General features: G+C 40.6%; 2 protein-coding genes across 2 annotated transcripts; both read right to left on the bottom strand.

Annotated features, from left to right (window-relative positions):
• Window positions 1-17,754: 17,754 nt before the first annotated feature.
• Window positions 17,755-46,972, bottom strand: KCNK17 (potassium two pore domain channel subfamily K member 17). Its single transcript, XM_071576787.1, has 5 exons — window positions 46,732-46,972; window positions 34,453-34,567; window positions 25,391-25,557; window positions 24,122-24,290; window positions 17,755-20,956 (listed from the first exon to the last, which is right to left on the bottom strand). The coding sequence occupies exons 1-5, from the start codon at window positions 46,945-46,947 to the stop codon at window positions 20,661-20,663; spliced, it is 963 nt and encodes a 320-aa protein (XP_071432888.1). The 5' UTR covers window positions 46,948-46,972; the 3' UTR covers window positions 17,755-20,660.
• A 4,572-nt stretch (window positions 46,973-51,544) lies between these two features.
• On the bottom strand, window positions 51,545-60,724 carry LOC139682449 (potassium channel, subfamily K, member 16-like). The gene is made up of 5 exons (XM_071576802.1): window positions 60,512-60,724; window positions 56,233-56,347; window positions 55,528-55,694; window positions 53,043-53,208; window positions 51,545-51,768 (listed from the first exon to the last, which is right to left on the bottom strand). Exons 1-5 carry the CDS (start codon window positions 60,722-60,724, stop codon window positions 51,545-51,547), a joined length of 885 nt encoding a protein of 294 aa, XP_071432903.1.
• Between the last annotated feature and the right edge of the window lie 224 nt (window positions 60,725-60,948).

A 60,948-nucleotide genomic window follows, 5' to 3' on the forward strand; every position in this document is an offset into this window, starting at 1 on the left:
AGCACAGCAATGCATTAAGCTTTCTCCCTTTGGGACCACGGAAATGGATCAGTCTTATCTTTTTGAAGTGCTTTATCCAGATTTGTTTGGCACACCAGCAAGTGGACACTTACTGATTTCTTCTGGGCTTACAGTTCCATCGTAACAGGGTCATATTTTTCACAAGGGATTACTTAACCTCAAAGGGACAGAAGGGGATGAGAAAACAACATCATATTTTTAAAAATTAGACATTGCTTTTCTGCTAATAGAGTGTGCAATGAAAGCATGCTTGATTTGCTACTAGAAAACAGATGAAGAAAAAATGTGGATCAAGCAGAAAAGAATGGGATTTGCTTGTAGAAAATAGAGAACATTTTTTCACCTCCTGAAATACCTAGCATGCTATTGAAGTAATTATGATTATGAGCTCAGAGAGATAGAAGAAAGGAGTCATATTGTCTCTTCCTGGATAATTAACCTCCCATTACCATCCAAGAAGGTGGAATGAGATAAGATGTATATGTGGCAGCTGGGATGAACAGAGCAGAGCGAAGAGGATCAGAGGTGTGTGAAGGCAAGAAACTAACCATATCCAAATATGAGAAATAAGACTCCAGTAAAAAGAAATGCTTCATCTCACTGCCTCCTCTTTTCCCTGTGGCAAGAGACACAACATCAGAAACTAGGATGTTCTTACCACCTACCTAACCTTCTTTAGCAGCGCTCCTGCTCCAGAACTCTTTATTTCCAAGCAAAATCTTGTCATTGTCCTCAAGGCATGGGCAGTTATGACAGCTGTCATTTCACTGATGGGGTTACAGCAGCCAAAGATGTAAATGTATTCAGCAATCTTCTTTTTAGGACTTTTCAAAGCATTAAGTCAGCTGATATTTCATTCAATAGAAGTTAGATATGAAATTACTTCTGAAATATTCACTAACCACTTACCTGTCTTTTCAAGCACATATGTAACTTTAAACATGAGATGAAAGTGACTACATTCTAAGAGATACAGAATCTTAAAGCTATGCCTTAGCGTAGGTCTGCAAGGAGAAAGGTGATAGGAGTTAGGCTTTAAGCATCCTCAGGCATCAGGTCTTTGAAAGTCCTTTCTAGGTCCCGACTCAACTTGCCTGTTAGGTCAAGATAGTTGCCCAGCAAGAAACTTGAACTTTTCTGTTTATAGACAAAGAGAAAAAACGTGTGGCTGGTACAAAGATCATTTAGCAACATCCCCAATTTGGGGCCCTTGCTTTCTCTAGAAATGGCTATGCCACCTTTGACACTGAGTGTGCCACCTTCTTGAAACCCTTAAGGGTTTATTAAGTTAAGGAGCAAATGTCAGTACAAGGCGCAGTTTATAAACAGGAGATGCTACACACAGGAGGACTGATTCATTTTGTTTGGCTAACTCTGTGGACCAAGGAGGGAGGCTTTTCACAAGGACTCACTTGGCTTTGCCTCCTGTCTTTGTTTTCCTGGGTCTGCTTCATAACAACAAATTCATGGTCTATAAAATATTTCTGGTGCATTCAATATATTAATCTTGTTGAAAGTACTGATGTCCATTTCTTCAATGGAAGAATAATAATAATAATGGCTTGTCTTCCTTAGAGACTGGAGCAGTGTGAATAAAAGAGCTCTGCTAGACAGCAAAGTATGCCAAATGGACATATTTTACTAGATGAGAAAAACAGCTTGTCACTTCTAATTGCTCAAATTATGTGTGATTCAGTTCTTCCTGCAGTTATTTTTAAAATGTTGTTAAGAGGGTATAATGTGCACCTAAGAATAAAAAGGGTGTGAAATCGTTAGCTCCCCTGGTAGGTAGGTGGTGATAATGAACATTTCATAAAGTTCTTATTAACAGATAAATCTCTGTAGTGCTCAGAAAGTCTCTCATAGCATTAACAGCTTGGTTCTTAAGGAATACACATGGGTTTTGATCTGTTTCTTTTCTTTTCTTCTTAATTACAGAAATGAGTTAAAATCAGATTGATGGGTCAGAACTCCAGGATATCAAAAAATATGCTGGTGTTCCAAAATGTCATCCAAAACTGCTGATTGGGACGCCACGGCATGGTCTGCAGCTGGTTCACAAGTCAGGTTGTATGCTTGGCACAGTGCCAGTCTCTGTCCATTAGAAGAGCTGGAGCAGACACTTCTCTGCTTGCATGGCAAACCTCTTAACAGGAATTGTGTTCATGGCATGGCCCACAAGTCTGGCATTTGGGAATTATTGGTTAGAGCTTTTCTGGCCTGTTAACTACTCTTGTCCTAATGTGAATACATGAAAGGCCTGCTAAAGTAGCTAGATTTCTCTGGAATATCAGAGGAACTTTGCTCACACAGATAATGAAGACAATGGGCAAGAACCTTTAGGTTACTGAACCATACAGCTGACAGCCAGACCTCAGACCTCTGTCCAGTGTGGCAGGGCTGGGAGGGCAGTGGTCCCTGAATAAGGTGGCCATGCCAGTAGAAGTCTTGTGCTGATGCACTTTTAGCCACAGAGCTGTGCTTTACCAGGACAGCTTGGCTTGTCCTTGTGACTTCTTCACCTGCTGATGTTTTGCCAGGCCATGGCTGTGCTTACAATACCTATGAACCTACAGGCAGCAACCTCCACACACACCTGAACTGTAGTAACTGAAACTTATGTAGCAGTGCTTAAATCAACTTCAAAGATGTTAACTTGAGTGGAGGTAGACATTAGCTTGGATGCAGGCAGTGTAGTTGTGTCATGAAAGAGCTCAGCATGAGCCAGCTGCACTAGCACCTATCCAGCCTCACAAGCATCACAGCCATTGCTGTCTGCAGGGCTATGGCAACTGAAGATGGGGGCTTTCTGTGTCTGGAGTACAACAATCAATGGGAATGTCGAATCCCATTCAGGCTGTCTCAGTGCTCTTTGAATATGACTAATTCCTAGTGTGGGCAGGGAGCAAAAACCGTCACTGCCACAGGAACACGACAACATCACGCATGCAGGTGCTCACATGGCTGTCCTGCCTGCACGTCTGGCATGAAGGCATTTATAGGCTGGGTGTATCAGTCTCATAAACATGCTCTAGTCTGAGTAAAGGGCTTTTTTTTTGAAGGCTCCTGCACGGCCTTACCCTGCTGACCTTTGTTCCTGTTCAACTTGGTGGATAACCAGACACCATTCAGCCTATGCCATAGGTTGCTTTTCTAGCAGGCATCTTGCAAATCTTGTTATTGGCATTTTAAGTGCAAGCTTCCTGCAGGCTCTGGAGCTTCTGACTGTGAGTATTGCAAGCAGTGACTTCTCCAGCACCCTAATTTCTTTTCTGACTGTGGGTTCTAGCACTGCACTGTTCACTTCACAGAGTGACCTGCATATTTGTACTTATCATTTGTGTGGGATCTCATCCTCTGGTGGATCTTATCACCTTTAGATGTTTATAATATAAATTTCTCTCCATAACGTAGTCATAATAAATTCACTTTACAGTTAATGGAAATAGGTACTTTTAGAGTCAGATTTAACTGCTGCCTTTTCATCAGCAACTTGAGCATTAAATGAATCATGCCTTAGCCCCATCTTTTTTTCCTCTCCATTAATTATCAGGGGCACCTAGTATCTTGTTCAGATGTGTCTACATTGGGTGAATCTCACCCCATAAGACTCCCTCTGCTGAGTGCTTGCAACATCATATGATTGTAATTTACCTTTCAGTCATATAACGGTAACTAAAAATCTCATCAGTTGTGTCTAATTTGAGGTTAGTGAGGGTTTTTCTCCCCATGAACTTGTCTGGGCATTAGAATTGATCTGGCCTACAAAGCAGAATGAAAAGGATTCTCCAGGCATGGGAGTAGGATAAGGTTTGTTTAAAAAAAAATTGTTTTGATACATGTCTAAAGAAATTTGGATGATGTGTTTGGAAAAAGTATAGTTTAACACTGGAAGAACTGTCATAGAGACAAGACGTCTGTGTCTTACTCCTACCTTTAATATCGACTTTGCGGCCTTCAGGTCACTTAGAACTAGCCAGTCTCCTGCGAAATAGTGTGTACTTGAAACAGAGACAATAAAGAAATAAAATTAATTCTCACCATCTTGAAAATTAACAAAAGTTTCAGACTGAGCACAGACATGTAATGAAAAACAATTCAGAGAACTGATCTGAGGCTTAATTATCACAGCCATAAAAGCCTCTGAGACCTAGGAAAAGATAAGAAATAGGAATCTCAGGTCTAATCTCACTGATGCCAATAGATTTACAGTTAACACAATCTGATTTTCTGGACTTTGTTTCAGACCATCAGTTATTCCAAGCACCCACCAAATGAAAGGCATCTGATGGACGGTTCAATCAGTATGTTTCTTTCTTGCAACTTGCCATGCTCTGAGAATGCACCATTCAGTCCCAAATTATCTCTGAGATAAAGGATTTTGGCTCTTCACCCTTTTCTGGAGAAGCAGTCCTTTTGGATGATTTCATTTTTAATGGTGTTAGTAATATCACAGAAACTGGTTCAGAGCAGGAAAGAGAGAAGGGCTTATGTGTACACAAGCTGAACAAAAGCTACAATATCAATTTTCTGCACAACCACTTGGAAGGAATGAGGAAACACCCCTTACTTTCCTTAACTGTGCCATCATCATTCAGATTCCTGGTTCACACTCCCAGATAAAGGTTAAATTATAATCCAGTGGGCAAATGACTTTGAGAAGAGTGATTCATTTACTCTGATGAATAACAGACCTTTGTTTCATCAATAGAACACATCATTGGTCAGATCTATATCTTAAATTTTTGAGGCCCTTATTTTAATGGTGTCAGGAAATAGTAATGTTTGTCAAATAAAGGTGTTCAGGTGGATCTTCCTACATCTTAACTCATCAGCAAAATTATCATCAACAATCACATTTTTGGAGCAGGTAAAACTGGGTACCCTCATACACTGGTTGAGAAACTGGGGCAGCAAAAATACTACTTTTCAGACATGAAATACTTGATGTCTGCCAACAATAAGTATATTGACTATTGACAAAAACTATGTGGTACTGAGAGTGATGAATCATATTCTCTTAAAAATATTACTGAACTGTTAAGAAATTTATGGAAGAACAACAACTACTGTCCTGTCTTGCCAAGAAAAGAGACTCAAACCAGCAGTGGTCATGGATTAGACAGGGTGTGAAAGACTTAACTTTTGTAATACTCAGCTATAAAGTTTGAGGGATCAAAGGTCTTTATATCAAACCAGTAAATTTCTTCCCTAACAGCTGAAGTAATTCATATTAGTTCAAGAGACATAGGCTTAAAGTGAGGGAAAAACTCACTCTGGGGTGAGTTCCAGTCTCGTGAGAGGGTTTTGGAAGGACTCTGCAGGCCTCCTGACCTGGTACAGTACCTCTGCCATTCCTGCGAGTAAGGAGGCAGGGGAAAGGGGGACAGCTTGGACATTCCTGCAGTCAGTCACACCAGGACTCTTCACTTTGCTGCATTAGTGAGATACACTGGCCCATAACTGGATGACAAAGATTGTATGGCTTGCAGAGAAGTGTATGTAGGTGTCTCACAGTATTGTTGGTGCCTGCTGTGCTTACTTGGCTCCTGCTTGGATGAGCCAGCAGCTACCAGGCTCAGGACCAGTGGCTCTGGAATACAAGTAATTTTAGTCAACAGATCAAGCCAAGAATACATAACAAAAGACATTCTCAGGAATGCACTGATTAGCAGCTGGGAATAGCTTGAGCTTTATCACTTAATCCAAGCCACATAAGCAAGATTTTTGTGCAGACACACTACTGGGCTTAGGCAAATGCACAGGCAGGAGCACAGCTTAAAACTGCAATGCAGGCATACCCTGAAACCCTGATTCCCTTGACCTGAATACTTCCATCCAGTACAGACTTCAGTGAAGCCCATCAATCTGAATAGACAAGATGAACAAAGAGAGGTTCCCGGGTCAAGCACCAGGTCAAAATGAAAACAAGAGAACAGAATCCAGATCTCTAAACTACCAGCTAACCACACAGTTCACTGATTTGCACTCATCTTTCTACAACTCACAACTGAGGTTAGCAAGAGACATGTTCTGCCTCAAGTAAAGCAGACAAAGAAAAAGCTGAGATTTAATGTATGAATGCAGCTTTTTAAGTGTAGATTCACATATAAGTATGAATGCTTTTATAGCAGAAAGTAGAATTCAAACTGATACCTGGCTTGTCTCTGTGAGTGTGCATGAATGACTCTGTAATAATAAAGAAATCCATTTATAATTCAATGTTCACGGACAACAGTACAATACAAAATATCATGTAGGCCAGTTCTTAAGGGCAGCTCTGTAATAATGAAAGGGCAGCAGAGCCAGCATTCACAAATCACCTTAAGTGATTCACAACTAGTGCATGTGACTTCCCAAAAACAGCAAGACAGCTTGTGCATCTCCTGACTCTCATAAGCACCCCCACTTCCCAGAGTATCAAGAAATTTCCACCAGAGATGGGGAAAATCCCAGGATCAGGTAACCTTTATGCTGCAAGGCTGCAAAAGGCTTATATGTAAAGAGAGGGAAAAGACAGTGATATTGATGGTAATGGAAAATGTCTTCTCAGATGCCTGCTCCAATGAACAGAGAGTTTTGTCCTTGTTTCAGAGTCACTTATACATGTAACAATAAGCAGTGGGTTAACAGCAGACCCAAGCCTGGCAGCAATAAATGGAGCAGTGGGGAAAGAGAGGCTGTTGTGTGTTGTGGCTGTTGTTTGGAAACCGAAGGAAACCAAAACATTTTACAGCCTGGATAACGTACATCATTTAAAGCTGGGAAATACTGTTGCACATCCTCACTTGTAAACTCTGCAAGAAGACAGGGTGCATTAGACTTCATCACTGCCTCACCAACTTCAGTGCACTTTGCCACTGGCATTACTTTGCCTCATCTATGACTAGCTGCTCTGCAGTCCTCATTACCAGATTCTCATAACACAAAGCATCCTCAAACAGCCTTTAGGACACCAGCTGCTGTATAGGTCTGTAGTGCCTGGGCAGACCTGAATAAGAGGTCTTCCCCCCAAAGCAGCACTTATGTCAAGTGAGGGAGCTCTCAGCACTTCCCATAGCTGAAATCTTAGGAAAGGGATAGGGACTTGTCTCAGGCCCCAGGGATATCTCTGTCTTTTGGTGGGCTGATCAAGAGAAGAGGGCTGGATCTAAAATCACTGCTACCCACAGTGGTTTAAATGGCATCCTTGCATCCAGCAGCTCCCTCCTTTTGTTCTCTCTTCCTTTTAGGTAATCATTACTTCTGAGATATGCTCATGTCTCACCCACTGACCTGCTCATTCATCTATCTGTCTGCTTCCCAATCTATCCACTTTAAAAATCTCTTAGAAGCTGACACAAGAACATCCACTCAGACACTGATGCTAATTTAAATGAGTTAATCTGGACAATCCCCCTTGGGTCTGACTCTCATTTGTGTTTAAAATCACATTTCACAGATACAGAAAATGGAAAATGAGATCTCTGCAATTATGTTGGCACTTTCCGCTAATGCCAGAGGGCTGCTCTTTTTTTTGTGTGGCAGCAATCAAACAAGCCCAACATGTTCATTTCTGCATTCTGCAACATGGTGAAGACAATGATCTTTAAAGAAAAAACTGAAAACATTGAAACCAACCAACTAAACAACAAAATCCTCCTAACAATCAAATCCCCAAAACAACCTAGTCTCTGCACATGCTATTTTTTGCTTTTGGTGTCTAATGGTGTTATCTTTGAGCTGATTCCTTCTCACCTGCTTTCTTCATCTCTAGTGATGCTAGAATTGCTGTCTTTCTTATTCATTGGGAGTCATTGTAGGTCTTATTTTACTCATTCTTTATTATTCTACACAGAAGAAGTCCATGTTCAAATGGTATGAGGTAGTAAAACCTTCCAACGGTCTCCATGTGGAACACAGAAAACTAAGAAAGAATCAAAACAGATATACTCCTCCTATAACTTGTATCCCTGACCTCAGAGAGGCTGGAGAAACCAATATTACAAGACAGGTTTGTCCAGCTTCTGAACAGCAGAGTATTGAATTATATGGTCAGATAAGTACATAATTTAAAACCATTTGATTAAAAAAGAGAAACTGCTCAGGGTACAGATGGACTCATCAATGGGCTGGAAACAGCTCTTGGGCTGCCTTTACAAGGACTCCTATATTTGGGTAAACTGTGCAAATGAGAATGTGCACATCCCAGATGAAACATTTCTTGAACAACAACAGCATAGACTGACCAAACTCTTTCACATGTGATTGGGGGGAGGGGACGGGGGGGGCTATGCTTATTTTACTTAGGGCTTATGCTTATTCTACTTATGCTCATTTTGTTTATGCTTATTTACTTAGGACTTATGATGATGGTAATTTTCTTATTTTACTTATGCTTTTATTAATTGATTTACCTATCATAGAATTTGCTTAGTAGTATAAAATTCACTGTATAACATACAGCAAAACTCACAAGGTGTCCTTGAAGGTGCCACACCAAGAGGGCCCAGAGCCTCTTGGACCAATTAAAACAGCCAGGATACCCCATGAAATGAAGATAAATCAGAAAATGTGTCAAAAGAACAAGATAAGTCCAATTAGACGAGCTACAGTTGCCAACAAGTCCTGTTTGAAGCACTTTTGAACAAAAGGTAAAAAGTTCACAAGAAGAAGACAACTAACTTTATGCCCAAAGACCACTGGAGACCCCTGCCCCAAATTCTCAGGAGGAAAAGCGCAGGCGCAAGAAGGAGTAGCATGGGGTGAAGAAAATGGAGATCAGTTCCTGAGACTCATTATAATAACCCTGCCTTCTCTAAGAAAATAATGTTTATGCATGAAGGAAAAAATAAATATGTATAACTTGCATATAAACCCGTTGTTAACTCAACCAGGGGCACATGTTTTTGGAGGAGCCATCCCCCATGTGCCCCAGGCCTGGAATAAACGTACCTCTCTATAACCTGACTGGATATAGGGTTTTTATTCCACAAAACACACGGGTAAGTGGTCTTGTCCGGATTCAGTGCCTGCTTTGCATCACAGGGAGCCTCTCCTGCTTCAGTGGATGTAGCAGCTGTTGCATCTGCAGAAAAGGAAAAGTGGGAGTGGAAATCAAAGGGGTCCCTCCTGCACCAGGAAATGTGTAAGACACCACTATGAGACTTGGGGCTTAAGTGGAAGACACCCAGAGCTCCTTCTTGGCCTCCAACATGAGAAAGATTGGACAAACCTGAGTGCCCTGCTACATAAATCTCTCCCACTTATTAGTTACCTTTCAATTCCAGCAGAAAATACCTTTCAATTCCAGCAGAAAATATGACTGTGGGCCTACATTCTTGGCTGAGCTAAGTTTGTACAAACCCACATTGTTTGAAGGTAAGATTCACTTCCTTTAATCACAATATGCTCATTTATCCCATCAAGTATCTGACATGTATTCAGTATTCTTCCATTTTCTTAATCTCTAGACCTTTATGATTGTGAGGAAGCATGAAGAATGGATCAGCAGTTTAACTGAGAACTTCTCAATGGGAAGATGGCTGAAGGGAGACCCAGCTTCCATAAACAGTTTATAGACAGTGCTGGCTTTAAACACTCCCTTTGATTCCTCTTTGGAGGCTCCTAAAAACATACTAAGACTCCTAAGAACAGCATTCTCCATTGCATGGCAACAAAGTAGGTGTGAAGGCAGTTTCAAGTGATGGCTACTGCTGTGCCTACATCACATAGCAAAGCATGGGTGCAGAGGTGCTTAATCCAGCAGTACAGCAGCACAAGTGTGAGCACTGCAGGGTAGCACAGCACCTGGGAGGGAGGCCTTTTCTAGGAAGCCTGCTGCTTTTAAGCCAAAGCTATCTCCAAAGACAGCTGCTGTGCATCATTCAGATGTACCAGCTTAGGTAGCATACGTCAGCGTTAGTTCATGTGCCTGTGTTGCACAGCATTGATATGTCCATGCCTTTTCCAGCTTCTGAAGTGTCTGGGCTGTTACAGAGGAGTTTTAAAAAAACTTCTACCACCATCAAAATCAAGCACAGAACAACACAATAACCCGGAGTAAACTGTGGAAAGAGGATATTTTTAAACATATGAAGGACATAGGAATAAGTAGTTTGAGCCTGGGGCTTATGTTTTGGGATAGAAAAACAGAAAAATGTTTTACAAAATGTGAGAGTAAAGAAAAACGTTTGAGCTTTTATCTCTTTGTAAAGAAAATAATTGGCTTGGATTAAGCCCTTCCCTGGGAGTGTTTGCAAACCAAACATTACACAGCTGCCAAGTGCCTGAAAACCAAAATGTGAAACTGACCTAAAATAAAAGCAAAAGTGATTGCTTTATTTTCATCCACACAGAAGACTACTCAGAGGCCTTGGTGCAGGGTGAGTAAAGATCCTTAGGATTCATCTGACGTTTTAATGTGCACAATGCCAAGGCCTCCTATAAAAACAACTGAATGACATACACACTGTTCATGTGAAATCCATCTTATTCTAAAAGTGGAACAGACAAATCATGAATCCTTTGATTAACTGGGTGAGCTTAATTATTTGCCTGATCTCTAACAGATCAGTCTGCTTTATTACAGTGTCCTTTGCAGGCAAACTAAGCATCTTAAAGAAGAGTAGAAGCAGAAATAAGAACAAAATTTTAGAAACAAATAAGTAAAGACTGGAACTGTTCTGTGATATCTCTGCAGTGACAGTGATTCCCTGGGTTTCTTGTACTCAAAAGATTTTACCTAAGCTACCTTTTGCTTGCCATATAGGTCTGTACACTTACAGCCACATGCAGTAGCTAAAGCTTAGTATGACAAGACTGATGGAGCTTCAGGTGTGTTTTGACATTTTTTCCCCTGCAGAAAAGCAATAGTTGGGAACTAGATCACCTCTAAATAACTGGCAGCCAGGCAGACCATGTCTACTTTTCTTCAACAGCAACGTGGATGCTGTCACCAGCTAGTCTAAGGGGCTTGTGTGAGTGCTCACAGCACACTAACACTATGCCATGGCATCAGTAGAGTGCATTAGAGATCTTCTTTCTGAAAGTGTTGTACAAAGATTAAGTAGTGGCTTCTTTCAGTACTTCTGGGACCCATAGAATAAGAAACATTAACTCCATTTTGTGATTGAATTATGGAAAAGTGAAAGGATGAAGAGAGGTCTTCTCCTTCCAAGATTTGCCAGCCTGTGTTAGTCCAGAATACAACAGTTATTCCAATAAGATATGCCTTTATTTCCTTTTGGAAAGTAATATGAGCTTTATACTTGTTAGGAGGGTTTCCTGGTATAGCAATACCAATTGAAATTACACTGGCAAGTACTTCCTTGTGCAGATAAGGTTTGAATTACTCCAGAAACACATGTTCTTACAACATGATCTTATGTTCTCCCCATTCTGCTTCACTGTTCCTCATAGACATAACATATTGCATCCAAAATCCTGCTCCTACCATATTGTGTACTTCTGTGTGTGTCTGTCTGCAGGCAGAGTTTCAACATCTCTCATTAATCAGGCTGTAAGTGCCCTGACCCACAGCAACTTGTTGAACTCTACAGCAAGTTAAGAGACATCTAAACCAAGACCTAAAGTAACCCTCCCATGCCCATCTGAATAAAGGCATCTAGACTGCAAACTTGAAAGTTAGTACCTGTGTTTGTTAGAGTGAATCAACAGATTGCTCTGCAGGTCTCCGAGTGACCTCAGATACAAGGTCGGTCATACCAGATGCTGCTTAATCAGCTGGCTTTGCTCAGAAATATGATAAGGGAGGGCAAGGCTGGGAGACACAGCTCCCATTGGCAGTCTCTGACAGCTCCCTTTTATTGCAAAGCAAATGGTGTGGAAGATTATAGGTGAGAAACTTGCTCACCCACCCACAGTTTGACTTTATTTCTGCACGTCATTTATTTGTGTAATGGCATTGCACAGTTGCTCCAGCTGTATGTACAGCTACATCCTTTAAAACACCCCATTCAGGTCTGATGTAATTTAACTGAGCTCAGCAGAGCTTAACTGTGCTCTGAAGTTCTGCATTGTAGCTGGAATCCTCAGGGCTCTCCAGAGGCTTTGTAGGTGCCTCAGATCCCCTATTTAGGGGCTGGTGACCTTCTCAGAATTGCTACTAGCTCCTCAGCAGGTGATAACTTGGGATTTGGGGCCCCTCCTGAACTGGAGCTGCCAGGTACCTTGAGTTGAGTCTTTCTTTTTCAGTCTCTGAAGGTATATTTGTCCCACTTGGTGTAACTATTTAACATTTACAGAAATGGATCCTAAATGTAACATTGTCACAACCTCCATAAGTGAGCTATAGATTAAACCACTTGCTCTCTGTTGCTAGCAAAGGAGATTGAGATAGACCCAACTTCTGTTTAGCCTGGGGTCTTTGCTATGATAAAGGTTTAAATCCCTTGATATTAATTGCACAGAAATATGAACATGTGTTGCTTTGACCTAAATGACTTTCCTAACCACTCAGCTTCTGGCTGTTTTGAGGTGTCTCAGTTGGTTTTCCACAAACTGAAAAGTTGCATGAAGGTGTCTGTCTCTACCAAAGAAATTGTGGCTGAGTGCTGTGTGGAAATGTCATTCAGGTATTTCTGTATCTATCCTTTTTGATTTTAATTTCTGCTTGTTTTTTCAAGCTCAAGTGGACAATTCCTTGCTAAAGAAATATAGCATTTCCATACATTATAAGGGAAACATGCTTACCATTCTTGGAGCTAAGGCCTCCACTGTGGGACAAGTCCCTCTAGCACCAAGATGTTATAGTGCCTGGCAATCAACAAGTATCCAGACCCAGGAGAGCTAACTCAACAACATCGGTGACAGACATTCTTCATACCATTGGCTACTTCAGTCTGAGCACTGGACTATTCTTTCTCTTCCCACTGTAGCAATTCCCTAAGGGCTAAATCCACTTAAAGATTTACAGATGTAGTGATTCATGAGGTGAGAGAGTACCCAATAGTTCCCTACCTTACAGCCAAGTTAATAATTTATGAGCAGTGAAACAGCTTCAAGAGTGGCTGAGATGGCCCGCCCATGAACCTTAAGTAAATGGCATTCATGTCATACTGCTGGTCTGCCCTACCTGAGTCAGACTGAAGACTTGAAAATGAATGTCTCCTTCCCAGATATTAGTCCAAAGCACTTTATTTAACTTTTTTTTCAAGACAAAGCACTGGCTTTACAGCTAACATCTATACATAGTCCAGACAAAGGCACTTCACTATGATTAAGAATGGAGTCCACCTGTTGTGCTGTTTGCTTTTTTTTTTTCTACTGGCTTGGTTAGCTCCTTGAATTATTTTCAGGATTCAGTGAATCCTTCTGTTAGCTACTCCATGCACAGCAGGGAATATTGTACTGTTGCCCTGAGAATTAGAGTTTATACAGGGATGATGCAGATAGAGTGGTAAATGTCCTTATTTGTGAAATCATGAAGAAATTCTGTGACAGGTCCTAAACTTCAAAAGTTTTAGTTCAGTGTCATAACAAGAACATGACACAGTACACTCTCTTGTGGCTATTAACTGTCATCATTATATTTTATGTCACATCAAAAATACACTCATGTTCAATCCTTGTGCCTTCAACTCATTTCTCAGCTGAAACATTTTGTTCCGAACTCAAAAGACAACACTATCGGAACAAACAGCAATAACATCCAGAGCTGCTGGATCTCAAGAGAGATGCATGGGAAGGACTATTCCCTGCTCAGTTTCCGGGGTCACTTATTGTTGCCTGCTACTTTCTGGAATATTACAACTAGCCTTCTCTCAAAAGGGAGACAAACTTGTGTAAAGCCATCATCATCTTCCTTCAGCCTTTCCCTGAAGATCTTAAATGTTGCCAGTTCCTTCAAATACTCCACAAGCCAAATGAGCATGGCTGGAGCTGACAACACCTTTCCAGTACATTACAACCAACCCAAAAGCAAGGCAGCCATCTGAGACTGTCTGGACACACTTGCTCCTCTCATTGTAAAGACCAGCAGATCAGAACTGGTGCAGATATCAGGGAGATCTCAACCCCCATTGGAGCTGGGATCCTATAGTTAACATCATTAAGAAAAAAGGAGAGCTTCTTTCCCTCCTCTCCATTATATACAGTGGTGGCCTCAGCATGGTAGAGAAGACTCAGCTTTACATAATTCTTCCTAGAACGAGAGAAGGGTTTCAGCACACAGGGGAAATACAAGAGGAGCAGAGCTGATTTTGGCCCAGGAGTGGTGAGAGGACTAATGCAGGATCATGACTGATTAGGCAGAAGTAAGACCAGAAGAAAGGATGAGACAAAATGGTTTGTGAAGAAAAAAATTATAAAATATGTTTTTCATTTGCTGAGAAAGGGGTTGGAGTCACGTGGGGAACATGCTGTAGGAATTAACATGACCTTAATATAATTAGGAACACTAGCAGCACCATTCCTTTTTTTCCTTTGCACAAACACAGACACACGATGTTGTGCACTGCAATAACAGTTCAAAACTCAAAGGGCAGACATTGAAAAGTATGACTCAGTGTTTTTGAATCTCTGGACACAAAACTGCTATAAGACTTCAAAAGTCCTCTCATCCAAATAGTGTCAAAGCTTGAGTCTCCTTAACAAGTAAGATCTGAAATGGGACTTTATTTTGGGTATTTAAGTTTTAACCAAAGCTTAATCAATAGATTTAAACTTGCATTTGGAAGACACCTTGTTTATTGGTTTGAGGTGCAGGGGATCATTAGCACCAGAATAATGTTCTAACTGGGCAGTCAAAAAGAGTAGTGGAAAAAGGGTTTAACAACATCATTAACGAGAAAACTGAAATGTTTTAAAAACAGTCTTTCAACTTCAACCTGTAACAGAATTATGTATTAAGTAACAGCAGTTCCAGTATAATCATGACTTTTTGATCAGTAGTTATCCAAATTATGGTACTCAATTCTTAACTATATTGGAAGTTCCCTCAGTTACCCATTCCTCATTTACCACAGTCAGCTGGGCAAATGCTGCCTCACTGGATTTCTCTTTGTCTCAACTAATCCTTTCTTTTTGATCCTATCCTTACTATGTACCTTCTTGTTCAGTTTCCATACCTGCATCTTCTTCAGTTTTTACTCTGGTGGCAGGTTTATTTAACCCTACATTCATTCATTGGTCCTTTCTAGTCACTCAGATACAGGGATGCCAGAGGCATTTCCATAATCACTAACTAAATACAGATGTACTAAGACATAACTTTTAAAGACATTACCAAAAAGAAATGTATGAACCTAATCAAGTTTGATAACCAGGTTCCTTAGGAATGACTAATAGTATCCACAAACTTCTTTCCTCCATGTTTTCTTTCCTATTATTTTCCCTCCCTTTCTGTTTTCATCTGTTATAGCTTGCTTTGGTAAGCATGCTCTTGTTTTAATTTAGAGATTTTGGAAATTTGTATTACTCAAGAATTAGGTCTTATTTTCCAGTGGATTTAAGTCAGTATCAGGGACGATACATATATTACCATAAAAATTTAAACAGTTTCAAAGCCTCTCTAACTTACACTGTATTGCTTCTGCTCCAAGAGGTGGCATCAGTACTTAGACTCAAACATTATAGATTCACGAATTTTTTACTGGGAATGTCTTCTTGTTCAACTTCACTTAAAAATAAGGGTACTTTAGCTCAGAACTTGAAAAGGAATAAAAAGTTTTGGACATCATATCTGCACCTATATTAACATAAACATCTTAAGAGTACAATAATCCATGTTGCTACTGTCTCCTCCTCCAGTGACAGCTTTTCAGTGGCTCTTAATACAATATGCTTTGACTTTGGAGGTGCCCGGGATCCTCTCTACCTGCTTAGTGATAGCTTACATGTGTATCAGTTTATCTCTGATAAAACCACCCTAAACATCTGTTTAAATCTGTCCTAAGAAATGAGGATTTGTAAGGGCATAGATATTATTCCATTGTAATCACCTAACTTTCTGAGAAACCTTTGAATCTTTGCCCAGAACCACACAGCGTGACACTTGCCCGGATGCTCAGACTCAACTCCACTTCAACTGTAAGTTTCCATACACTTATCTGTGACATTGGAAAAAATAAAAAAAAGAAGAAACCTTCTAAACCCAAGAAGGTGCTCAAAGGCAATCACAAAACCAATCTGTTCAGATGTTCCCTAATCCACAGCTAGGACTGCTGGAGGGGGAGATACTATCAAGCACATGTTCACTAAGCCATAGCATAACAGCACTGAAAAAGACTATTTATTTATTGCATCCACCTCTTCCATCAGCTGGAATAGTTATTGACATAGATGGCAGGCTCACATTATAGGGCCTAATTACATTAAAATTTTGCCCTGATTCAATTAGTAAGTAGCAACCTGTACCAATATAAGCCTCTCAATTAGAAAATGTAAACCAAAATGAGGTTTTCCTTACCTGAGGTGTGTCAGAAAAGAAGAACTGAATCCTTCTTCTGGAACTTGTAGGCAGATAAATAACATATCAACCTGAAAATCTGTGCATTATTGTAGATTTTTGGAATGGCATCTGGAGGATACACTCTCCCCCCCCAGATAATTGTATTTGCTCTGTAACAACCTTCAGCATTTCTGATTGTGAGATAAAAATAATTAGTGCTCACAAATTGTGGGAAGGTCTATCTGGCCTGCTGACAGCGCAATCTGAATGTTGGTGGAGATAGTCTGGAGAGAGTGGAAGGCTGTGTACTGTGGACTGTGAGAAGGATGGTTTGACCTTGAAATGCAGACTCATGAAATGTTGAGGTTGGGAGTGATCTCTGGACATCATCTGGTCAAACTCCCCTGCTCAGGCATGGTCACCTAGAGAGGGCCTTTGAATATCTCCTAGGATGGAGACTCTACCACCTCTCCGGGCAATATGTGCCAGTGTTTGGCTCATAGTGAAAAAGTGTCTCCTGGTGTTTCAGTTTGTGCCCACTGCCCCTTGTCCTGTCACAGGGCACTGCTGAAAAAGAGCCTGGCTCCATCCTCTTCACACCATACCTGTAGGTATTTATATACAATGACAAGATCCCCCTGAACCTTCTCTAGACTAAACAGTCTCAGCTCCAAACTGAGTTGTAAGATAAGAGCTCAGCAGTCAACCACGGCAATAAAAATGACAACCTGGATTTTTTTATGAGCCACAGACCATCATGGAAAAAGGGCTTTTTTGTTCTAGTCTAGGGACTTCAAAATACTGTAGTCAACTAGACAAAAAGTGTGCAGTTCTGAGCAATCTGTACTATGTTGCTGTAACATCCTGTTACGTACTTCTGGATACATCTCTCCCCAAGGGGTAAACGTCTCTTTTGGACTAGCTGGAAGAGCCAGCATAAGAAACACTGAGGCTGAGCCAGGACTTGTCCTTGGAGTAGGGGAGATAGAAGGGGCCTATTTTCTTGCTTCAAGGGATTGATTTCCTGGGAAACTGTATAAAGGTCAGAAGCACATTATGCTCTATGTGATTGTGAAAAAGACTCTGGAGATTGATGTTAATAAATATTTACAACTACCATTACTAACCAAACCTGTTTCCAACCCCTGCTCCTCCCAAGGAAGAAAACCGGATAATAAGAAAAAACTGACTTGTGAAGAATAGTAACAGTGAAAGTTTAACTTGAACTCAGTAATGAAAACTGCATATTTATCAGAACAGGAAGAGACATTAAATAAGAAATAAATCAAGGAGCATCAGTAATTTTCCAATGCAGATTACAGAAGACTGCAAGTCAGCTGTGATAAGAATGATAAGAGCATCATGCTTTTGTTTTCTTTATTTTACACTCGAGAAGATAACCTTTCATATCTTGGTATAATAGACACATTGATGATGTTTTTTTGGGATGTTTCAAAACTCCACTTTCTTCTCATCCCTCTGAGAATAAACTCATCCATGCCATTTAACCACAACACAGCTTTATAAAGAACAGAAGGACCAGAGGCACAGCACCTCGTTGGGACTCAGATACAATCCTATCTATTGTCCATATCAAAAGCTAGCTGAGGAACTGTCGAAAAAAGGATCTTCGTAAGTGACACCACGCTAATTCAGCGTCAGAGAACCCAGGCAGAAATGGTATTTGACTCACTTATTTTCTCTTTTTTAAGGTGATTGAAGACCTAAGCAAGCAACTTGCAGTTCTGGAGGTACACGTGGCTTGCAGGCAGCTCAGATGTGCCTCCCGTACTGTATCAGACAGTGCACAGCAGGATTGTGCTGGTGGTGAGCTGCTGGGTGACACAAGAGCAGGGCTGCAGAAGGAAGTGAATCATAAAATATTGCTGGGGCACATAATGAGGCATCTTGAGACCCAGACACATGCTTAGGTCTGTGGCTGAATTCCACCATAGAGTGGAAACAACTGAGATCTATGAAGAATTTATTGGTTTTTTTTCTTTTCCCAGAACTACTCCTTTTACTCTCAGAAGTGTGTATTAGCTGCTGAAAGGCATGCAACTGTTTGCACATCAGTGAAACCAGCATGCTCAAACTTCTAAGGCGCTTTTGAAAACCCTATCCACAAACTAAAAATACACAGGAATATGAATTGAATAAGATTGCTATAATAGACAAAATTTAAAAGAAGAAACTCTTCTCAAGATAGGCTTTCTCATCAAAAAGTAGAGTTGAGAGAAATCCCCCCAGTCTCTGACATTTCAAGTTGAAGTTGAAGTAGATTTAGCACTGTCACTCCCATTCTTCAGCAGTAGAAATTCCGACTATCTTCTGGACATCCAGGTTTTACAATATGGTTACATTTACTAAGTTTTACATGTGAAAGAGGTGCACAGGATATGGATAAAAGGGTATAATGTTTTATGCTGTGGAATTATGATTTACTTATGTTTAAAGAAATACATTTTGGTCTTTGTGTAGGCCAGCCCATTATGAATGTAAGTAAATCCTACACTATGTATCCATCAGTGAAAATAAGCAAGAAGAAACACAGAAGAAACAAAACAGTTCATGATACAGGCTGTCAAAGAAATTCCTCAATGTTCAAAAATTGGAAATGTATTTATTTTGCATTTGTATAATCTGAAATGTCCACTGCCTCCCTTCTTATCTTTGCTGCCCATTCAAACAGTATTTGAGAGAATCTTTACTACTATGTAATTAGGAAAAGGTTGACAGCTGATTTCTTTCCTACATTTTCTCCTGTAAACAATTCCACCACATATCAACAGTCAGACTGGCCTATATGGGGAAATACTTTTTTCACAATATATGTTTCAGAATTGTGTTCCTGAAGACTGCAAACTTTTCACTTGCTACATTTCTGTGAATATAGCCATGGATATTTCTAATTCCTGAGTCCCATACTCCAAAAGACTGTGTTTTCAGTCTTTTCCATCTTTTCTCTATCATTCATGTAGAATATTAGTTCAGTGTAAAAGTTGAAGGCTCACCCATATTCTTCATTCTGTTTTGTTGCTATAGTCAAGTTTTCAAAGTTTATGCTCTAGGATGCAAGTAGCACAACAGGAATAAGAAAATGAGAAGACTAGATGTGGGAATGAAATGACAGCATGAATTAGACTCTGTTATGCTTTTATCCATGGCATAATATATCAAAAGATTTTTGAGAATGTAATGGAATTAAAAAACAAAAACAGTTCTATTTCATGACAGACACAAAGGCCAAATAAGCAGGTCTGGTATTCCACAGATCAGACAGTTGTGACTATATTAAAGATGTTAGACAGAACTGGTACACTATTCATTTACGATATGAGAAGTTCATCAAAATAGCATATCTTGGTCACTGTTGAAGATACTTCAGTCTGTTTCTAGATGAAAGCAACCTTTGTTGACATTGGCCACAGGATAATTTGGAAAAGCTGACAATGAAAACTGACTCTAATCCTTCTTTTTTGACTTCCAACATGTGGAATAATAAAAAATTATCTAAATGAACTGTCACATTTAGCTGATGACATTTGGTCTACATAATACTTTACAAAAGATGAACCTATGCAAGTTCTGAGGTAAGGAATAGCCAACCTAGTATCTTTTTAATGTTAGTGGACCTCTGATGTAGAATCTGCTTTTAAAAAAATTGAATGATCTGTTTCTTTGAGACACCTCAACAAGCTGTGTCTCATTGCCATCCACATACTAATGATCAGAGAGAAAAAGTTGTTACCATCTTTCACAAGCACAAATATATAGATGATGGTGCTCATTTGCTGTGATTGACAGCTTTAATTAGTTCTTTAAGTCTTTTCGCAACATGCTGTTTGTTTCCTTCATTAAATGGCACTTGCTCTTCTAGCTGTGGCATTTGCAAAATGCCACAGACTGGCAGACACAGCAACTAGAGGCTACAAGAACTTTGCGTGCAAAGAAAAGGACAACAGCTGATGTTGCAAATGGATGTCAAAGGTTACCTCATATATTGAGGTGGGAGGGTAGGTAGTATCTCCATAAATCTACTTTTGGCAAAGAGTCCGATTCGTAATTCTTGATGGTGCTGGAAATGAAACATTCTGTTGTCATTGCTCAATGCAGAGTAGAAGCACTTCAAGCTCAGTAGGCAAGCTTGCATCCCATGTGAAGGTCAGGGCAGCCCCACTCCCTCATTTCTAAATGGTGCATCTTTGGTGCACTACAACCTACAGGACACCAAGGGTATATTTCTTCCCTAGAGGGCTTCTGTGGGAGCTGTGTAGGTGTGAGATTCACATGGTCCTTTTGTTTTTGTGTCTTTGTCATTGCAGATCTCCACATTGTGAAGCCCTGTCATACTACTTTTGTTACCATCCATTAAGTCTTCTGCCATCTCTGTGCTCTTCTTACTGCATTGACAGAAGTCACTGGAACTCTCTAGAAGGTTGATGCAAAATTTGATAACCAGTGCTAGCCAGGCCATTCCAAAGAGGATCCACAGGGAGATTACATTCTTGTACCACCTCGGATAGGTGCGATCTGGGTTCATCCCTAGAACAAAAGCACCCAAAGCATTTCTAGATTGGATCAAGAATGCCTCAAAGGAGACAACAAATGTAAAAGCAAAGACAGTTGAAATATCTTTTAATATTAGTGATTTCTATACAAAACACAAGTATGCCATCTAATTAGCATGTGAACAGAAGTTATAAGCAGGTATGTTTCATGACATGTCACCAACAGCCTTGTATTTTCTAAGAATTGCAAAGATTACCCATAAGAAAGAAAATGAAATCCCAAATGACTTCTATGTCAAAGTGCAATTATTCATATTTAAGCACACAGTTTCATTTCTTTATTTATCGCTCAGCATAACGATACTATATTAGCATGTAACAGGGGGGCTCTGCAGGCAGAGACGTAAGTGGGTTTTGTGTATCAGTGTATGCTAAACCAGATATAAGCATGTGAGAGTCTCAGAGTGGGAGGAAAGAGGCCTGAGCAGTCCTAAAACCTCCAAAACCAACCAAACCTTGGAATACAGTTTGAAATTATGCTACCTCTATCTGGTTGCTCACCTAGGTACTTTGCAATCCCATTGGAACAAAGCTGTGTTTCTGGTTGTTTTCACAGTGTTTAATGCAAAGAGACTTGTATAGGATAAGTTAACATCTGTAGGAATAATAATACAGAAAAAGCCCTATGAAGTCACTGAACTGTATCTGCAAAGCAGTCCAGGGTACACTTACAGACACAGGTAAGGTACAGGTTACAAATCACTGGCAGTGAAGCCACTGCATGGGCTTTTTCCTCCACTGCTTCTCATATGGCATTATTTAGTTTCCTTACCTTACAAAGGTTTGTGACTTTATAACTGGACACCTACAGTGCAGCAGATACTATGGAACACCTGATAATTTTAGGACAGAATGTGAGGAGTTAACACATACAAGGTAGTACCTCTATGAATCCCCATACCACATTCTAGTGAGAAGCACTCATAGGGCTGGGTTAAAACAGGACATCCATCAAAACAGGTGCTTAGGTTTTTGTCATCTGTGACAGGTTGTGTGCAAGAATACTGTCCTAGGAGCTCCCAAATCTTGGTCTTTGGACTGTCTATGAGATTGTGATAAGTAGAAACTGGTCAGTGGGGTCACATTAAACAGCAATAAAAGGGCTTAATGTGTGTGTAAATTAGCAAATTTCAGGGCCCTTAAGAGAAGCTACATCAATATTACTAAATAAAACAGGCTAGGGATCACTCTATGACTTAAAATCCAAGTGCCATAGCCTGGCTTATATTTCCCTCAAAACAGAGCAGCTGTGTTCAGAGTGAACACTGGACATCACTCCTGTCATATGATACATCTCCAGAATTTCCTTGGCCCAGAACAGTACCAGAAGCACATCTAGTCTGACCCCCTTACTAAAGCAGGTTCACCTAGAGCACGTTGCATAGGATTGTGTCCAGGCAGGTTTTGAATATCTTCGGAGGAGACTCCACAACCTCTCTGGGCAGTCTGTGCCAGTGCTCTGTCACCCTCAAAATAAAGGTTTTCCTCACACTCAGATGAACCTTCCTGTGTTTCAGTTTGTGCCCATTATTCCTTGACCTGTCTCTGCACATTACTGAAACAAGTTTTATCCCATCCTCTTGACACATACCCTCAAGATATTTGTATGATAAGATCTCTCAGTTCTCTTCTCCAGGCTAAACAGCCCCAGCTCCCTCAGCCTTTTCTTTTAAGAGAAATGCTGCAGTCCCTTCCTCATCTTTGCAGCCTTCCACTGGACCCACTGCAGGAGCTCTAAATCTCTCTTGTACTGAGGAGCTCAGAACTGGACAGAGCACTCCAATGTGATCTCAGTGGAGCTGAGCAGAGGGGCAGGATCACTTCCCTCAACCTACTGGCAATGCTATTCCTGATGCACCCCAGGATAACATTGGTATTCTTGACCACAAGGGCACACTGCTGGCTCATGGACAGCTTATTGACCACCAGGACTCCCAGGCCCTTTTCTATAGAGCTGCTTTCCAGTACGACAGCTATTCCTCCCAGTTTCTTATCACATTAGTGGGGAAACAGTGTGATGGTCACTTGAACCTCATTTTTAAGTTGAGACATAAACCACATGCATCGGAGTGTAGGGCCAGAATTGCTTGGCCACTACATACCACAGGACAATGACGCATTCTGTTATTCCCACACAGAACTAGCATATCTATGGCAGTATTCCAGTTACAAAGGTACAGGTGAAGGTACACCTGGAAGAAGGATGTATACCAAATTCATTACAAGAAACTGAAAGAAGTAAAGCTACTGCTGCACAGAGTTCAGCATCATCTGTAAAATTAGTGCAGAAAAATGCTGAACTGACCTAACTTTTGTTAAACTTCATTTGGCTCCCCTTACTCACGCTAACTTGATTGCAGCTTATTTATGTGTGCCTACACAAGCTCTTATCATAACTTTGATGCATTATAGATAAGTCCTTAAGTAACAGCCACAAAGTTGTCTAAGCATCAATCAAGCACTACGAAGAAAAGAAAATAGAGAATTCTATAATAAGAGGTTTTAGTCTTTCTGTTTCAAGGGATTCAAGGGTAGACGTGTTTCTATAATCAATTTGTTTTTAATGAGAAAGTCTTTATCAAAAAGGTGTGTCCTGTGTTTCAGCAAATGCAACAGGCGTGGATCCAATCCCATTTCCTCTGGCAAAGGGTTTTGGCATCCAGAACTAGGCTGTGCCTGGTGCCTGGCAGTCTACACCTAAGTGACTTAAGCTGCCTTTTAGAAGAGTTGTCTAGGGTTTTGACAGAAGAAATGGTCACTGTTAATGGTGATGCAGAGTAGCATCTGCTTAAAACTAATCACTGCTGATGCTCTGAAGTGCAGTAAGTGTGCCATCAGCCACTGCTTTGATTAAAAACACAGCACTCCAGCTTGGTGGTGTAGCCATTCAGGGGACAGGCCACTTCAATGCTGGAAGACAACTCATTGACTGGGAAACAATTCCTTTGTTCTTCCACAGGTGGCATTGCTATCACAGAAATCACATCTTCCCCAAACTGTCAAATGTCTACCACAACATATTTTATCATCAGGTCTGTGGATTGCCAGTGGTGTCAAACTGCCAAGTGGGGAGCTTCATATGCCATGCATTTGGCTTTGCTCTGTAGTAGGTGAAAGCAATGAAATGTGAACTACTCACCAATCACATAATCTCCAAACCCTATAGTGCTGAGGGTAATGAAGGAATAGTAGAAGCCCTCTTCATAAGACCAGCCTTCTTGGTCAGAGAATAACAAGGGAGGTAGCAGGAGGAACAACAGCAAGCCAGTTACCAGTGCACAGGTCTTCATCAGGAGGGAAGCTTTATTCTAGTAAAACAGGGAGGAAAAAAAAACAGCTTATGAAGGACTCCACAAAAACTTACAAACATTTATTACATTCCATTATAATAAATGGTGTGGATCTCTCAGTGTGCTGGTTTACGTGGGATAGTTATTGTCTTCATAGCAGCTAGAAGGCCATGCTTTAGATTTGTGCTGAAAACAGTATTGCTAATACAGACATGTTTTCATTAGTGTTGAGTGGTGCTTGCAGTGTCAAGGCCTCTTCTGCTTCGCATCTCACCCCACTAGTGAACAGGATAGGGGGTGCACAGGAAAATGGGAGAGGATAAAGCCAGGACAGCTGATCCCAACTGACCAAAGGGATATTCCATTCTATATGGTGTCATGCTCAGCACAGAGAGATGGGGGAAGAAAGAAGAGGGCGATGTTCAGAGTCATGGTATTTGTCTTCCCAAGTAAGCGTTACACATGACGGAGCCCTGCTTTCCTGGGGATGGTTGAACGCCTGTCAGTTGATGGAAAGGGGTGAACCAATTCCTTGTTTTGTTTTGCTTTGCTTGCATGAACAGCTTTTGCTTTACATATTAAACTGTCTTTATTTCAAACCAAGAGTTTTTTCAGTTTTACTCTTCTGATTTTCTTCCCCATCCCACTGGGAAGGAGTGAGCAAGCAGCTGCATGGAGCTCAGCTGCTGGCTGGGGTTAAACTTTGACATCCAATCAACACAAACTGGACATCATCTTCATGAGTCCTAAATTCATGCCAGTTTAAAGCCTATTCTACAAATGTTCCCATATAACTTACACATGCAATTCTAACTATGACTGATGATAAACACACCAGACAATCTAGGACTGTACATGGCTCTCAGGCTTTAGCATTTCTGTTGCTGTAGAGGAAGTCATTCATCACAGAATTTCCCTCAATTAATAAACAACCTTATCTGACACCTCATAGGGCTGTCATAAACTAAATTTATTTGCTTCCAGTTATTCCTGAATATTATTGCCTTTTTGGCCAAATAGGCAGGCAGGCTGTCCTTGTTAGTCAGAGGATCTCACATACCAGAACAATCTCCTCTTGTCTCTTCTTTCCTTGAGCTATACCCGTCCACATTGCTTACCTGCCAGTGAAACACCTCCTCTAGGCGATGGGCACAATGCTGAACTCCAAGCAGCATCAGCTGCCCAATTTCATTCAGGAGTATCAGGTTCAAGGGGATTCCAAAAAGTGCAAACACAATGCAGAAGATTCGACCAACCGCAGTGCTGGGGCTCAGGTTCCCATAGCCTAAGCAGGGAAGGGATGAGGCATTAAATCTAAAATATTCTCTGATTGCCCTCATCCCCCAGAGGGGTGAACCTCTATCGTCTACAGAAGTTAGGCATGAAGGTCATTGCTCCAAAAGGACCTTTTTTTATAAATAACTGTAAGTTACATCTATTGTTTGCCATATTCTATTGTGGGCTGGAAAATAACATTTCTTTCCCTGCCAATTTTGTTTAGTTCCTTTTCCATTTACCAGTGAATTTCCTCTCCCTTACCCACTCTCCTGGCTGGGATCTGACGTAAATGCAAACCTTTCATTTAGCTCAATTTCTGTAAGCATTGTTGGCATGGGGTTTGCTGGTAAATTATCTGACATGGCTGTCAGGTGGTCTCTGAATCACAACAATAGTGTTTTAATTATAACAACCACCCGTTTCTACCTTTGTCCCACAGTACTAGTGAACTTAACACTGTCTCCTTGCTTACACTCCTCATTTGTGCCACAAGTACCAAATACACCTTAAGTTGTCGAAATGATTGTCTAGAGTTGATAAACTTGGAGAAATCATATTTAACCTGCATAAAACAGTTCAATTTCAGACTTTAAAAAACCCCCAAGCAATTAACTTGTAAAATTCCATCTTTTTCTTCTAATCACATGAACTGGTCTAACAAAAGGTCCTGCCTTGCAAGCACAGCCTTGCTTGTATCCTCAGACCATTATGCCTTCAAATCACTGCTGCAATATTTGTCTTTGTTCCCCACACCTTTTTTTTAAATGTCCTGTAAATTTTCAGACTTAAACTTCTTTAGTTTCAAGTGTTTCATGCCACAGGAAAGTCACAGGATGCTTTCTAAGACAGGGGAGGAAATAGCACACCACAAGCACTTCAACAGTGATTTAGCCAGCCAGAGACCTGTGGCCTTGACTACGTTTCAAAATCACCTCCGCTCATTAGACCATAGGCAAGATTATCTTTTCACCTCAAATAGTGCTATCCCCTCCCGGCGACACCCAATGTCAGCACAAGGCAAGCACAGATGCCTTACTACCTGCTTTAAGTGGTGTAGCCCCAGGGCAAGTGCGCAGTGCCCAGGAGGGAGAGGTTCCAGGGCTGGGCTCTGTACCCCAGATAAGTGAGAGTGCAAACATCTGCGGTTAACCAGACAGAGTCCTGTGCCTTCACTACCCTCTGTCACATGCCAGCTGCAATAAGCCACTGACCAACAATGTAGAAATGTGTGCAACTTTGAGCTGGAGATATCTACATGTCCTGCTCCAAATTCTGTGCTAATAAAAATCTCTCACCATGGGCTGCTCTGCAGTTAATTGTGCATGTGCACCAGCAAACTACACCCAGAAAAAGTCTGGGGACAAACTATTTCTAAGTATGAACCCCCACAAAATTCAAAGCCTTACAATATGGAGGACATTCCCTCCAATAATTTTAGACTTGAATGATCTGTGAGCCTCTGAGTTTAATGTATATGATAACACATAACATACCTCCAATGCAGCCCCAGCAGCCTGTCCCTGAGAGGCGGTAGAGGATCCCACAGAAAGAATGGGATGCTGTTATGTAACTAGAGATTGTTTTGAAATACAGTCAAACAAAGGGGCTAAATTAGGATTTCATTCCAGTTCTTTGCTTGTGAGCAGCTTTGTAATGTTTACACATTTTTGCCTACATGTAAGCGCTAATTTCTGCCAGCTTCACCATTTCTACACTAACAGGTGCAGTAAATGAGACATGCAGGCAACATCTGGTAGACAATCCCATCCAAGTGAATTAACGGGTTATGTGCCTGGTGTGATACATTTCACACTGGCTATGACACATTTCAGTGGATTAGTTACAGCTTTTCCCTTTATGGAATTAGGGCGTTTTAGTGCACTGATCTGGCCCTAAGAGAAACTGCTGAGGGGGGTGGGGGGTGCATTTACTGTAAGACTGAGTCTTAACATAAGTCACATACACTTACGGCCAGGCATTCCCAAGGTGGTTTCCCCTATCCCCTTTCCCCTTCTTTTCCATCTATATCAAATTTAAAGACCACGTATTGTCTTGGGCAGTCTTTTTACTACAGGTTTCCAAGTTATTCAGTCGCTGGAGAAAAGCATCAGATAAGAGAAGAAAGGCCCATGATCTCAGGTCACTGTGTGAGGCACAGCAGCATCCAGAATTTTGGGGATGTCACATAGTCTTGACTGAAGAGTTTTGAAGGTTAAGCTGTACATTACAATTAATTTAGAGTGGCAAATTCAATAATGTAAGAAGGTCCAATGCATACAGTAAGCCCAGCACTCCAAACATCAGATCTGCTTTGCATTTGATTTCTCTGGTTCCCTTTTCCCTTGGGCTCAGCAACTCAAGACAATTTTCTGAAACTTGATGAGCAGTTGCTTTACATATGTCAAAAAGCTGCATCCCATTAGCTTTTTATACAGGATACATAGTTTAATCAAATAGCACAGGAGACTTCAGATTCTGCAAAATGGCCAGAAATGTCCTCCTCAATGATGACATCCACTTGCCTTTGCACTAGACAAATAGATGACAACCTAGTTGTATATAAACCTCAGTTGTTATAAAACTCAAGCAGAAATAGGTAAATAGGACATACCCTCTTCAGTAAATAGAATGAGTGTAATCTGTGTCTTATACCATTGCTGGCTATACATCTGAAGATCTGAACCAAACTCAGAGACTAAAACTACACTGGCAGTTGTGACAGATCCCTCAGGAGCCGGCTGCTGGGATGTCACCAGGTACATACTTGATCCAAGAGACACTGATAGTCACTAAAAACTGCATAGACATAAAAACTTGTTTTCACTGAAGCAGCTGGATTAAGTACGTGTATAGTACCACCCATTTTGAAATAAAATGCAAAGTAAGTTAAGCTTCTTTAGAAGAAGCAAAATAAGGGTGGTTTTATATCTAAATGTTCATATCCATGTGCTTTAACTCATGTGCTTTTCTAATGCATATTAAGTAATTCAGGATTTTTTTTCCCTGCTTTCCCATTACATTCCCTTATATATGGGTTCAGAAGCTCTGTGGACTTGTTAAGAAGATGAGATTTATTAGTAAAAGATCTTTTCATTCACAAGACAATATCCTACTTGCAGTAGGATATTCAGTTCAACTGAGGTAACTGCAACTTCCTGCTACCCACAATGAGAGGTTTATTTGGCTCCTGTTCTCACTGCCCAGATGTAAAATAATAGTTCCAGCAAAAAGTGTTTAGAACAAAAAATAAGTGCCTTTCATGGGCTGAAAAACATCTGCAAGTCAACAAAAAAATTTCATCTCTGGGAAAAAAAAAACCCCAAACAAATATGAAGTTAGATTAAAAAAAAACAAACTTAGAGGAAAAGTTGCTTCTCTAACTTGTAACTTTAGCAGGGATTTTAACATTCAAACACATTTTTGGGGAGATTTGGTATATACTTTTTCTCCTACCTGAGACCATACAAGCCATCACTTCCTACAGGAATGACCTAATCTCAAATTTACAGATTGCTCTTGCTGACAGTAGTTTGCTCTGAACACCTAGACACTCATCTAAGCCTAGGGGTCAGATGTCTCAAGTAACACATGAGTGTCTGACCCACAGGGCCACTGGACAGTCCAGTGAGGGATAGAATTACTTTATTTTGCATTAGGCATTTAACTACTCAAATAAAAATGCGTCAGTTGGCATTTGGGGTGATCTCCAGTGAGCCACAGTGCTCTTCTCCCAGGCACTAGAGGAAGGTTTCTCTTGTGGTCCTTAAAAGTAATCTGAATGCTTTAATCTAGAATAAATGAAAGGGTTTGTTCATGAAAATTTCAAATATTTCATTGAGAAAAATAAAAATAAGCAATTTCCCTTTAGATGAAAAAGATGTCTTTGTATAATTCAAAGTGGAAAAATACACACACCAACCTACTGATCACTCACACAGCCACGTATGTTTGTCTGACTCCTGAAAATGTGAGCTGGAAGGTATGCCTGATAAAGCCCCCATTAGCCTGGTCTGACCTCATAGCTGACTGCTTTAAGCAGATAGTCACACCAGAAACCTTCTGAAGTACCAGAAAGCCTGAATTACCTTATGATCCTACAAGCACCAGGATTTTCCAGAGGTCATTTGGTACCAGCTACACTCAACTGAAGATCAGCAAGTAAGGGGTTCCCACTCTCTCATACTTTGACTGTCTCCATGAGAGTAACTACATAAAACAAATTAACATGCTTGGCTTCTCTAGCTTCTGGTGAGATTTCACATTATACCCACCAAGTCTGTTCTAAATTCAGATAGTCAGCCAGATACAGCCACTGAGCCCAGGACACCTGGCATGGGAAGTCATTTATTTTCAATTCATCCATCCATATAGGATGACCTTGCTAAGGCCTCCCAGTTGTGGTAGAGACAGAAATGGGACATGGAAGCCCCAAGCAGCCACAGTGCTTGCATTGGCTTCTCAGTTTTATGATTAGAACAAACCAAAAATTTAAAGAATTTGATTTTAAAAGCTATTGGTGGCAGAATCTCAGGAACTGTGTCTCACATGGCAAAGCTCACTGGGACCCTGGCAAGTTGAACCAGGGCATGTGTGGGAGCTGCCCATCACTATTCATTTTAACTGGTGCTGTTTTGAAGTAGACAGCAATAACTAAGGCTGCTAGGCTGAAAAACATATTTGAACAAAGTTATAACATGAAATTCCAGGGAACAGCAAAATTTGATTGCATACTCCTTCAGTGAATGAAAGGCCAGAAAGTGCTTTTTTACTGCAGTCTTCTTTTATTTGTAATGAATTTATTTGTGTATACACTGGAAGCTGTGCAGTGGACTTAGTCTCAGCTGGAGAAATGGCATGCAGTCGCAAAAGCAGAGCAAATGTACCAGTACTCAGGAGATAGCTCAGAGGATGCTGCCATGAGTGATATCCCCACATCCACCAGTGACCTCCCATGAACCGTTATGCCACATCCCACTTGGCCAAGTGTGTAGAGCAGCTCTGTCAGCTCTCACAAGGTGGGGAAGAGATCAACATATCAAAGGTGGGGAGCTCTTCAGCAGAGAATTCTCCTACACAAGCCTGATGTTCCCAGAAGATTCAAATGTCAGAGGCTCCAGACTGTTATTCCATATTTTAACTGGTTTGAGACATGAAGTTACTTTAACTGAATTTCCCAATGGATTGTCAGCCAGCAATGGGCACAACCCTGGCCATTTCTCAGCAGCTCCACCAGACACTAGGCAGCACTACAGAGGGTCAGTCTTCATGAAACTCTTGATAGCCCAAAGCATTACACTGCCCTGAACTTGCTACTTTGACAACTACTAATTGTTTTAGCATCACTAACTCAGTAGGCTGCTCCTTGACTCTTTGCTATCTCCCAATCCTTTGGGGTATTGCTTTTAAGAACTATTGTACTTCGATAACCAGAGATGGAAAGGATGGGAAGGTCCTTCCCCTTCCTTTCCTCGTGGTGAGATGGCTTACTTACCCCATTTTATATTTTAAAAAAGGGCCTTTGTAATTCATACAGATGAATACTTAGCTTTGCAACAGAAAATGGTAACCCAGCACTAGGCAATTGCATCCACCCACATAATATACAGGCAGAGGTTCAGGCTAAAGAGGACAGTACTCTCCCATCTACTCTTAAGCTAGCACAGATATCAGCCTCAACATAAAGCCTTTCCCTAGCACCTTCTTTGAAATTACACCACCCTGTGGTCGTTTGACTTTAGAAACTTTCATCTTGTGCCTCATTCTTAACTTGCTTTGACCTCTGCCCTGTTAGTGCAAACTAACTAGGAGGAGAGTAAACACAAAAAGGAGAGACTTTATGTCGGCAAGGGATAAAGAAATCTGAGAGATAAAACCAGCAGCAAGTTAGCTTCTCTTTCTTTAATCATGTTTAATGCTACATCTCTAAAGGAATTCTGAAGATGACCCTTCAAGGCATTGAATAGAGGGGTCCTATGGAAAAATCTTCAGAAAATGAGATAACGCAGAAAATCTGGGATGATATGATATGTTAAAGACAGTAATGAAGAAAGCACAGAAGCCTAACAGTGAAGAGAAGAATCATCCGGCAGCCAGGGCTGTCTGCACCACATGATTACAAGTATGTAAGCTTTGGGGCACTTTAAACAACAGATTTTAGTTCATACACATCTGTTCTTTAAACTTTTGGAATTAGGGTACCCACTTTGCCCAGCCTGGAGGTTAAAACTTGCTTTGTTTTTTAAGCAAAATTTGCATGCTGCTTCTAATTACTAGTGGAAATAGATGATGCTCATTTAACTGGAAGAAGAGTACAGTACAGAAGATGCTGCAACAGGAGACATGGGGATTCAAACTTTGACAGTGGGGAAAGAAGCTAAAGCTCCTCAGTAGGAGTTAATGGAGAAAGAAGTTAACATCCCTTTGTGTATCTCAGTGAGAAAGCATTCTGGTAAGGTCTTGAGAAACACACCAAGCCTTCTGAGGGGGTTAAAACACCAAAAGCTAAATACAGAGGTTGACAGAATGGAAAGAGTATCTCAAAGGAAAGTGATGAAGGTAAGAGTGATAATGGCTCTGGCAGTGTTATTCAAGAAGATTAAGGAAAAAGCCTCAAAGACACTACAGAGTCTAAGCATTAGTGTAATAGTATTAGTGGCAGAGCAAGAATATGGAAGAGACAAACAGGCCAAAGAAGGGCTTGCAGCAGTGGGAACACATGGAATAAAGTCCATCCAGATTCTTCAAAACCTTTATATAACACTCCTAAATTCCCAAGAATCTCTTTTCTCCATTATCATCTTACCTCTGCCCTTTCTGAACTCATTTGCCAGAATGCCATGGGTTTTAACTTAATTAATCTTGTGAAGCTGGAACTCGTTTCACTGGTTCCATAATCACAGCCTGGGATAAGCCATTCCTTGCCATATAAAACACTAAAACCTCAACAAGCCCTCAAGAAACCTTCTCAACTCTGCCATTTACTCCATTGCCATGCCTTATACATGGAGTTTCCTACTGTTCCCTGTGAACTTCATTGAGTTCCTTGGAAAGGAGTTTGACTCTTTACTTGACATCATCAATTGTCCCTCTCAGTAATGCAGTCATCACTTCAATGAAGCTGAACTAGCCACTATCTCAAGAATTTGCATGAAAAGAGATTATGATAACAGACTCAAGGTGAGGCTCTGTAAAACCATCTGTAGTTTTCTCTTCTGCAATATACTCTTATCAATAATGTTAAGGCACTAATTTATTTGCATTTAACAATTTAACTTGAAAAAGAATGAAGGGTCCAGTTGTCTGAAGTCCTCTTCAGAAGTGACTTGTATAGCATTCTTAACTTCACAATTGAAAAATCACGATCCCTGGAGTCATAGCATCAGTTTTAAAATTAGGATATAGAGAGCTGTAATATTTGGTTCTTTTCAATCACCTCTGCTATCAAGTCAGTCCTGTCATGTCCTATCCCTCCTTCCCCAGCCATCAGGGCAAGGAGCTTACTTAAAGAGGCAAGAGGGAAAAAAAAATAGTAGCTTAGCAGCCAGAAATGCTTAGTCTAGATCTCTGCCAACATCACAAATTCCCCTTATATTTGAACATGGTACATTTGTTTCTTCCTGAATATCACTAACTTCAAATGTTTGTGTTAAAACAGTCACTCTGATAGCTTATAAACTAACCAGGATTCACTACTGAAGCAAGCAAAGCAGACCTGAGCAGATGCTGCTTTGCACTGAGGGCTGGAAGAAACTGCCCGTGCTCTACACTGAGAACACACAGCCTGTGTGTGGAGGATGGGCCTCCACTGCCATCATCTGGTACAACCCGTGCCTCGTAGTAGAACACACTAAAAGTGGGTTCCCAACCAGAGCAATGCAAGTGCAAAAGAGCAGGATAAAAGATGTACTGAGTCACAGAAAAATGACACTGCAGCACCACCCACTCCCCCCCACCCCTGCAAAAAACCCACAAACCCTCTCTTTGAGACTGTTTGAGGGCTTAGTGTTCTGGAGCCAATATACCTTCAGTAACAATTAGAAATCACAAGAATGTTCTATTTAGGTGCAAAAAGAAAATTCTTGATTTAAAAATGCACTTGGAATTAAAGGGAGCTGACAAAATCAACACAAATCAGGAAACCTATGAGGGACTTTTGATATTCAACCACCATCTCTCCACACACTCTCCTCTCCATGGTTCTTGTAATACTGGGTTCACACCATAAGAAAAAGACATAAGGGCAAGTTAATGGTTTTGGGGACTGGGGACATGAAATGACAATGATCAATAGCATCTGCCTTAATAATCTGTGCCCAATACATTTTATCGCTTTCATTGTCTTCTCCCTTAACTTATTTCCATCATTCCTTTGTGGCTTTGCATTATTAATTTGCTGAAACCTGAGGCAACTCAATTGTGATGTTTATCCAGCTATTTAACTTGCACTTGAACAAAGACGTCCTCATTCAATACAGAGTAATAAGAAGGAATTAATTTATACATATAGCCTCTGAAGATGCAACTCCCAGTATTAAGAGTGTTTCAAAATCATTCCTCTTCTTGTGACAGGAAAATTTCATTGTAATGCACAATTTATCTCAGACCTCTTAGAGCACACTAGGCTTGGAAAAGTACAGGCAGTGCAGCACCGTGAAGCTCAGGCCCCAAAAGCTGTGTAGGAATATGGACTGAGCTAATTATCTTTGTATCTAATCAGTTGGAGATCATTATTGAGCTGGCATTAACAAAGTATTTCTAGGGCCGGGTTCATGTGTGCTTACCTACCACATGATACAGACAAGCTACAGGAAGCCCCATAGTGCTGGAGCAGCACCTGAGTACAGGTCCTCATTCCCACTCTGTTCACATCTATGACGTGGCCCTGTAAGCAGGGAACTCTTACCAATGGTTGTTATTGCAGAGATGGAGAAGAAGAAAGACCCACTGTAGTCCCACCTGCCCAGGCTAGTGCTGTTTCCCTGGAGGGTTATGCCACTCTTGTAGGCTTGGATGATACCCTGCAAAGAGACAATAACATGAGATCCCACAAACCCCCTTGTGGCAAGTTACTGTGGCTGGCATTTCCACTTCTGGCTGGTAAAGTCCCAAACTACAACTACTTCAGACTCTGTTGTTCCCCTTCTAATAGAGGATATACTGTGCCCTAGACACCAAAGAGCTCCAAGGTCAGAAAAACCAGAAGTCAGTATATTGCTTCTAAGAAAAGGGCATTTACAGCAATAAAAATGTTGCACACACAGACAGTAGATCACAGAGGTAAATGTGGAAGAGATTGGAGGGTGAGAACTAACTAGAGAAAGCCTAGACAGATGGTTATTCAGACTGCCATACGACATACTCATTAGGAAAAGAAAGTGTTTCCAGATGGGATATTCCAATGGCAGAAGTCCCAGAGTAGCAAATATACATGCATATGTAAATGATACAGACCCCTTGCTAGGGATCTCCCAGTACTGGGAGAAACATATATGTTGTGTTTAGGAGGCTGAGACTACACCCGATGGTCAGTCTACTAGTTTTGTGCAGTATGTCCCTGCATTAGGACTATAAATGTAAATGAACTGGTTAGATTAGCATTATAATTGATTCTCTTCAATATGACTGGAAGAGACTTAGAAGCCACTATGTTGCAGTGTGCAGAATGGTACCAAAATAAGATATCAGATGTCTTAACAGTGCCCACATCTGATTATGCCTTCTCATGCCAACAAAATTGATGACTGTCATGTCCAAAACATTAATCGCAGCACGTACACTAAACATTTCATACTCACTGATCAAGAATCCCTGGCAGTTAATTACCCTTGAATGCAAAGGGTAACCAAGAATACACACATTTTATCATCAACTCCAAGAAAGATATGCAGATACTACATAATACTATCCCTATCCTGACATCAAGACTGCTGATAAAGCTTTCATCACTGACAATAAAAGGAATCCCTCTCGGGGTAGATTTTGATCAGTTGGAAAGAGGTGTAGTTTATGTATCCATCAAGCAAACCGACACTTCAAGCTCACAAAGCAAGGAAGCTTTGTACCATTTTACTGATGAAACATGCTCTGTGTGGTTTATATAATACTATACAAGGCTGTGAATTAAAAACCGTCCCCAAAGTTCCAAGCAGCAGCTTAAATACAAGGACCATTATTTCTTTTCTCTAAGTTACTAGTTCTCAAACTAAGAGCAAGGAGCAGCTCAGAGATTTTTCCAAGCAGCAAACACTGCCTGACAGTCACAATTTCAGAAATAGCTTCATTTATTCATAACTGAAGCCAATCTAAACCACTCAGGGTCACATTGCAATCTATCGTATCTGAAAACATGCTCTTCTCTGCACAAGACAGGGCAGAGGTCCTGTGCTCCAAGAAGGGCTAAGGACCACACACTATATTATATTTTGCTTCCTTCTGTGAATTGTAGCCATAACCTGAGTGGGGCAACTCAAGGAAAATCTTTGTATACAGCATAAAAGATAAAAAAAAAAAATCAAACTCTGCTTCCCTCTCTTCCCACCTCCCTCAAAAAAAAAAAAAACAACCAAAAACAAACTCCACCAGGATTTGTTTTGAATAGTTGTGTGCAATTCTGCCACCTCTTTTTCTTCTTCCAGGTCTGGTGTGTGCATTGAGGTTTGTCAGACTGCGTGGGATGCAGCTGCTGACATCAATTTGTTCCTGGTCTCTGGTGATTCTTGACCTCTCATTTAAGAAGTATAAGAAATTCTGCAGACAATGGCCTAGTCAGGAATCACAGTTGCCATTAACATAAAATAAATCCCAAACTAAGCATATGGCAAGGGAGACACTAGAAATCTACACAGATGCCCTGTATTTTTTTCCCCTCCAGAAACTAGTGGTTAAATTTGAAATCAAAACCTTTTTATTTTCCTGAAACTTTCTTTCTGTAAACTGTGATCTCTGCAGTTTTAAGTAGTTAGTCTTGAACACATATATTCCTGCTGGAACAGCAACAGTCCAGCTCTCAGATAAATTTATTATCAGCTTGATCAGATAGAAAAAATTTGAACGTGCAGTACCTTTGCTGTCCATTGATACAAGTTCAGCAGTTGACAACATTACACAAAACATCAAGTTTTTAAAGTTAGAAACACTTAAGAACCAGAAAAGATTGCAAGAACCTGTGGCTGAATTTGCCCCAGGAAATGGAAAATTCTTCATGCAGAAAGGGGAAACAGAGTCTGCACAAGACATCATGTGAGAAGCAAGCAGCAGTAACAAAGTCATTAAATGTTTAATTTCACATCCTTGCACCACTTCCGCTCTGCATAGTTTAGAATGAAGAGGTTGAGCAGCGGTGAGCACCCATGCCAGCTTTGCAGTGACTTCTAACAACTCAGCATCCCAGAGTCCATGTCTTAACCCCAGCGTCCTGAGACTCCACAGACAGGCTTCAGTATTTGCCCCAAATGGCACGATGACTTGCACTACTGTCATGGGGAAGGAAGATACCACATAACCATTACTCACTGGCAAAAGAGCAGGCACGGAGCTTGCAGTGTGCTGGCTGTTTTCTGTTTCTGGTACTGAGGCACTTGGGAGGTTTGCTGTAGGTCTTCAAGAGCCTTCAGCAGTAAGCTTCTGGCTAAGCATTTCTCTGTTAAATCTTGTTATCAAACATTCAGACAACATCATTAACCATCAAGCCCCCTGCACTGTGGAAGCCAGCCCAATATGAGGATCACTGAATATTCATGCAAATCAAAAGCCCTTGAATAAATTAACACTCCCAGGAGAAATGTCAAGATCCTTACTGTTAGGAAGAAAGAACTACAGAGGTCATCCTTAAAGGGGAAGAGTCATGTACATGGAGATAAGGACACCAGCTTTGTTTTTTTCAAAGTAAAAAATGTTCTATTATACTATCTAGAATCAACCTTTGACACAGCAACAATGATGATAGAAAATTAAAGATTGACTCTTCTGAGAATGGTAGAACTAATGGAGCTTGCCTTCCTGTAGATGTGCCCATGGAGGCAGATTCATGAAAGAGAAATCCATAGATAGCTATTAATGCACAGAAATTACTTCTGGCACAGGAAGTAATCGGATTGCAAACTACTGAAGGCTGGATGAGCATTCAGGAAGATATTAGTGAATATTCTCCCAAATTTAATATGTTCCTTTAGATTTCTGCTTTTGACTATTGCTCTTTTTCATAGAAAAATTAAAAGTGGTTTACAGTTTTAGACAGAACACAGGAAAAACCCCAGCAAATAAGCACTTCAATAGAACAGCTGAATTCTCCCTGCTTTTTCCATTGAAGAGGAACTGATTTGCAAATAAACTTGAAGTGTATTTTGGCCTGTGGGTTCCAGACATACTAAAGAGAAAGTGAATCATACATGTTAGCCCATAACTGCTTGGTTTCTTTTGCCTGACTTTTTGAGAACTAAACACTTGGTCTTGCTTTACACCCATTCTACAGGTGAAATACTAGAGGTTTTCCTTTTTCTCCTAATTAGGCTAGTAATTCATACAGTGCCTACCTCAAAAGCTACTGCATTAAGTCACACCCAGTAAAAGTAGCATTCTAAATCCAGTGTTCAAAAGCAGGTATCTGCCTGGTCTAAGACCCAGTCAGTACCACCAACTGCTAAAACACAACAAATACTGAAATTGCAGAGCATGGGCTTGATATTTTGGGAACTTGAAAGGCCACATGCAACTCAAAGAAGAGTAGAAAGGAAGCAGGCGGGTGGTTAAAATAATCAGAAACAGAACTCAATGGTTCTTTGGTTTCTACTGACAGACAAGCTGTACAACAAAAACACACAATTTCACTTCTCTGCACTTATTTTCCCCTCTCTAAAATGATAATTTACAGTTCACAGCAACTACATCTGTAGCTGACAATGCTTATATAGTTTTAAGCTACAGATGAAATTTTCTATGGGAATTATTGTAACTGCTATAGGATTTATAAATTTGGATATTTTAGATTCTTAGCCTTCATGAGTCACTGAAACTTCATTTGCAGACTGCATATTTTCTCAAGTAGGCTTTGCATGGTGCTATCTAATACTGTCATAGCTGGTGCTTCAAATATCAGTATGATTTCCACTTAAAGCAATTCACTTAAATGTAATTTCTGTCCTGTTGCCTTTGGGATAAAACATGCCTCAGTATATCCAACTGGGTCTCCAGCTCTGTTCTGTTCAACCATAAGCTCTGAAGTTTCACTTAGGAATGTCATAAGTTAATGTCTGCAAATGGATGCTTTACGTTAGGTCATTTTATCTCAGTACAAATCAAAGCCTGGCATTGTACATCGTTCTGCACGGAATTCTCTCCTTGAATTCAAGCTCACTGGTAGCTCTGTTAGGAAACTGGATTTCTGCTGACTCCCTCATTGAACTGACTTTAGGATAGCAATACCCCTTTTTTCCTTCTCTTTTACTATTAATTAGAATAATCATTGTTGGTTTTTCCTGCAGGACCATTCAAACATAACAATATGAATTTCCTTATTTCAGTGAAAAAAATTAAATTAAAAAAAAAAGCTCTCTTACAGACTGACTTCCTTCTAGCCCTTCACATCTCTGAAACTGCACTTCCACAAATTACTAATAATGAGTGCCTCATCCATCCTGGCAGAGTCTTACCAACCTACACAGCTTTGTAGCTTTTGGAGGTCTCTTTTGTTCATATTGGCCAGCAAAAAAAAAAAAAAAAACAACAAAAAACAAAAACCCACAAACCACAACAAAACAAATAACCCAGAACAAAAACAACCAAAAAACTGAGGTGGCTGGTTCTACCAGGACATCCACTTAAGCACTCAGAAGCTTAATGCAGGTTCAGCCTAGAGTTTGGTTCCCTTTTGACATCTGAATGTTACATTTTCTTCCCTGCACAATGTAGGTTTACTTTATTTGTTGTAGAGCTGCTCTATCCTTCAGCCATACCTGTAGGTATCATTTAGCATGGTTTCTGTGTTCTGAGTTCTGGGAAACTCCCACCTTTTTCAGCTTACACATTTCCTCTCCTAAAATCCTCATCACATGTGTGCCCCTCCACTCCCAGTCTGTGGCTGCAGCATGGCTGCTGATCACCAAGTATGTAAAAAGGAGAACTATTATTTAATCTGACCTACTTAACATGAACCAAAAGTTTCATCTTTCTCCTCTGAACTCACTACTGCATGTGACTAGGATACAGCTTTCAAAAGAGGCATTTAAGGTCAGCAATAAAGAATTAATTCATGTCTATATGTAAACTGAGGCACTATCTTCCTTGCAATCTTTCTTCAGAACACGATGCTTCTCTTTCCTTCTATAATCTTTAGAGAAAAAAAAATAGCGCTTTATCTAAATGAATAAACAGATTGATTCTAATCTATCTGCCTGTCCTCCCCAAAACAAGCAACGTATAAAGTGAAAAGGGAGAAAGCAAAGCCCCAGAAGACTATGACTCTATGAAGTATCTCCGTAAGAATTCTTGACCTTATTTTTTTCTTCTGGAGGAAACTATCATGGAAAGAATCATACAAATGGCCCTTTCATAAACCACAGCTCCTGTCACTGCGGTTGTCCCATGTTTCTGAACTGTGGCATTGTGGTCAGAGGTCACAGTAATCTTGAGATACCTTTAAAGGCAAAACCAGTATTTACTAACTGTATCTGAAAGCAGTTCTCAAGGCAAAAAAGTGTGTGAATGGACTGGTGTAAGAAACTTTATTCTCAAGTTTAGTTGAAGTTTACATATGTATATACAAAAATCAACTTTTCCAGGGAGTACATGGCCTCATGAAAATGGTTTGCTTAATTTCAGGCACTCTTCCTCACCCTCACAATCTATCAATGAGGGAAAGGAGATGTTCAAAAGGCACCAAGCTACTGTTTAGGTTAATGAGACAAGAACTCACGTAAACTCTGTGCACTGGAAATTCTGCACAGTGTTGGCATATAAACATTTATTTATGGATCACAGAATACCAGCTATAAATCACAAGAAAATGGTTCACATTAACCTTGGTATCAGATTGCAAGGACAAAGGTCAATTAATTTACAAATAATTGAAAAATAGATTATTAATCACGCTTCCCCAGCCTGACCTCTGATCCCTTGTCCTTGCCTGGAGTGGAAACTTACACAAATTCTGACCAAAAGAAGAGCAGGCACAAGATATGCTATGAATCCCAAAGAATCATTTTTTTTTTTTAACTTCATGCCACTTGAATAACCTCAGACGTGATCAAGGAACCATCTCCCACATTCTCCAGCTAACAAAACTGCCACTAGTTCCTCAAAACCAAAGGAACCCTAACAGCAAAAGCACTTTTACTTTACAGCTGCATCTGCAATACAGTTTCTAGAACTCATCCAGACTTACTCTTCAGCAGAGCAGGAACAAAGACATAGTACAGTACAGTAATGATGCAACCAATGGTACTCTCAGACGCTTCTAATTTTTCTGAAAATTAAGCTTGTATATGAAGGAGGAATCTGCAGCATGATTCAGGGGACAAAGTGTTGCTGAATTCCAGTCACTTCCCAAACCCCAGTAACTCCACAGCTGGGCTGCAACAGAAATAGGCAGAATCTGTTGAAGGAGCTGCCTGTATAATCTACAGAACACAGCAGGTTGCATTGTATCATCCTTATAAAACTGAGATTTCCTTCTCTACTAGTGTTTTTTCTTTAAATTGTATTAAAAAAGTTTTTAAAAAGTTTTCAAAAAGTATGACTAACAAGTACCTGTAAGTAATCCACATCTTCAGAACAACTGGGCACTCCCCAGTATTTAGCTAGGCACTTCTAGTTGTGGTCTCAAACCTTCCTGGTGGGACAGATTATTGACACACTCATCAGTCAACACCAGCTTGCTACACTCCCTTATTTGGCCCTTCCCATCAAGCCTGACCAGCTGCATTTGGGAATTTCATAATAACAAAATAGCATCTCTCTTTAGGCAAAGGTATAATACAACAGACTGCTGTGCTTTCCACTTGCCTTTCTCTTCTTACACACAGGTTTAGACACTATGTTGAACAGAAGACCTAGGAGTGAGTCAACTAACCAGAAACAACAGTTCATCAGCAGGTCTTCTTGTCACCTCCCAGGAAGTCTAACAATATAGTCCTAGCCTACTGCCTTACAGAAAACTATACACCTACTGCCTTACAGAATAATGATTTTATCTTTAACAACTTTCTACAGAATGTATGCTAGAGTAGGATACAGAATGCACATGCTTGATAAGGTATCCATAGCTCTTCTAATTAATAGGTCAGGAGAATGATTAAGTTACAGCAGTTCATCAACATAGTAGTACATTTTGATAAGCATGAAATTGGAAAGAATAATTACAGAGGATTAACCTTACTACATCTGTGACAAACCAATTTAACTAAATTGGTTTCTGTACAGATGTCACAGGCCCACAATACCAATAGCCAATGCTGTTCCTTAAAGACCCTCACCACCAGCAGGTGATCCCTAATGCTCATTCCTTACTAGTCATTCACTGTTGCATCACCTGTGAGCAAGATTATTTTAGTAAATGGTATTTGCAGGGTTCTATTTCCTGACAGCTGTCACAATTCTCTGCTGGTTCATTGTCAGTACAAGCCACGGTATTGATGAGGATCTCTCAGTCACATGGGATCTCACTGCTCTTGTAAACATCTACTAAAACCCTCTGTTTACCTCTAGCTGTTGACTCTGGAGATAACAGTATCTAGATCCACCTGCAGGCTTTTAGTTTATAACCTGCCCTTTAGCATTAGGTACTTTTCATTACACCTTAAATCTTTCTAGACAAAAAAAAAAAAAAAAAGGAAATTAGCTCAGCTTTCATTTTCTGAGTTTATGTGAGTAATTGTATTTAAACAGCATTATGTATCTTCAAAAGAAAGTGGATAGAACATAGTAACTATAAGAAAAACTGTATTAGGGAAGCATGTATATAACAATAAAAAAGTTTATATAAAAAATAAACAAGGGTAGCATGAAAAGGATGTAATGGTGATAGCCTAACACAGAAAAAGTCTCTTCCAAACCTGTCCACAAAGCCAATCATTTGACAGGGAGACTGGCAAGGACAGCAGCTGTGTGCCTATAACCACTGAAAATAATGCAGGAAAAGGAGTGAGTGTGGAGGATAGCTCAGCTGGAGCAGAGCTATATACACTCAACCTACACAATAAAACTGAGACAGGCACTAGAAGCACATCACATTGTGGAGTCTGTCTAGGTGTCCCTAACTCCAAAAGGTCAGAGAAGGGTCTGTCCTGGTTCAGCAGGAGGGACCAGCTAACCCTGTGTGGGGGTGATCAAAGCTGTGTATTCTACCCCCTCTATTCATTCCCCAAGGTCAATGGGCCATTAGCAGCAGCTGCCCAGGGAGCCATTATCACCTTCACACCCAGCCTGAGGGGGGGCAGAACTGCTAATGGGCCATCAACAGTTCAATATCCCCTGGCTCCCAGAGTTAATCACCCATTGTGTGAGTCCCCGCCCAGGGGAAGGGACTGGGTGCTTCCTGAGGGTACATAAGTGGTGGGTAAGAAGACCTCGGGAACTTCTTGTCAGATCCAGAGCAGCAGCAGGACCTTGACAGGAGGAGATCACCGCTCTCGCCCAGACCACAGCCCTTGCCTGCACCAACAGGTTTTTCTTTTCCTTTTGCTCTGGACTTGAGGGAACCACAGGGGTCTCAGCACAAGGGCAAACAAACCCCCTTGGGTTTGTGCCCCAGGACACTGGGTTATACTGCTGAGGTTTTGTGAGTTGAAAGCAATTTCCCTTGTGTGTCAGTGTTGTTATCGTAATATTATTATTAAATTTTAGCTCTGACTTATAATCTCTCTCGTGGTGAGTTCATTTCCCCTGCTGGTTCACCTTTAAACCAGCACAGGGTCTCAGCTCTAGAAGACACGCCAGAACAGAGTGTGCCCTCCATATGTGCAGACTGACTTTTTGGACACTTCTTGAATCTGGAACTAGCATAATTTTTGCATGGACAGAGACTTTTACATATTTTTCTCCCCAGCTGAGTCCAGCTACTTTTCTTCACTGTATTGAGAACATTTCACCTGAAATTTGCCTTATCAATGCATCTGTTTCCATCTTCTATAAATCTTCTCACTGAGAGCTTCTTTTGATGTGACATCAGTAACTCTGGCATATGAAGAACACCACCATATTTAAAGTAAAAGGCCAGATACTGTCCTCTTTGTCACCTAATGGCTCATGAAGTGGCTTGTCCTTGGTCTTGTTTCTAGTTAGCATGTGTTCATGTCACAGACTCTATACAATGTTGGAAAAACAGCCTCGGGTTAGATGGGTCAACAAAACCAAGGTTATATCTTCCTTGAGTAAGTGTTACTGGATGCACAGTAGAGGGACATGTGGCCACAGTCATGTGGCCCCCTCTGTTGCCCTTATTCTTACACACGCAGGTATGTATAAACACATGAGCACGCACTGTTTATTTGATTAAACATAAAGCATTTGCACATACTATTAGTTCCACTATTTTGGAAACATGAAACTGTTCAGCATCCTCCAGAGGAAGAGCCAGCCAGTCACTCCAGGCAAAAAACCCCAACAAAATCCAGCTATGGGAAATGGACCCACCACCACAGACAACACATACTTTCTAACACATTCACCTCTGCCAACCTGTTTTGTTGCTGGTCTGCTATTTTCTCCTCCTGTCCTTTCCTTTATTAACTAAAAAATTACTTCTTCCCTGGAAAGGATTTGAGCCATAGAAATTACTGAATGAGAATTCACTGGTCTAGCTACTACAATATGGTTTGTTTGGCTTTGCCTTTCCTCGTCCCATCCTCATTTTGTGCTGTCCTGCTAGCTCCTCAAAGCAGGAGCTCACTATTGCTCTCCATCTGTGCAAAGCCTGGAACAGTGGATTTCCACTCCCGGTTGGTAACTAGGAACTAAACAATAAACAGCTTGTAAAATTATGTTTGTACATTGCTTAGTAAACTAGGATTTTATTCCATATTGGCCCCTATACACTTAAAATAAACAGAGTTTAAAATTATCTAGAATGAAAGAGCCGTAAGAAAACAATGAGGAATTGCCAGTTATGTCAAGGCACTTAAAATTCACACACTGCTTTATGTTTTCACAAACAGTCTTTATATGTCTTTCTTAATTGGCAAATAATCAGCTGTGTATCTAGAATAAAAGTTGCTTATCTGAAGAGTGCCAGGGATGACACTGTCTGATAAACGATGTACAATGTACTGCAGTACAACTTACTGCACAGAAAAGCCATCTAATTTTTTTTCAAGAATGCTTTCAGTGAGTGATTGTTGCACAGGAAATTAGAAAAGAGCGTAGGAAAGGAGCCATTCTGTGGATTATCTGTTTAAGATTATTTCCTCACTGTTAAAGTTATTAAAAATAGCACACAAAGCCATTCAAGCTCAGTATGGTTTCCCAGAGCACAAAGGCATGCACAGACACTCTGTAAAATGAAACTAAGATTATTTTCAACTTCCCCATCAAGGTCAGGGCTTGCTCAGTTCACAATTAAGTACTCAGACCACATATTGTCACAACATCTGGTCTGAAGGGATTGTGCAGCTGCCCTATTCCCTTGACTACCAGGTAGCATCAAGAATTCATAGAGCTACAGTAAAACAAACCATCAGAATGACATTTTTACCTATTCAGTTGTGATAATCTCTCCACTAGTACCATCTCGTTACTTTCATCCATCAAGCCCTCTTACCCTCACAATGATAGGGCAAGTGCCAGGCCAGGTGCTCACTGCACAGTGGGCCAGTGCCAAATGAAGCTCAGCTAAGACCTGCCTTTATGAAGCACCAGACTGGTCGTCTCTGATGTATTTCTCACTTCTCTCTATTTAAATTCCACAGCTAGCACAGTACACATTATAAATAAAAAAAAGTAGTTACCATGGTATCTTACAAGGGTCCAAATCTATGCCACACGTTCACTGTACTACTGATGGTCAACAGAGAATTTACCATCTAGAAAGTCAAGGGATGAGAATGTGACATAGGTCTTCAGCATAGTTTTGTCTACCAGGGCCTTGCTGAAGAATCTGACAAGATTATCTATATGATATTTTCTGCAGTTTTTTTTCTCTGCTGGAAAAAAACCATTAAATGGAAGCACTTACTCAAGTCCCTTTTAGGTTCTTTGAACTCTGCTAGCCAGCTGCTTTGGTTTCAGTCATCCTCATACACTACATTTACACAACAAACAAAAAAACTCCACAAAATAAACCTCAAACAAACAAACAAACAAACAAACAAAACCCCAAACCAAGAAATCCCCTCAGGTTTTGTTTGTTTGACAACATCTATTTGTGGCAGCCTGACCAAAGCAAGCAGTACATATTCAACCATCAGGCCCTACTGAACTCACAGGGCTTGGGTGAGTATTCAGGACACTTCATTATTATGTTTTTCTTTTTCAGATAAAAATTGAGTAAAGATAACCCATTTAGTCCATTTTGCTCCTACCTGTATCATAAAAATGCAGCCACTTGTACTTTAGTAAGATAGCATTTGCTCCTGCTTTACATTTTGTAACCATCCTGCAAACATCCTCGGAAACATATTAAGTATCTTGAAAGATTTAAGGATTTTCTATTTCCCTCTAAATAACAAGTAGCAAACAGAAAAAGTTGGACACTAGTATATATACCAATTAAACCTACCATGACAAAGCCCTTTCATTAGAATTTACCACTTGCAAGACATCACGGACTATACCTCAGCGCAAGAGCAAACGCAAACCACCTACAATTAACCCGAGGTTAATTGTCACGTAGCCGGACACACCATCACTGTCTACGGGTGGGACGGTGGCGCTTCAAAACCCTCGAACGCCTCGACTCGGCAGCGGAGAACCAAAGAATCTCTTTATGAGCAGGGAGAAAAGGCGGCCGCAGCCCGGAGCGTGCCCGCAGGCACGGAACAAACACCGCGGCCGAGGCGGCTGCCGGCGGAGCGCCTTCTGCACGCCGTGGGCAACTTCTTCGGGGCGGGATGATGTGCGAGCATAGACTTACACTGGGAGAAAGTTTTTTGTTATTTTTTTTAAGCGACTCTGGGGCAGGAGGCGTGGTTGCCGCCGCTCCCTTCTCGCCCTCCGGCAGTCCCTCGCTCCGCTCCGCCGCCGCGCCCGGGCTCACCTCGATGAGCCGCTGCAGGGCGGGCCCCTGCAGGCAGGTGTGGTTGGCCAGCAGCTCCCAGCGCTCCTGGAGGAGGCGCTGAGCCGCCCGCACCTCTGCCGGCCGCTCCAGCGCCTGCAGCACGGCGGCGCCCAGCCCCACATAGCCCACATATGCGGCCAACAGCGCCGGCACCCCCCAGCGCCACCGCCGCTGCTGCCGCCGCGCCGCCACCATCAGCCCTCCTGATGCTGCCGCTCCGCAGCCCCCGGCGCTGAATAAGCGGCCGCACCGGGGCGGGGAGCGGGGCCGCCCGCGGGGGAGGGCTGGGCCGGCCGGCCCCCTGCACCGCCCCCGGACTGCCCCCTCCATACGGCCAAGGCAGGTGGCTCTGCCTCTCCTCCTGCCGCAGCCCATCCTGCCGCCCTCGTCCTTGTCTGGCGCCGCTCCGCTTCCCACCTGTCTGCTCCAGAGGGCAAAGCTGCCCCACGGGTACCTTCTCCGTGCTGGGTATACCTGAGCAAGGGCGGGCACCGTCACGTTCACCCCCTCGAGGGATGCTACCCGACCCCTTTCCCAGCAAAACAAGTACCTCTCTCACCACTTGGCACTAACAGTTTTACGCAACCTACTGGTGTAGCGTAAATCTACTTTCCTTCTTCACTCAGCTGCTAAGATAATTTAAAAGGCAGCAAACAGGTATTTGTGATAACAGCTCCTCGACAGTAACAAGTAAAGGTAGCAAGTTTGCCAGTCTTTTATCATTTGTATTTTTCCTACGGAAGTACTTTCTTCCTAGAGGTAATTCTCAAGACCTCTTTGATTAATTATTTTCTTGTATAGGACTAGATCCAACATTCCCTTCTGTTTTCTCACCAGCAGGTAAAACAGCCAAGTCAACAGCCAGTGTGTAAAAATTTTGTCATTTACTTATCTTGTGTAGTATAAGCTAAAGGGGAATAAACCCACTAAATTTCTGAATACGATGCCCTTATGCACTGACAGATTGTAATGTGTTCTGGCACTGCCCTGTTATTATTTTTGCCAGGGGAATGTACATACTACTACAAGTAAGGCAGCCTTCAAACAGGTATTGCCCCACCGAGACTGTTCTGGTAATTTGCTAATCTATGGTTTTCTGGGTTGTGCTTTAAACTGACTAGCATAAACACACAGTTTCACTAGCAAGATACAAAAATTAACATGCAAAGAGTGGAACAATTCCAGAGTAAAGATATCATCCTGAGAACAATCTTAGGGAAACAAAAAAGTTATGCTGCTTATTGCTCAGGCTTAACTCTGAATTTTTCAGGGAATTCCTTACTGAATGATATTTAAAGCAAAAATGGAATTATGTAAAAGGAGCCTTTTATAAAAATATATATGAGAAAGAAAAAACGCAAAGATACTAAAAAGCATATGTATTCATCACCTCTTTCACTTAAGATCAGGAAATATAAATCTGAGCTACATTTTGACGTTTTAATTCCATTTAAACCCACATTGTTTATACAAAGCACACTGAGTATAATCATGCTGAAACATTATTGAGTAAACATATACCATTTAATGTTTATACTAAAGACTTATAAAACAAATTACAGGTGAGACTCGGGGTTTTTAACTACAAGACAGACTGTGAAAACTGAGGACATCAAGCACATGCTTACTAGGACGGATTTGGGGAGAAAGAGATCCGGATTCACAACACAGCTTCACAGAAATATATAATATTTAAATGGCTCATTTCCTTCAGTATTCTCAGTAATGTCACTTCTTTGTCAGTCTTCTATTTACATCTCCACAGAGAAAGGCTCAAATCTTTGCCATTGATATTCTGGTGTTGTCTGGAAGGTTCAGTATATCTAAGGGTGACGAAGGGCTTGTTGAGTAGGCTTAAAGGGTAAATATAAGCCTGGAAGGACATTTGCTTCTTTGCCCTGCACTGGACTGCAAGTGGTAGCTGCTCAAGACAAAGTGCTACTTTCCCACATCACAGATGAACACTGCCTGGGCCATCGCTTCTGCCACGGCCTGCGGAGCTACAGTCAGAGGCTTCAGGAGTGCTGTTTTCCATGCATTGGAGCTGAGCATGTGCACTCTCCATTCTGTGTAGAAATGTACCACTGGTAAAATGGGCTACTAGACCACAAGAGTCCCTTTTGTGTGCTCCTCTGGTTCCTAGCAAGCCCTTGTCATTGTGCAGTTCTTCCGTGTTACTTTTCTTAGCCGGTCAGTTGATACTTCATGACTACCCTTTTATCAGAGGAAGGCTACCAGAAAGCACTTGGTTCATCCAGTGTTCAAGAACTAGGCCAGTGCTCCCAGTATGTATCTCAAATTAACTTTGATTACAGATGTGCATGACCTTTAGGATTTTTCAGGACCTTGAAAAATTGACAAAGTTAGCAAGAAATTTCTGTCACTTATCTAGCACATGAGAAGGCATCAGTATCCTTCTAATTTCTGTTCCAATGTGGCCATATACTTAATTTAAGGTATATTTTGAGTCTTCTGGCAGGCAGCTGGAAAACTGCTGCAGGTAGTCTCAGCTTTACTAAATGCAGCAGTGGCAAAAATTCAGAAGATAGTCTCAAAACACTGCTACTTTGCAAAATCAGTAGCAGGTACAGGAACAATTTTCTGGACTGCAGTAAAAACAATCAAAACTTTCTGCTGTCAAATATCAAGTCAGGGTAATTTTAAGAAACACTTTGCCAGTAAATGTTTTCTATCCCTGATAAACGTCATTATCGTTTTTTATGGCATGCAGCTTGGTGTAAAACACTGTACAGGATCACCTTTAGACTAGTGCATGTGTTGTGGCTGGCTGTGGCTAGATAAAGTAAAGAAGGCTTGGAAAAAGGCAAGGTGAAGAGAACAGGTTAGATATAAAAGTCAGCAGAAGTTTAGTTTTGTCTTTCACATAAACTGGCCAAAAATGTCTTGTAGTGTTAACACAAGGCAGGTACAGAGTACAGTGATGTTAAAAAGTGCAAGTGCAAACCTTATGTCTGAAGAACAGAAAATACTGAGAGAGAAAGTTTGCCATGAGATTTTTAAAGATACAAAAAGCCAGACAGGAGACAATTGGCTGCTCTCAGTGAAAGTCTACAATAAATTGCATACATTTATGGAAATAGCTGAGGGGAAGGTGAGTGCAAAAACTTAGGAGATAAAATCTGTGAGGTAAGTAGTGGTAAGACATGAGGTAAATCTTAGATGGGATAAGCATGTGAACACTCATTTTTAAAGTTAGTTGAATAAACCATAGTTTATTTTCAGATTTGAACAGCTACACTGCACTATGCAGTTGTCAGCAACTGACAAAGAAAACAAGCACCGTGTCAGATATAAGAACTGTCTGTTGTGACCCTCCTCAGGAGTAAAAATCTAGCTCATAAAGTATGCAGGAAAAGGTTAGTGACCTACACAAGTCTCTACATGTTTTATGGACACTTCTCCAAAATGAAATATCAAAGCAGCTGCTGAAAGGCTGATACTTCATGTTCCTGTTGCCTGTCAGACATACACTAGCTTGGGGCTAGTCTATATACCCAGTCATACTTAATTCACACTTTACATTAAAGTTCCCTTTATAAATGAGTTTAAAAGGATTAATTGTTTGTTACTGTGAGATATAAAGATACTGAATAAATAGCAGTATGTAGATAATTACAAGCATACCCATGGGATGTGTTAGTGATGTTTTTTATAACCAACTGGATATGGTACCTAATGAATGATAATTGTTTTATCAAGTTTCTATAGTTCACTTTAATACAGAGTATGATTACAGTTTTATATCTCAGTGACTAGCCTCTTACAAGGCACTTGTATGTCCTTTGGTTTTTTAGCTTCTTTGGAGAGAGCTGCTGCTACATTTGACTTAAAATAACAGTGATAAAATGAAACTCTCTTCTCACAGGTGATACTATGCACACCAGTGAGGATCAGATTTAATGCAAGTGCCTATCATCAGCCTTATGTAGTGGTAAATATACAGCATCAGATCTTATTGTGCATGATAGATCTTCAGTGAAGTGGCCCAAATAAAATGCCAGACTCTAATAATATTTATGACCTGACTGAAAATAAGGAAGCCTACTTGCATTTAGATTTAGTTCAAACTGCTCTTTTCAGGTGGCTTTGAAATGAACTGCGATAAGGACCTGCTTTGAGCTGCCAGTTCATTTGGAGATGCATTGTAACATTCCAGGCAGTGCTGGATAGACACATAATTTCTGCACAAGTAAAAGAAGCATTTTAACCTGGAAAATAAAGAAATGTTATCATTTGATATGAAAGCTGCTCATTTCAGACAATCAACTGAATCTTAATTGAATGAATGTCATTAAACATGTGCTCATTACTGTTGATATTCTTCCGTGGTTTTGCATGTTTTCTGACTGGAAATGAAGAAAGATTTCTGTACCTGACTTTTTCCACTTGAGATTCTTGATGACGTGACTTCTTATGGAAGCTGGGAGGCAGTCACTCTTGGGTTTTTTTGTTGAAAATGAGTGACCATAAGTACTGAAGCCCACTAGAGAAAGAGAAAGGATAATAATTGATTATTTTGGAGGAAGTTGCCTTTGTTGAGTAAGAAGTGTAAAATGAATCCTGGGACAGTTGTATAACCATGTGTGCTTTTTCTTTGGAGGTTTTAATTGGCTGATGCCTACACAAGGTGTGGAAATTTCCATGTATCTGGAATATTTCCTCCTTAGGAAACAGTCCACAACTTGTGGTTTAGTCTTTTATCCACAGGACTTGCTTAGTGTGAGATACAGGTGAAAGATGCAGTTCCAAGACTGCTTTCTTTGTACCTTGTTCAGCTAGGGATATGGATTCTAGGCTGCTCAGGTTCATCTTCCAATTTGGTGGTAGCTCCTTCTGCTAAGCTTAAGTCCGACTTGTGCCGCTTAAGCTGAAGGAATTTTTCCATGAAGTCAGCTCCCACATTGAAGACCAGAGCCAGCCAGGCCAAGCCAAAAACAATCCAAATCGCAGTTAGGCTTCTGTACACAGGAATATAGTGCTTGTTGGGGTTTGTGCCTGAAAAATCCAGGGAAATTTGCACATTAGTATTGACAGCTTTAGTCTGCTGAACGTACATGCTCATACACTCTCTCCACCCCTTGCAAAGGTGTAGGTTTAATGTGCTTGTGCGATCTATCATCAGATGGATCTTTCTTGTTTCTTTTTTTAAACCAGCTCTCAGGTTAATCTTAGTAGAGTTGTCATCAAATCCCTGAAGTTGAGGCTATATAATAAAATAGTCATATCTAATGTGAATCAGAGGTGCACAAAATCAACGCTTCCTAACCAACAACAAAGGAAAAAAAATCTTAGAAATTCAATGTCGAATCCATATTAGCCATATTTTACTGAAGAGACACACTGAGAATCTCAGATGATTTAGAAAGATGTAATTTAGCAATATAGTGATTGCTTCTTGTAGGGTGATATACCTCAGTATGCAGGATTCACAATCACCTGGATAATTATGGGAAATGTAGCCATTTTAAGTAAGTGGAATCTTAATCCCTGGTTTGATATTTCACAGCACAGACAATCGGTGCAGCTGATATAGGCACAGGAGAGCACTGCAGCTATCCATTTAGTCTCTTTAGTCTCTGTCGTCCAAATCATCATGAAACTCCACAAAGCCAGATTCAGCATGGGGTGCTTTTCTATCTTTTTTAGGGACATAGTTATGACCTCTAAGAAAGGAGATCTAGTACTTATGAAGTAAGAGATCCTAGTGGTTTTAACTAATAAACACATTAGATGTAATCTGTTAAGATTATGCATTTGTTCAAATAAGTGTGTGGAAAAATAGCCCCTCACATATCTTTACTGTAATGTTCTCAGCCTAGATCTCTAAACACTATATAATCTCGTTGAGTTTGTTTTTCTCATTGTAATTACTGAATATTTAACATTTGACATGATTTCTTACTGGGAATGGTAGGCATTTGCTGAAACAAATCACTCTTAGGAGAGGGTGGTTCTAAGGCTTAATACCGACCAAGAAATTTCATTTATATTCCACCTGTCACTCATTAATCCCATCTGCAACAGTTTGGATGGAGACGCTGTTGAATGGGTGTTCAGTGGCATATATGAAATGAATTGGGTGACTCAGCTTAGTGGTCAAGAGAAAAATGTTCATGTCCTATAATACATTCACTCATTATTACTAGTCTGACTGAGCTCGCTCTTGTACCAGATTTATAGTGGAATGGATAACTATGCTCCCTGTATTTAGTTTTATACTAGAGTAATGAATTTCAACAAATCTTAATCCAGTTCACCTTCTTTTTTACCTACGACATAGTCCCCAAATCCAATGGTACTCAGGGTGATGAAGGTGAAGTAAAAGCCTTCTCCGTAGCTCCAGCCTTCTACGTAACTGAAGACTAGCGGTGGGAACACAAGAAAAAGCAAGGTCCCAATAGTCAGGAAGATGGCCACTGCCAGTGTTTGAACCACCTGAAAGATAAAGGGAACATATCAGCTAAATAGCATGGAGCAGTTGTTTTGTCAGAATTGCTAGGTCTGCTTTGCCCTTGAATCCCAAATCTACTCCAGCTAGGAGCAATGCCAAAAAAAGGAAGAAAAAGCCAGTGCTTCTGTGCACTACAGGCTGAGCTCACTGTTTACTCTGCACATAGATACTGTATCTCATCATGAAACAAAAAATACCTTAAAATTAGGAAAAAAGGAGGATTTTTTTAAAGCTTTTTGCAATGAGTCTTTAAGAATGCTTCAGTCATATTTTCAGACTTTTATGACAGCTATAGGAATACAATACTCACTTTACAATTTCAATTCAAGTGGAGATGCTTTTGTAATCAATTGGCTCCTGTCTTTGAGCAAAATAAGCAAGTATTGCATAATTCATTATACAAAGATTGGCAAGAACAAATTATGTTCTTTCTACACCCTGGCTGCTTCTGAAGATTTATAAAGTGGCTTACATGAGCTCAGCCAAAAATATGTTTAGATGAAACTTAAGTGAAGCCAGTTTTCCTTCTCTCATTTTTAACTTAGAAGCACTCAGAGAAAAACTGCTCTGTTAACACAGGGCAGATCTGTGCCTCTCAGTAAAAATGTTTGCCTTCTGTGAGATGAGTTACCACATATGTGGCTGCAATAAATAGGTACAGAGAATGATCATGACAGGGATCTTAGGAGTGTGGAACTGAGGATCAGGAACTCATGGATTTCCAGGCAACATATGCTGTTGAACTATTGACTACTGATGTGTGGGCTGATGCAATTATTCAAAAATGCCTTCAAGGGCATTCAAACTAGAGTACGATTTTCTATTAATATACCTATTGTGACTGGAAGAAAAGCCAAACAGCTTTTTATAAAGTAGAAGGTAGTAGAAGGTCCAGGTATCATGTTTTTCTTTCTCTTACTATATTTATTATCTCACATATAAAATTGTGCCCTGAGCTTGAGAAACTTGGTGTGAGACAACTGCGTGACGTTGACTAATCACTTCTATATTATGTACCATGTCTCTCTTGCTGTTGTAGTAACACTTACCTTATTTTCAGAGCACCTTGAGAATTACTAATCAACATCATTACAGTTGATAGCTGTTCTCATTTAGTTCATTCTACTACTGTAACAGCATTTAATTAGATAATGAATTTTGCATAAAAATTTATACCAAATTTCACAATTTTACTTTTTCCATTGGCTTTTAAGAGCTTTCTGGTACAAACCTATAATGTAGGGGACAGTAAGTCAGGGATAAAGAAGAACTGATTGTTATTAATTTCCCAAAGCATGCAAAATTGTGTTTAAAACTTCCTGGAAGGGGCTTTTCAGGCTAAACAAGCAGATACACCTCCAAAGCTTTGTTTGATCATAGGAATTCTGCCAGAAATGAAGTGTTAACTCAAGAGTGAAGAAAGATCACATCCTTGAGGTGCTGTTAGAAATCTCAGGAAAGATGCAGCTATGAAAACATGAAAATTCTTCTGGTGGTGGAGCTGCATGTGTTTGGGGAACACCCATTGGTTACGCAGCTGAAGAATTTCTTGCTTATATAATCTAAATCTGCATTTGACAGTACCTTTATAGCCTTCACATTGCAGGAAAAGAATGCAGTGACTCAAGAGCTTTTACAAATGAAAAAGAAGAAAACTTGTGTCAGAACTCAGAAATGTTTCAACATACCTAACACATCTCACCTCCCTTTTCCCTTACTGAAGCAGTCAATTCACTGAACCTTTTTTCAGAAACATGCACTAACTTGGTTATAAATGACTTTCATGTATTTTCTGTTATCAGTGCTTCTCTTATTATGAAACCTTTGGACTAGTTCAGTGACTTACCAATAAGCTGTAAATAAGGAGGAGTATTTGAATTTAAAAAAAAGAAAAGGGAGGAAGTGCTAAATTGCTGACACAATGAGGGATGCTAACTGAAGCCAGATTAGTATACCAATAAAAATAAGTTGTCTTTCCACAGTGTAGAGCTAGAATCTGGATAGATGCAAGCATAGGCTAGAGAATAAGAGCTGGATTCCGCTATGTGTGTATACGCACATATTCTTCTAAGGTCACCAGATCAATAGTTTTGCTGAGTCAGATTTTAAAAAGGCAAATGTAGAGTCCCTTAAGCAAAAGCTATCATAGATAAATAGAGGGTATCAAGTCTCTGATACAGAGGGCCGCATAATTGCTGTGGTTCACACGGGACAACCCCCCAATTAGCAGCAGCAGCACCTATCTAAGAGAACCTTAACATAGTTTTAAAACAGTGGAAACAAGTGATAAATTGACACTGTACCTGGGCACGCCCTGGTTTTTGCACCCATCTTTCCAGGGTAAGCAGATAAGCATTGAGACCTTTCCCCAGCTGATTGAGGAAGGCCAGGTTGAGGGGCACTCCGAATAAGGCATAAAACACACAGAAGATTTGGCCTGCCACTGTGCTGGGGGACAGGTTACCATAACCTGGAAAAAAAAAGAAGAAAATGGCTACATGAAAAGGCTCTACAGTCAGGCTGGAGGCATCATGGAGAGTTCTTAAGCTTGGAAGTTCAACTACATTAAGCTTCAGGAACTTGTGAATCTATGATTTTCTGCAATTAAATCTGTACAAATTACCACAGCTTATTATGAACTCTGTGCATTCACTACTACTCCCTGAAAATTAAACATAAAAAAATATTACTCTTATAGGGAGTATTGTAACTTGCTGTAGGTCTCTAATTTAGTGGTGAGTGCAATTCAGTGTTTCAAAGCAACCTCAAGATATGCTGTCCATGTACAAAATGATATTGCATGTACCAAGTAGGCACTCAGATTTTTTGGCAGGTGTAAAACACTAGATACAAAAGAATAAGAGACATAATTGGAAACCAATAGAAAACTGTAACCCACAGGAGCTGATTGTCTTGCAGGTGTATTCTGTCCACCAATTACTCATTTCTAGGGGCTTTACAGGATAGTTGGAGGAAACCCAAGATTATAAAGAAAGAGATCACCTCACCTATAGTGGTGACAACAGTTCCCGCAAAAAAGAAGGAGTTGCTGAAGTCCCAGTTACTAGGATTTGTAGAGTTTCCTTCTGGATTGACCCCTTTTTCCCATGCTTCCATAAGGACCTGAGGTGGAAGAGGTCAAAGGTGAAAAGATGAGGAAGAATATCAAAAACAGGGAGAAGTGAATATTGCTTTCCATCTTGAGCAAGCAGAGTGACAAACTGTAGATATCAGGGGAGAGTTGGACTAAAATGGACTTCTGCTGACACAGCAAAACTTGGAAACAGAGCTTGCCAGGAACTTGAACTCTTGCCACTGGAGAACTGGCTATTGAAGTAGGATTGGTTCCATAGCTAGATGAAATCTGAGGGGAAGGAAGTGGAGGTATTGCTGAAAGTGATCAAACTGGGAATAAAAAGTAAAGCTGTGCCATAAAAAGAATATAGGTAGTTCCTCTTTTCTCCTTCTGTAGTCTAGTCATCTCATTCCAGTTTTTAATTTAGGCAAGCGTAAATGTATAGTTGTTTCTGTGGGGAGGAGCATGAGGAACACGTTCATTTCTCTTTCCTTCATGTAAGTACAAATGAGGATGAATTTCTCTTTTTGACTTTGACTTCCCAATAATTTTCAATGAATATTAGGCTTCTCCTAGTCTGAAAGATTAACAAACAAAATATTCTCTGCTATTCCAAGTAGCTCTTATGAGATGACTAAAACTACTGTGTGCGAAAAAATTACTGCTCCTGCATTAAATGATCTGTCAACTGCCTTAGTGAAGATTTTCCTTTCCTGTCCCCAAGGATTTCGCTGAAGGAGATTGGTTTCCCTCTGCTCAGTGCCTAGGTCTTAAGAATCCCCTTGTTTGTCACAAATCAGGTAACAGCCTTGGTGATTTTGCAAAACGCCTAAAGGAATTACTTGTTCATCTCTTCTAAAGACTTTGTATGATGCAAGACATGAGCAGGATTCAATAGCAACACCAACTATAGCTGGTTCCAGGAGTATGAGACCAAAGAAGATATACTTTCTTGATTCAAATGTTGACTCCAGAAGGATTGCTTTTCTAATGAACACTTAAGGTATCCACTTTTGTACAAGTTCGGCAATATTAGATGATCTGTACTGGTGGACTGAGTATCCTATGTGGCTAATGTTATTCCTTCAGTAAAAAATCCTACAGCATTGGTCAAATTTATTAGAGAGCTGCTGGGCATCATCATATGTGACCTCATGACTGAAGTGTCAGCAAGCTTCCTTTCAATATGACAAATAACTTTACATTATCCATTGAAAGCCTGTTCTTAGAATGGAAAGAATTTAACATGTCAGATTTTCTAGAGTTCACTATTTCATTTTCTGCTTAGAAGGAACACACAGAAGTTATTGAGGTGTGAATATTTTGAAATGTCTAAAATAATCATAGTTTTAATTTATTTCTGTAAGGAACACTTGACAGTTCTATGGATTTCAATGCACAAGAGTTCACAGGAGCTACATTCACATCATGAGAGCCGACATGGAAGAGTAATGCAATTTTGAATGTCAAATTCTTCAGACACAATCTGACCAGGTCAGATTTCTTGGTGTGATTGTCACTTTTAAGTACAACCCCATGAAAGAAATGGCATCCCAGTGCCCAGGAGAACATTCCTAAACAAACAGGTTCTTGCAGGATAGGTAAAATGCATCCTAGCTCCTTTAATCTACAGCTCACGTAAGGGTTATGGCTGGGGTCTGTTCAGAGCAGCTGCTGAATGGTTGGTGAACATTAGCTGTTCCCTTTGGGAGCAGAAGTAGCCAGAAAGTAAAAGCAATGTACTGTAATTTACAGTAGAAGTATGACACCTACATAGCGTAGTATGTGGAGAGAATAAAAACTGCCTGTTGTTTCTCCTCCTGTCCCCCTGTTGATGCACATTGAAGCCACCTGTGGTCATAGACAAGGATTTCGTCCTTTCAGTCTATGTACTGAAAAAGTACGGACACAGTCAAAACAGGGACTTATAAAAGGTGCATCCTTACTCAATGCATCTGCTTCACAGTTATGCTGTCACAATGGCATAATTTTCTGACTGCAGTATGTTTACCAGAGATGCATTAGATCACAGATTTTGGATTTGTGCTTTCCACAAACTTCAGGCTGCTCATTTTAGCACCACCTCAGCTAGGCAGTTTTAGCCATGCTGAGTCAATCCAGTTTAGAACATGGAATTGCAAGAATTTGTTTCTTGCACAATTGAGTCAAAAGCTAAGACATTGTAAGTGGTAACTCTATTATTAGTGATAATAGATATGCAAAAAAACCCTGGATTGAATATCACATTTCAGGATTTAGGTTTAAAGAATAGGCATTAAGACAAGACATCTTATACTTGTTAGCTGAGCAGCTCACTGCAGTTTGACTACTGTGGCTTTCCAGACTGGAACTTCTGACATGTTGAACAGGCTTTCTTAATCATATATTCAAAACATGCAGAGATACAACTGCTACCCTGCATTAGTTTTAAAGTTAGAGATTTAATATAGGAAGAGTAGTATTTCCTAATATTAATGAGAGTTAGACAAATTTCTTAACAGGTCTTATAAATAGCTGACGAGTCAGAGTACCTGCACTTGTGCGGACCTTGAGGACTACAAAGTCTTTGAAGCTTGGTGCGTTGTAGATGATTTGGTGCCCTCAGCTGGTTTTATCTGGAACAGCTTACAAGTGAAATTTTATGTAATTCAGCAGAGACGCAGCAAAATGTGATTCTCTGAGTGGCATGGCAATGCTAAGAAAGCTCCACTGGAACCTGAGTGAGAAGAATCTGGACTTGTGTGAACTTTCCCGAAGGTTTCTAGGGTGTGTGGCTCGGCTTCGCGAACGAAGATTTGGGAAGGTCTGTCCCCACATGGGTGTGCCCTTCCAGCCTGCGCAGTGGATTTTAGGTGAGGCTCAGCGTGCGCAGAACTGGCCCCACCCTGAGGTTCATCTGCCACGGCCGAGCAAGCTTGGGCGGTGACAGGACTAGAACCTACAGCACCCGGCATTTCCCAGGAGGTCTCCCATCCAAGTACTAATCTGGGGCTGACCCTGTTTAGCTTCCGAGATCTGACGGGATCGGATGTCAGGGAGACATTTAACTGCCTTGTTTCTAGGGTAACGGAGATTTAACTAAAGCTTTCATTCCTATAAAGTATCCCAGTTATGTTTAGAATGAGAATCAGGGTGTTAACCTCTATAATTGCTATCAAAGAGATAACGGAAGGACAAGTAGTATCACCAAATCCTAAAGCTGAAAAAAATATACATGTTTTTAGGTATGTAAGTTCTTGAAAATTCTAGTCGTTGTCTGGCCATTGCCCTATGTTCTGTGAGAAATACATCACCGTATTAGTAATCAAAACACTGGCTTTGCATACAGAGGTTCAGGCACCTTTTCTACCCTTTCTGATCTGAACTTCACTGGTTGCTTAAATCCATTTACAAAATCTGGGCTTTTGTTGATCAAAAACATACACCTTTGTTTGGAAGTCCTCTGACCTGGGTAGTGCAAACTTGCAGCAGGTTTAGAGTTTTTATCAGGTTTAATGACATGGTAGAAAGAGTTCAAACTGTTTAGGCACTCAACTCTGCATCTGGGTAGATTTTGAGCACAAAGGGGTAGTTCAGAGATTTCTGTCCAGTTCTTGCAATACTAGTATGAGAATATATCCATAATGCCAAGAAAGGTACCACCAGCCAGTTTTGATGAATAGATTAAAATGTAGTTGAAGATATCATTACTTGATGACCTATATTGAACAAGAGCCCTTTGTCACTTCTTACAAGAGGCAGGTAACAGTTCGAGATAGTTGACTTTTGTCTTTGCTTTAGAGATGTATGAGTGCAGGATCACCTCTAAAGGTGGTGGACAATTTCTAGTACAAAAGGGCAGAATTTGCACAGGCTTGGACTGGAGAACCTTGGAAAGGCAACCTACTTCTTTAGGTTTGATTCTTGTTTTTTGTCCCCATGCATAATTTCCTCTAATAATTAATGAAGGAACTGAGAACCATAAAGTTGAAATTACAGCACTGTAGCACAAAAGTGCATCAGGCAGATTCACGTATTTTGGGAGTTCATGACTGGGAAAAGAAAGTTCAATAGATCAAGATAAAGATGTATATGAATAAGCTTGAGAAACCTCTGCCTTTAATTTATACAGTTAGACCTCTAATATCATGGACAGCTGCTAAGTTTATAACATGGCTGGCCATAAGGAAAATAATGCTTGAGCCAAAATCATGGGAACCTGTGCCTCTTACCTGTACAAACTTCTCCAGGGCTTGTCTGTCCAAGCATGTGTAGTTCTGCAGGAAATTGAGCTTCTCCATCTGGAACTGGTCCCGAAAATGGGTCTCTGCCTGTTTCTCAAGCAGCTGGAACACCATAGCACCCAGGAGGAGGTAAAAGAGATACCCCAGTACCAGCAGTGGGGTCCAGCTGATCTGCTGGTTGTGTATGGCAAGGAGTGGCATGCTCCTGCTCTGCTGTTACCAGTCCCTGCTCAGTACTTAACAGGTTACTGTCCGAAGATTTGTGCTACCCAGAACACCCAGGAATCACATGCCCAAGTTACCAGCTACTGCCCTGGAGAATTTTTTAACAGAATACAGGTATCAAGGCTATACAAAATGAGACTAACAGAGAAATTTTATCACTCCACATCTGTTCTCTATCCAAAATAAAGGATGAGCATTTA

Source organism: Pithys albifrons, chromosome 2 (assembly GCF_047495875.1).
Source record: "Pithys albifrons albifrons isolate INPA30051 chromosome 2, PitAlb_v1, whole genome shotgun sequence".
Lineage (NCBI taxonomy): Eukaryota > Metazoa > Chordata > Aves > Passeriformes > Thamnophilidae > Pithys > Pithys albifrons.

What these genes read in the sequence shown, in the direction of transcription:
- KCNK17 (XM_071576787.1), bottom strand. Translation starts at nt 46,947, where the DNA reads ATGGTGGCGGCGCGGCGGCAGCAGCGGCGGTGGCGCTGGGGGGTGCCG. An exon ending in CCCTGCAGCGGCTCATCGAG is followed by an intron (nt 34,568 to 46,731) that starts GTGAGCCCGGGC and finishes GTCTCTTTGCAG; the next exon opens with GGTATCATCCAAGCCTACAA. An exon ending in AGGAGGTGTTTCACTGGCAG is followed by an intron (nt 24,291 to 25,390) that starts GTAAGCAATGTG and finishes CTGTTTTACTAG; the next exon opens with AATAAAGCTTCCCTCCTGAT.
- LOC139682449 (XM_071576802.1), bottom strand. Translation starts at nt 60,724, where the DNA reads ATGCCACTCCTTGCCATACACAACCAGCAGATCAGCTGGACCCCACTG. An exon ending in CCCTGGAGAAGTTTGTACAG is followed by an intron (nt 56,348 to 60,511) that starts GTAAGAGGCACA and finishes CTTCCACCTCAG; the next exon opens with GTCCTTATGGAAGCATGGGA. An exon ending in ATTTGGGGACTATGTCGTAG is followed by an intron (nt 51,769 to 53,042) that starts GTAAAAAAGAAG and finishes TGGATTTTTCAG; the next exon opens with GCACAAACCCCAACAAGCAC.